The sequence below is a fragment of the Anabrus simplex genome, chromosome 1 (genome assembly GCF_040414725.1).
Source record: "Anabrus simplex isolate iqAnaSimp1 chromosome 1, ASM4041472v1, whole genome shotgun sequence".
Classification (NCBI taxonomy): Eukaryota; Metazoa; Arthropoda; class Insecta; order Orthoptera; family Tettigoniidae; genus Anabrus; species Anabrus simplex.
The window spans coordinates 896,697,403-896,769,491 of NC_090265.1; the positions used below are offsets into that span (position 1 = coordinate 896,697,403).

Genomic DNA, 72,089 nt, shown 5'->3' on the forward strand with positions numbered 1-72,089 from the left:
CCGGAGTGAAAATGGGAAACCACGCAAAACCATCTTCAGGACTGTCGACAGTGCGGTCGAACCCACTATATCCCAAATGGAAGCTGTAGCTTCGTGACATAACCCCGCGGCCACTTGCTCATTAAAAGAAGTATAACCGGGCGAGTTGGCCGTGCGGTTAGAGGCGCGCAGCTGTGAGCTTGCATCCAGGAGATAGTGGGTTCGAATCCCACTGTCGGCAGCCCTGAAGATGGTTTTCCGTCGCTTCCCATTTTCACACCAGGCAAATGCTGGGGCTGTACCTTAATTAAGGCCACGGCCGCTTCCTTCCAACTCCTAGGCCTTTCCTATCCCATCGTCACCATAAGATCCATCTGTGTCGGTGCGACGTAAAACCAATAGCAAAAAAAAAAAGAGGAGCATACAGTCAGCGGTATGTAAATATATTTGGATGCAAGGATAGTCTCAAGTTCGACTCGTTGGCTTAATGGTCAGCGTACTGGCCACCAGTTCAAAGGGTCCCGGGTTCGATTCGCCGCCGGGTCGGGGAATTTAATCGCTTTTGATTTATTCTTCTGGCTCGGGGACTGGGTGTTTTTATCCGTCCCAACACTCTCCTCTTCATATTCACATAACACACTACACTACCAACCACACAATAGTGATTACATCCCTCCATATAGGGTTGGCGGCAGGAAGGGTACCCGGCCGTAAAACAGGGTCAAATCCACATGTGCGACACAGTTCGCACACGCGACACCACACGTTCGGGAAAAAGGCTGTAAGAAAAGAAGAAAGAATAATACAAGGATAGTCTCAAGGTAGAGGAGGTTGCAAATACTGGCGAGAACTGACATTTACCTGTGATGAAAAAATATTTGCAAAAACATACAAAAAGCTTAAAGCTTTCAAAACACCTTGGATTAATGTGATATCTAGGGATATACTAAAGACAATGTGTTGGTATACACCACCATATCTGAAATACTTATTTGATTACTGTTTGCGTGAACGAGCTATACCAAATGCATGGAAAATTGCTATAGTAGTCCAAGTGTACAAAAGAAAGCGTGATAAACATAAAGCAGATAATTATAGACCAATCATCTTGACATGTGGTGCATGTAAGCTCTGGGAAAGTATCCTTTCTGATAATAGTACACGCGTTTGCGAAATTACTAACTGATTTGATAGAAGGCAGTTCGTGTTTCGGAAAGGTTATTCCAGCGAGGCTCAATTTGTAGGATTCCAGCAAGATACAGCAGATATTTTAGATTCAGTAGGTCAAGTGGTGTGTATCTATACTGACCTATCCAAGGCTTTTGACAGGGGAGATCATGGGAGATTAGTGACGAAAATTAGGGCCATTGGCGTAGACAAAGTAGTGGTTGAAAATAGAACTCTGAAAATTAAAGTAAGTGGAGCATTATCTGATCCTGTAGCGGTTAAGATGGGGTTCCCGCAAGGCAGTATTATTTGACCGTTATATTTATCTATATAAATAAAATCGTGACCACCGTGTGTCATTACATGCGTTATTTTGGCGAAATTTATAATATTCCTTTCAGGTGTAACAGTGATCATCTATAGACTTTTAGCTTTGGTGTCTCTCTCTCTCTTTGATTTCTTATAAATGAAAAACTACTGAACATATTACAAACAAAGTATTTAGAATTCACCCATCCAAAGATAGGTTTTCGGGTCCATACTATCGTATGAGCCAGGGGTCCATACGAGGACCGGAACAGTGACTTTACTCTTCTCTAAAATCTACATGATCAATGTTAATGGAAATCCACAACATTAAATGAAATCTATTACTAAAACTTCGTTGTCATGTACACTTTTTCGATAGGAGGAATAATAAGGGGGATACTATTGGGGGATATTTTACAGTCTAAGTCCTAGCGGACGTAGCTCTGCGTGGTGCGCGTGGTGCTGATTTCTGATAACAGGGTAAGTATGAGTATTTTTCCTTACGTCTTTGTTTAAGGTCCTTATTCACTGTATTGTTCGGAGGCCTTCAGCTCGAATCTGGATGCCTACACCGGCCATTGTCTGTGTGGTAATTCCTAGTGGTTCCACACATACTCTAGGGAAATGCTTAGGCAATACCTCATTTCGAGTACCCAAGCACTATCCTATTCCTACACTCAGTTAATAGCAGCAGCACATACTTCCATACATACGATAATGACCTAGGTTGCCTACCAGTTTCCGTTTGCTGTTCCCCGTCAGCCCAGAGGTCGAGCTGCTTCTCATCCGGCTTTGTACGTCGCACACTCCCGTGTTAGTAGCAGTAAATCACACTCCCTTTGGGCTAACGGTAACAGAACGACGAATGTAATGTACAAAGAAGCATTAGATTAAATGACTGCCTTCAAGCATCTCTAATATGTAATGGACTTCACATGTAAGCACCTAAATGTCAAGATGTCAGAAACGAAGAAGTGTGTACCAAACTCTTGTGTTACATTGATTTGGGTAGTGAAGTGTAAAGAATAGCGGGTGATAAACATATTGTCTTTAACCTGTAAAGTAAGTAACCTAAAATTAACATTATTTCCTATTTTCAATGTTCCGCTTAGTATTTTTTTGTTTTGTTTTACGATTTTGCTTTACGTCACACCAACACAGACAGGTTTTTATGGTGACGATAGGATAGGAAAAGGGTAGGAGTTGAAAGGAAGCGGCCGTAGCCTTAATTTGGGTACAACCCAAGCATTTGTCTGGTGTGAAGGTAGGAAACCACTAAAAACCAACTTCAGAGCTGTTGACAGTAGGGTTCGAACTACTACCTCCCGAATGCGAGCTGACAGATACGTGAACAAACCTCGTAGTCACTTGCTCGGTCCGCTTAGTGCAGCTGTACCTTCATTCTGAAGAACCTACACATTTTTATTAGCTGTATGCAAATGCGACTTTTCTTTCACATTAACATCACCAAAGTACAATATTACATATTTATCAGTACACTAACAGTCTGTAAAAATAAACATAAATGGGCTATAAAAATAATTATAAATTTATAAACGTTAAAGAAACTTAAATATACAAATCAAAATGCTACTTCTCTGATTCGAAATGCTGAATATCAACATTCTTAGGATGATGGGATGCATCATCTCAAGTAAAATTATAGTGTTTCAGAATAAACATTTCTCAAGTATTGAGGCTACAAAATAAGTATAAATGGAATTTAAACACACCAATGAGCCACTGCATTATGCCCGTGATGTGAGTATAATGGTGTGTCAGTAACAGAGACGAAAACGCGTTGCTTCTGCGCAGGTGACGTCACGCGGGGAGCACTGCGAGAAACTGGCTCCACGGCCATATGGCTTGCCGCTGTTGTATGTTTTGTGTGATAAACCTAGTGATGGGCTGCGAATGGACTCGCGAAGACTCGAGTCTGGGATCGTAAAACTCGAGGTACTCGAGTCCGGACTCGAGGCCGAGGACGCTTGCAACGTTATCTGCGAGCCGTGTATGGAAACAACACGATGCTTAATACTGTAGGTAGGCCAAGGACAAGTATTGGATCCGTTTCCCAATAATGCACAGTGATATAATGTACAAACTAATGTTGCGATGCGGTACTTAACACTACTTTAAAGAAATGTGTACACAGTCACCCTTTGAAACATTCGTTAATCCCGAAGCATACACACAGTACCTTACCGAAAATATAAGTACGATATTATACGGCAGGACAAAATACCGGAGGTGGAAACAATATAATTGTTATTCTTGGATACCTCACCAAATGCCCAGAGCATTCCTTCAATCAATTGAACGTTGTGGACGTTTAACTAGGGCATTCGCTCTTCTACTGCACAACAATATATACAGCCGAACATGTACATTATGCCGTATTTACATGAATGTATAGGCCTACACAACAAAACCATATTGTAACGTAAACTAAGGAACGTGTGGACACAGGTGCTTATGAACCACAGTCCGGCTCCATGGCTAAATGGTTAGCGTGCTGGCCTTTGGTCACAGGGGTCGCGGGTCCGATACGCGGTAGGGTCGCGAATTTTAACCATCATTGGTTAATTTTGCCGACACGGGGGCTGGGTATGTGTGTTGTCTTCATCATCATTTCATCCTCATTATGACGCGCAGGACGCCTACGGGTGTCAAATCGAAAGACCTGCATCTGGCGAACCGAACATGTCCTCGGACACTCCCGGCACTAAACGCCATACGCCATTTCATTTTACCGGCGCACAGTGTGAAATTGTAGAGATCAGGCACGACAAAAGTACATTTTTGACTAATCTATTTATATTATAAAGGGCATTATTGTACGCTCGTGAATATACAAAGAATACCTGACCGCAAAGCTTTTAAAGCTGTGTGTGGTATATCTGATCTGTACAATTGTGTGAACATTGCACCCCTTACCGAACCTTGCGTCTCGCACTATCAATTGTCTGCAGTGTGTTCAGATGAATCTACGTAACTAGCGACTGTGTTAAGATATTTTTAATGTGAAATAGGGATACAGCTAGATTGTAATCTTTTTCATAATCTGTTTACCCTCCAGGGTTTGTTTCTCCCTCGGACTCAGCCAGGGATCCCACCTCTACCGCCTCAAGGGCAGTGTCCTGGAGCGTGAGACATTGGGTCGGGGGATACAACTGGGGAAAATGACCAGTACCTGGCCCAGCCGGCCTCACCTGCTATGCTGAACAGCGGCCTTGGTGGGGGTGGGAAGATTGAAAGGGATAGACAAGGAAGAGGGAAGGAAGCCTACAATGAATAGTTAAATTATGTTCCTAATCTTCACTCCGTATCTCATTTTATCAAAGGCTAACCTACTGGGCGATATAAAGGAAATATGCAAACTCATATCCACATCCCGAGGTGGTGCAGCTCCTTTCGAGAAAACCCCCATTTCAGGTGAGCTGCATGTACCATTTCAATCACATACCAGCCTTCCTGACATTCTAAAATTTCTGGTGGTACCGGGAATCGAACGCAGGTTTCCGAGGATGGGAGTCAATAACACTACCCATTACGCTACAGAGGCGCTGTAATGCACGCACCCAACTAAATACAGACGAAGGAGAAAAGGAAGATATCATCGTGTGACAAAACGAATGGCATTTCGAAACAAATATGTTACGGTCTTACACTCGCGTGCTTCACGGCATGGTCATCATTTACGTAGCTGTTGTAATAGTTCTTAATGATTGGGGCATTTATTGCGACTGCTCGGCAACAGGTCGCAGTTACGGATCGTGATGTCACAGTGGAGACTCGAGTACTTCGCTCGGGTTACTCGGCGAGGCTTGGACTCGCCAGACTCGATTCTCGCGAGTCCAAGCGTCACTCGCGCACATCACTAGATAAACCTGCGTTATCTATTGAAATACGCGCCATATATAATTTGAAGCTCTGTTAGTATTCTCCTTAATGTACACGGATCACATTTTTGAGAATGCCGGGCTGTGCAATAGCAGGTTGTTTAAGCTACTCCAGGAAAATCAAAGGATCAGCCATAAAGTATTTTTCATTCCCGAAAAATGAAGACCTTGCCAGACTGTGGGAAAATGCATGTCGGCGCAGTGACAAATTTAGTTTGAAACATGGTACGTATTTATAAAATATGATACATTATTGTTGTCGTTATTCAATATATGCTGTATTAAATTAATACAAAAGTATCTTATTGCTTTAGGTCGAGTTTGATTGCTTCATTTTGCTACGACGTGCTTTGAAATCCCTTTAAGACAACAACTACTAAATTATCGGAATAAAAACAGCCGTAATTTTAAACCGGATGCAGTTCCCACTGAGAATTTACCACTAGCACGAAATATATTTACTCTTAATAATGACAGGTTGGTTGAGAGGGCAAAACAGAGAAATCGACATAAGGATGTAGCTAAGCGTCTAAGATCGCCGACTGCTGATTTGAACAGGTGAAAGAAGAAATACAGTACCATAAGTACATGTTTAAATGTAATATTCCCACTTTTTTCAACTGAAGGAATAAATAACGTGTCTATGTTGATTTTAGGGAACATGGAACTGAAGCAAAAGAAGACTACAACGGAGACAATGGAACTAACGAACTGGAAGGTTTGAGAAGCAAGATCCTACTGTTGGAAAGAGAAAATAGTGACTTACGGAAAAAATGTGAACAGCTATTGAAGAATGAAGTGGAATTACTACAACAACTAAAAAAGGCAAATGACATTTCTGAGAGAGTTGCTTCAATAATCGGACATATCTTTTCTCCAGGGCAAACAAAAGTGTTAATGAACCGTGAAAATAAAAGTGAAAGTAAAAGAGTTCGTTGGACTTCAGACGATATAGCAGCAACGATATCATTGCAAAGTGTTAGTCCAAAGGCATACCGTTACCTAAGAGCACCCATTTCCGGCTCCTTCAACATTGCGCACATGGGTGGCATGTTTCAATGTAGAACAGTTAACATGATGTGTCGTAGCACGTCGTAGCAAAATGAAGCAATCAAACTCGACCTAAAGCAATAAGATACTTTTGTATTAATTTAATACAGCATATATTGAATAACGACAACAATAATGTATCATATTTTATAAATACGTACCATGTTTCAAACTAAATTTGTCACTGCGCCGACATGCATTTTCCCACAGTCTGGCAAGGTCTTCATTTTTCGGGAATGAAAAATACTTTATGGCTGATCCTTTGATTTTCCTGGAGTAGCTTAAACAACCTGCTACTGCACAGCCCGGCATTCTCAAAAATGTGATCCGTGTACATTAAGGAGAATACTAACAGAACGCGATGTGTTTGTTTTAATGAAAACCAAGGCCCAGGAATTAAGTAGTCAGGAACTTTTAACTGTTCTGGTATTTGATGAAATGTATATATCAAATGAAATTTGCATCGATAAGAAACTGTAACAAAGGGTAGGACCACACAAGACTTGTCAAACTGTCATAGCTAGAGGCTTAGTTAAAGTATGGAAACAACCCATCTATTACAAATTTGATCAGGTGATGACACAAGAAATTTTGCGCGAAATACTGGTAGAATTGTACAATATCGGTTTCACTGTTGTTGCCATAACTTGTGACATGGGTGGTGGGAATATGAAACTTTATTCAGGACTGAACATTGGATACAATAAGCAGTGTTTTATACATCATCCCAGTGAAGAGTCACTGAAAATATTTTTTTTATGCAGATGCGCCGCATTTACTGAAGCTTGTGCGACTTCATCTACTTGATCAAGGTCTTAATGTGAATGGTGCAGTAATAGACAGATCAGCTTTTGAAAAATTGCTGTGCGCATCAAGTAGTGAAATAACACTTGCTCACAAGATTACCAGGTACCATTTAGATGTGCCTGGATCTCAGAGACAAAAGGTACGATCTACTGCTCAGTTATTGTCTAGGACAGTCTCAAAAGCGATAGAATATTGTGGCAGCCACGGCTTGATGCCAGATATTAACTGGAAACAAGTTGCTCTCCTGGTACAGCTGTTCAATGACTGGTTCGATCTTTTCAATTCGTGGGCAAAATTTGGAGCCCATTCGGGTGTTAATGCTTTTGGCACAGATTTGACAAACAAGACTGCTCTTTTAAGCAAGGTGACGGAACAAGTGTTAGCAATGACTGTTGGAAAGCATAAGTCTTTGTTACCCTTCCAGAAAGGAATCCTACTTAACAATGCGTCCCTGATAGAATTGTATCGGTACCTGGTCTCTAAATACAGCCTGGAGTATATATTAACATATCGCTTGAATCAGGACGTTGTTGAAAATTTATTTTCATATATAAGAGGAATGGGAGGTCCTCATGATCATCCAAGTCCCCTGGACTTCAAACATAGATTAAGGTGGTACATTCTGGGTAAACATTCTGCTGCTGTGTTTACTCAGAATACGAACACCGTGGACAACAACGAATAGTGTTTAATTAAACCACCACATGATTGTGACAATTTACGTAATGATGATGGCAACGACGACGATTATTGCTTTATACAAACCATGCTGGCTCAGCTAAGCGAAAGCTTGGGTGATGAAAACGGACAGAGTTACGAAGGAGAGGAAATTAATGCTAATATTTTCGTTCAGTCTGAATATCAGAGTGTAAGCGAGGTGGACATGGCATATTTTAATATGACTCCAGAACACGCAAATGTGTTTGAAGCTTTTGAAGATATGCTATCAAAAGAAACAATTACTCAAGAAGGCTTGAAATACATTGCTGGCTATATCGCTCACAAGTTTCGCAACAAGTATTCCTACTTAGGCACAATTGTTCAGCAGCCAGAAGCAACAAACAAACAAACAAACAAACAACCAGACTGGCTCCAATGTGTCTCAAGAGGAGATTGAATGAGTCCCAGTGACGATTTACTGGAAGTTACAAATATACTGGAGGAAGAATTTAATGACCTTCACGGTAATTATCTTTGTGGGGAACTCTGCATGTTTGACAAACTGACAGAGAGAACCATGAAGCAATTACCGCCAGCAGTGAAAATTCCTCGAGAAGTGATTTTAACCTTAGCGCGCACAAGATCTTATATTCGCTTAAAACAATTAAACAGGAAGAATATTCTCTTATATTCACGTAGAAAAACGTCCAAGAAAAGTAAAAAATTACAAACTGCTAGAGCTATAACGCTTATGTATAAGGCATTCATTACATACATTGACAGTAGTAACAAATTTGCGGTCTCTCGATTGTAAATAAATACATTTTGAACGATGCCCTCTCTTCACAGCGCGTGAAATGTTACCGCCTTCTCAGCGTGACGTCACTGCGGTAGACTGGATGCGCACTGACACACCATTATATTCATAGCACGACTATGCATACCCCCAGCCGGGAACATTTAGCGTTGCTGGAGCGGGGAGGGAAACACGGGACGTATTGATGGCATGGTATGCAGGGTGTATCCGTACCTAATGATGTTACAAACTTTTAGGGATGATGGAGGACGGCAAATGGATCAATTTGAGATGAGGAAGCATATTTCAGAAACGGTCGAGTCGAAAGTTAAACAAAATTCTACTCATTTAAGTCTGTTTACCTGCACAAGTTTCACAAGTTGCTCAGTCAGTGCAGGTATGGCATAATCTCATTAAGTTCGAATATCCCCCGGTGGATACGTGTTGGTCTACCAAACCCAATTTAATGGGTTCAAACCTGGCTAAGGTTGGTGGCTTCTAAAGGTGTTTAAAGGTGAGAAACCCATGTCGTTGGCTTCCAGCACGTTACGGAACTACTGCGGGACGAAATTCGAACACGTCGACGTCTGTTAAGAACGGATGGGCGTTAAACAACTTAGATTATTAATAACGTTTGACTCGAACATTTCCGGAATACGGTTCCTTATCTCAAAGTGATCCACTTGCCGTCCTCCATCATCGCTGAAAGTTTGTAACATCTTCACGTATACACCCTTCATAACTATATAGGACAGGTCTGCAGGCATACTGTTAATAGTGTGTCCGGCATCAGAATTGAGAAAAGTGGCCGTTCTCTCCGCGTACCGCAGAAGAAAAATTGTGATGGCAACGGATAACTTCTTCACTTCACTTCCCCTCTTGAGAGAGCACAGAAGTTTGGGACGCAATGGAACTGGAAGGGATAGGAGAAAGAGAGTTGAGACGGTACCTTCCTCAGACCCAAAACAGCTTTCAAAAAGACCACGTGATACCTTTGAACAAGTGACTGATAACCATTCTGGCATCTCCCTTGTTCAGTACAACGACAACCATGTTTGACTGTTGCGTCCACAAGCTGGAGTGTGTCCTCTAGAGAAAGCAAAGAGATGGAGCAACGTTGGAAAAAGGATCATTGAAATAAAACAGCCTAAAAGTGTGTTGCTCTACAACCAGTATATGGGAGGCGGAGACCGTATGGATGAAAATGTGTCTAAGCTGAAAGTGAATATACGGGGAAAGAAGTGGTACTGGCAGCTCATTGCATTTCCTCTCATTGTTTCAGTAAATAATGCCTGGCTTTTATATCATTGGACACCTTCTTAAAAATCAGATTTTCTTGCATTTACTCGCCGCATAACAATGACTTACCTGCAGAAATACAAGCAAAGATCAATTATTGGCAGACCACTTTCGAATCAGCAGGTACGGGCTGTAGACAAAAGGGTCACTAGCGAAGTGCGTTATGACAATCAGGGACACCTCATCATAAAGTCCTAGAAGGAATCTCGATGCGGCCAGTGCAAGAACAACTCCACCATGAAGTGTGCAAAGTGCAACATCTCCTTACACGCAAGAACTGTTTTGTTCTATTCCACCAGAAGTTGACTGTCAGATACAATGTGATATTTAACTGTTCTTTTGAAAGCTGATTAGCGTTTGCGTTTTTGTATTAGTGACCACTGTAGAACGTAACTTTTATCTGTCTATTTACAATTTTTACTAGAATTGTATAAAATATTGTTTCCTAACTTGTTTTTCTTAAAAGAATAAGAAACCCCGTCACTGTTTTCCACAAAAAGTTCAAATCGGTAATACAGTGAACAGGAGAGATCACGTTGGAAGAACTTTCATCAAATCCATGACAACGGACCCACCAACTCCAAGCTGTTGATTGGTTTTCCCTGTACTTGCTCCTTGGTACGATATACTGAACCCATAATTCTACGATGAGAAAAATATTTTTTATTTTCTCAATATTTATTTCAAATCAACAAGCAACTTTTATTTTTGAGGGCAGCCATGTTGCGCTCCTAAGAGCCTCGATGTCGCGTGGGAAAGATCTCACCCGCGGCAAGCTCGTGAAATACCGTGACACCTCGGCGGACTTCGAGTGCCCGATAATTCTTTAAATTCACGGAATTCTGCGTAACGAGGGATTTTGGCAATACAGTAAATAAAGAAATAAATAATCTACATTATTCTGTAACCCTACGTGAAGACAGAACCCCAGGGTAAATTATAAATGCAGTTAAGCCTAAGTACATGTCAGCGTCAGATCAGTGGACTAGCTCCACGTGCCAAGGTCAATGGATGAAGAAAACGCGCGAAACGCCCGGGCAGAAATAATTTATTTCACCTGTTGTGAGTGTGGTAAAATTATGAGATTAACATCTAAAATAATTACAAGTCTGTCCGGAATTCTGGGACAAGTCTCATAAAAATCGGTCTATTGGACGCGAAATTAGCAGATTATGCAATCAAGCTTAGTAGTGTGTGTAGCGTCCCTCCTAAGACTATAAGAGGAACCACCCATTGCATATTTTTCAGTGGTTCTTGAAGCGGCGGTAGCTTACGCCCGTCGTCAGCAGAAAATTGTACCAGATTGATCTACAAACAACTTAGTACATGTTCGTGGCTGAGGTCCACCCAGTCGGTTAGAAAGGGAAGGTGACAGAAAATATCTGAACTTTTGCCGACAAATTGTGAAAGTATAGGCGTCTGTTAAAGTACACAGCAGATTTTATTATATCACCTCATGTGCGTTTGAAAGTGGTAAGAGAGTTGGGGAAGCTAGTCAGAGTAGTTCTGATTTCGCTATCTGTTGAACACCTGTCGTGTTGTGGGAGACAGAGAGAGACAACTCTGGGAAGAAAGCAGACAGTCGCAGTTGACTGCAGAACAAGGGAGGTTCGTGGTACAAATTATAACGAGGAAAGTGCGTGATTTGTGTTGTAATTTAATATCGTGTGAAAAAGGCAGTGTTTGTAAGATTGATATGTTGAAGAAGATGACGTTATTTGTACCAATGTACGGCTAAAGGCACGAGGTCATCTGGCGACAATGTAGCCAGAATACTGAGGATGACTCCATTTTGCAGCTCTGTCTATATTTGTATTATGTTGTAGTTAGATTTTATTGTTCTGTCCCAACAAATTTTTCAAGATGATTGTCGGGTTGATATTTGTAATTATCAGGCGAAACGTGTTATAATTTTGGTCAGCGTGTGAAAATTTTAGTTTGTAAATTTCACGTCAAGAAACTGTAAAAATGCGACGTTTAAATCTGGTGTTAATGTTCTATGAGATATTGTCCAAAGCGAGTAAATTTATGAAAGCTATAATTGTAAAATAGTCGTGGCGAGTGTCTTAATTTCAAATATCAGTTGAATTCAGAAATGTTTGTCGATAATAATAATAATAATAATAATAATAATAATAATAATAATAATAATAATAATAATAATAATAATAATAATAATAAGGTCCACCGCGGGATAAAGAAATTTTTCTATGTTAAAAGTGTATTTAACCTGTATATTTTACAAGGATCACAGGCACTTAGAATATTTCAGTGAAATTCGATAGAGTTATATTTATTCATGGGAAGTAAAATTTTGGGACATCGTGTATATCAATGATACGGAAAATCGCGGTGTGTTCTTGGATTCTCGAGGTCCGAAAGTCGTAATAATAGTAAAATAAAGAGGTATATTTTATAATGGTTGTTGTTTTCACTAGAGGATTGAAAAATGAAAAGGGTCTTGGAAATATAAGAAAAATGGATTGAGAGCGAAGAATTTATATATGTGGAGATGAGAGGGATAGGAATATTGAAGATGAAATGAAGCCTGGATTTTAAGTGGTACCGCTGGGATAAGGCGAGGAGAATGAGTTTGAGACAGGCTATGTTTGCCGAGGAAGTATTTGTGAAACAGACTGTATTGTGACAGGCTGTAGAGTATTCCGCTACCAATCCGAAATTTGAGACGACTATTGTATGAGGCATCGTAGATTTCTAGTAAGATCCCAAGTGAAAACGACTCTAGTAAAAGGTTAAAAACCTTTGTAGTAAAAGTCAGGTGACTGGTTACGTAAAGCTCGTATGAATATTAAGATAATGCGACCTCAAGGATAAAAGAGCATTTCGAATACATGTTTGGTGTTGTATTGAATTTCGTTTCACTGGATATGTCATTGATATAAATATTTGAAATTGACGGTACGCGATTTGAGAGTTTCTAATGCGGTAGTGATGATTATTATTTTGAATACATCCACTAAATGGTAGACGTGTGCTGGGAATTATCATTGCTTCCCTAAAAACTTCATTGCACAGGCTGAGATTGTGTTTGAGTTGGAGAATTGTTCGTCACGTATATTTATTTTCGATTTCACGTATTGTAACGAGATGGAGACTTACTGCATTTCGACTTGCATTCGTTTAATAGTAAGAGACGTGGTTCCATGTGTATTGAAATGTCAGAGTTGGTTTGAAATTGTTAGTTCGCCTGATATGCTAGGGGATACGTAGTACGATCTATTTTGACGCCCGACCATAGATTTAGGACGTCACATGTTATCCTTGAAGTTACTGATGATGAGATGTCCTAGTTCACGCCCGACGATAGAATTTGGAAGGTATCATGTACATAGAGATTAGTGCTAGGATGTACAGATTTTAAGTGAGCCCGACGATAGGTCTGGGATGTCAGCTGTACATACTCAAGTCTCAGATTAGATGTTTCTTTTGTTTTTGCGAAGTGACCTGGGCGAAGGTAGCACCTACAGTAAAATATGAAATATGAAGAGGGTTAGATCGGTATAATGAGGCCAACTAGTGCGTAGCTCCATCAGCTGAAGGGTGTTCCTTAAGATAACGGGGCCGCTATCGGCGAATGAGGGTTGCCCAAATATTGGATATCGACCTGATGGAGATTAAATATTTTTACTGTAATTCTCCATGCGTGTTGAGTTTAATGACTTCGATATGTTATTTTATCTTACGGACTTTATTGTTTTGTCGTTCTGACGTCCGTTTCGTTTTGATAATGTGCATATTCACACTCAGTGTATTAGTGTGAGACTTGAGTTGCGAATGCAGTTTCGATTCGTCAGCCAGTAATGTTATTTTATTTTCAATCTTTGTCATACTTTCATTTTATTCGTAGTTGAATTCGATTAAGTAATCACTTTATAGGTAGTGTGTTGGGACAGACAATAAGTAGATGGATCTGTAATGGTAGTCATTGTTTTTCAAAGGAAAGAATTCCTTAAAGTTGTAATATTTTTCAATGTGGATTGGTAATTTTATTAAGCGTAACAAAACCATTTCTAACCTGAAAATCGGTTTGATAATAATACTTTTCAAGTGATTTACCACTTTTTAAATTAACTTCAGTGTTTGGCATTTCTTCTAAATGCGTGATGAATAAGTGTTTCCTGCATTTCGCAGTTTTGTTCCTTTAGAACGACGTAACGTAAGATCCTCGCGGATCATGTTGTTGTTGGTTCCTTCCGAACAGCTGTTTGGGTGATGCACATTTAGCATCGGGATTACCTTATCACTTAAGGGTGTCATGAATGACAAATACATGGTGGAATTTTATTTCAATTGTGAATGGTGCTGTTAACTCGTAGTGAACACCATGCTTTCCCATAATATTTCGCAACCTATCCAAAGCAACTGATAGTCAATTTGGTTCGATTAAGGGTCCATTCGGCGGGTGTTCCGTATCCGTAAAGGGTATTCGACTGGTGGATAACCTTAATTGAGAGGAAATCAGGCGTTCTACTTGTTGGAAGTCAGATTTTCCACGGATCGTGTGGATTAATTCTCAGTTCTCGTTTGGAGTAATAGGTGCCCGGTTTTCAGGTCTTTCCTTTTTCAGTTTCGCTGTCCACTAATGTACTAATTTCTCCGAAGCAACTCTTCGATATTGTGAGAAATAAATCAACGCTATGCAATGTGACTGCGTTTGAAACATTCAATAATAAATAATTTATAATTTTTTTATTTCAAGGATTTATATTAAAATAACAATGTTGTCGTGTCATTTCGATTTTAATAAAAGTTAGTAAGCACATATTTGCTCCTCATTTCAAGTAGTTAGGCTCTCTTCTGAATCCCATCGTTTGGTTAAGATCGTGACCGAATTTATTCCCGCAACGACCCATGATTTAAGAGTTCTATATTGTTCTACTGCAACAGCCGTGGCCGACCAACGATGGAATGGTAAGTTCAAGGGTTCAATACCTTGGATGAGGTATCCTAAGGGACTACACACACACCATACTTTATAAATAACTCTTATGAGTTTACCGTCTAAATGTTGCTTGGTGCCATGCCTGCCGTAGTACGGTATCATCGCTTGATCTACTGCAATATTTATGTCCCCGTGGTAAAACTGAAGCCACCTTTTGTTCAGTGCTTTCCACAAAGGTGTGACCTTGGCAAACTTATCACCTGCTTCTAAATGAATATTGTCACAAACGTGCAAATGTGTCATAATTTGTATGAATCTGTTTCTGGACTTACCATCAGCAATGGCTTTGTTATGACAGTCTGGACTGTGTTTTAAGTACATTCTAAGCCTGGAGACCTGAGAGTAACCATAAACTAACAGTATTGCAAAAAATATCCTAAGTTCATCTGTAATATTCAGATTTGTTAAGCCCTTCTGGAAAATGTACAGATTTGTATTGTCTCGAAACATTTCCCAAACCACGTCATCAAAGAATAGTTCGAACATTTCGACTGGACTAAGCTCTTTCTCCAGTTGCCACTGTTTCACCACCCATTCTCTTTCGTTGCACATGGGCAAATCAACATTCGACCCAGTCGGCTTCTTCAGGAATACCACATTTCTTCTTTTTGTGCGGCACTGCTGTGTCACCAGACGTAGAAGCAGTATTATGCATTTCTAAATGATCAGGAACATCATTTCTGCAACCCAGGTTTTCTTCTCATAACTCATCAACCCTTACAGCTGTCACGATGGCCTCTGCATTAGCAAGAAGCTGCTTTCTAAAAAGCCGATCAATATCTGCTTTACCTTCCTCACCACTATCTTAATCTGATACCTCCCAGGTATATGGTACCGAGCTCGATAACTGCAGTCGCTTAAGTGTGGCCAGTATCCAGTATTCGGGAGATAGTAGGTTCGAACCCCACTGTCGGCAACCCTGGAAATGGTTTTCCGTGGTTTCCCATTTTCACACCAGGCAAATGCTGGGGCTGTACCTTAATTAAGGCCACGGCCACTTCCTTCCCACTCCTAGCCCTTTCCTATCCCATCGTCGCCATAAGACCTATCTGTGTCGGTGCGACGTAAAAAGCAACTAGCAATAGGTATATGGTGGTGAGATGATTATGTTAGCTCCCAATATGTCATCATCTACTCCAAGAATATCAGCAATTTCATCTATATTCAATCTGTGGAAAGAAAGAAAGAAAGTCAGTAATATACGTACCATAAAAGCAATTTCTATAAATAAAGTTCAGTGACGCTATTCGTTAATGCAAATTTTAACACATTTAAAAATACAGTACTGACTGTATTTCAACTAGTTTCTATACCATTTGTGATAGTTCCCATTAAAATCAAGGTTATGTATGTTTAGTCCTCAGCCCGAAGGCTGGTTGAATCCTCAACAGCTCCACCATCAGCTGTCATAGATTGCCTAGGCATCACTGAAGAGGCATACTAGGGAAATGAGGAGTGAGATAGTTTGCCGTTGCTTTCCTCACCGAGCCAGAAGTTGCTATTACATATCAGTCTGCCAAGCCCACTGAAATGCATGCACCAAGCGACCCTATGAGCAATATTTTCACACCATTCATAGCAGGGACTGGCTGCAGAAGGAATGGCATTACTAGCATCACTCATACCTCAGTCACGTTCATTTTGTCAAAGCCAAGAATAAAGCTGAGCCAGATCAATGAAAGTAACAAGATTGCTCCAGCCCATACCAGAAGACATAGTGCACTGTAAACACTAGGTCCAGCCAGCAAAGGCATAAAGGTTAGTCACCCGTAAAATGTTTCAGAGGGAAACAACTTTTCACGGTACACTCTCGCGCCCGTTGTTCCAGTATTGGAACATTTATGTTTGAAGGTAATTTACCACTCTACTTTTCAACTTATCAGAATTATCCTCCTGACTAAAGAAACACATATCCATTAAAGATTATTTTCCAAAGGAATCACAATTTCAAAGACAAAACTTAAGGAATTATCACTTAACCTTTCCGGTGAGCACATGCTGTTCTCAAGATGGAACAACTAGTAAAGGAGAATTCAGATCTTCATTGTTACAACTGTTAAACAGCTGAATTGTATACCTTCAGAATTACCAACGTAACACTGCAAGGGAATACCAACATAACACTGTAAGAGAATAAATTTCCCCATAAACTATAACCACGAGGAAACACACATTATTGAGCTCATGTTCCAATAATGGAACGACGGGCTCAAATGGGTTAATGTGAAGGGAGAGCATAAGAAATGATTACTCGGGTTCGTGCTGAACTGAAGTGGTTGAGCATCAACAAACGGAGGAGCTATTTTGTCAAATAATCCCTCTATACAGACTGGTGAGATTGTATGAGCTCGTGGACTGTGGCGGAATGCTTTGATTTTGTTCCAGACGTCGGAGATGTTGACATTACTATCTAATGATGCACAAAATTTCTTCCAGCTGTGTCTTTTCCTTTCTTTCAAAAGTCTGCTTACTTGAGCTGTAGTATTCGGGCATTGCTGGTACCTCTCAAAAACGGGTTGTTCCCGATATTGCCGAAGCGCTGTCCGTCGTCGTGCAACAGCCCGAGAGCAATCTGGGGTCAACCGGACTGCTGGATTTCCCGTGTGCGTAGATACAACTTTTTCCAGGGGAATTGAATAGGATGTAGCTTTTTCCATAGGGGAGATGTAGAGATTGTAGCTGACACCACTAGAAGTTCGCCGTGGAAGGCGTAATATCTCTCAATCCATATTGTCTGTAAATATTGTCCAATATGCTTTAGAGCAATTCCATTTTCCTGTCGACACTTTCTGGTTCTGAGTAAGAGGAGAAGTCTCTATTTTAATCAAAATGAGAAAGTGGTTGGAACCCCCAGAATCAGTAAAGACGGACAGTCGGTGGACAAGTATACAGAGGAAGTGGTAATAGTGAGGTCAACTGCCGATTTCTGCCTGTTGGGCGAAATAACTAATGTAGGGGAATGATCTTTCAGAATGACTAAACTATATTGTTCTACCCTATTGACTGTATCATTGCCGTAGCGATTGGTGGTTGGACAACCCCATGCCGTGGAGTGACCGTTGAAGTCCTTACAGATGATCTGTGGGGGAGAAAGTTGAGTCATGATTTCTTGCCAAATATCCGAGGTGATTGTTGTTCTCGGTGGGCAATATCCAGATGCTATCGTAAGAGTTCTAGAGGGTAACTGAATACTAGCGGCAATCAGTTGAAATGGCGAGGGCACACTACGTTGGATAGTTATTTGTCTGTAAGATAATGTAGTGTGTACCAGAATAGCTACACCACCACATCCATAGTGATATAGTTGCGAAAATGTATATATGAGGTTTGAACCATGTTTCTGACAGCACAACAACATGAGGCTTTATATCGTGAAGTGCATTATATAGACTCTCTTTGTCTGAAATAGCTGATCGTGCATTCCATTGAATAATTTTAAATGCCATTATTATATTGGGAAATCTGTAGCAACATATTCTTGACCGCCATGGGTTGTAGAGGGTCAGATGGTTAAGACGGAGATTGTTGGATCAGTAAGGTAATGAACCATGTCTCAGATATTGCTGTAATAGATGCATTTTGGCCTTGAGTCTCATGCTGCAGAAGACCTCTGTTCGAGGTCACCGGCCGGCCTTTCCACCGTAAGATTTTAGAGGCCATTTTCAGTGGCGAAAATATTCGTAATCATGTCGCGGATTTCTGTTCGATGAATGTTGCTGCACGCTGAAGATTGAAGTTGACTTACTATGAGCATAATAATATTGAATATTTGCTCGATAATTGGTCGTTGTTTTCAGCAGGATTTGATGGTACCCGATCGGGTTGGGGAGGGTATGGATTGTAAGTAATCGGAGTAACAGGCGAATGTGGAGGAATATGGGCCAGTTGAGAAATTGGGTTTAAAAGTTTGTAAAGGGCGTCTTGACGAGTTTACAGGAACTGTCATTTTACGCTGAAAGGCGATTGGATGGTTGAGTTGTTGGTTAAGTCTGCTGTGTTCTATTCCATGGTGCTACTTCCTTCATTGGTGGTGCTGCTGTAACAATTGGTGATAAGGGTTCATGTTGTTTTGGAATGTTTCTTAGTGTTGACATATTAGAGGTTACATAAATATTAGGTAGAGAGGGAAATTCCAGCTGACGTTGGTAATTAACTGGTGGGCGTGACGCTGAGTCCACGTACGCTGTTATAAATATCAAGCGTAGCCACTTGAGTGATGTTGTTAAGTGTCATAAGTTCCCGAACATAAATCCAGGATGTTTTGACGGCACACAACCTGCTCGTTAAATAACAGCCTACCAATCGTCATTGGATGGAGACTACCCACGTCTTTGTTGACACTTCCAACGATAACAACGAAAGGGCCTTGATTATTGTGATTATACCTATTTTCGCTGCTATTGCGATATACAACGCGTACCGAGCTCGATAGCTGCAGTCGTTTAAGTGTGGCCACTATCCAGTATTCGGGAGATAGTGGGTTCGAACCCCACTGTCGGCAGCCCTGAAGATGGTTTTCGTGGTTTCCCATTTTCACACCAGGCAAATGCCGGGGCTGTACCTTAATTAAGGCCACGGCCGCTTCCTTCCCAGTCCTAGCCCTTTCCTGTCCCATCGTCGCCATAAGAAATCAGTTTGACGGAGGTTTGAGTGCGATGTAGGAGGAATATTTTTATTTCGTTGTTAATGTTCGTGTGAGTCGCGTTGTTGAAGATAAATCTAAATCATGATCAGTTCTCATGTTACAGGTAATCTGCTATGTTTGTTTTTAAGGAGCTCTTAAAAGAGCTATTGCAGTAAATTAAGCTATTACCGACAGAAGTGCAACAGGCTTGCGTGTGGTCATTCGATTAATGAACCAAATGCTCAAAATGAGCACCTCCTTCGTTAACGCAAATCTCAGCACGGTGGAGGAGAGACATTCTTGCTTGCTGCAACATATGTGGTGTAACCTGCCTGAAGGCTTCAGTAATGAGCCGTCGTAAATAATTCGGGCTCTCTGGCTCGCGTTCATAGGCTGTTTCATTTAAATAACCCCATAAGAAAAATCCTAGTGAAGTAGGGTCAGGTGATCTAGCCAGCAATGTGACATGATCCTCCCCTCGTCCAATCTGTCGTCCAGGATATGTCCTATTGGAGTGGTTCCGTACTGCCGAGCACCATTCTGGTCCAATTACCTTGTCACCTATTATACAGCACCACACCTCGAAGCCCTATTTTATGCTACCTGAAATCAAGCTCCCCTATTCCAGTAAGGATTTTCAACGCTCCAGTAATAGAAGTTGTGACAATTAACAGTCCCGTTGTTGTGAAATCTGGATTCGTCACTAAAGAGAACGTCCGTTATGAAATCTGCATCAGCTTCAACTTTTTGCAGTGTCCATTGCGAACATTTTATCCGTTTCCGCAATCCATCTCTATGAATTCCTGGTGTAGTTCTTGATGGTAGGGGTGGAATTTATGGTGGTGCAATCAATATGCGCACTACAGATACATGACTGATGTTCAGTTCATTTTCAAACGGGGGAAAGAGTCGGACCCTTTCGAGAATTAAAGTTTAAAAAAAAGAAAGATATTTGTTCGTGGCGTCGACCTCTGGAGATCCTTTGCCACTACTTGCACCATATGATATGAACCTGCGTGTGATTGGAATTGCGGAAGTGTAGTGTGTTGAATGTGAGGATAGGAACGTTAAGGACGACACAAACACCCAGTCCCCAGGCGAAGGATATTAATAATTAAAAACCCCTGACCCGGCCGGGAATCGAACCCGGGGCCGCCGGGTGACAGGCGGACGCGTTGCCTCCTACAGCCGCGGGCCGGACACCATACGGTATAGTTGACAAGTAAATTCGATGAGCTGACACATGTAATTTGTAAGAGAGAAATTAAATGCGGCTGGGTACCTAATATGGAATACTGTGGTATTCGAATTCGTTCGTTCGTAATCTGTTTACCCTCCAGGGTCGGTTTTTCCCTCGGACTCAGCAAGGGATCCCACCTCTACCGCCTCAAGGGCAGTGTCCTGGAGCTTCAGACTCGGGGTCGCTGGATACAACTGGGGAGGATGACCAGTACCACGCCCAGGTGGCCTCACCTGCTGTGCTGAACAGGGGCCTTGTGGGGGATGGGAAGTTTGGATGGGGTAGACAAGGAAGAGGGAAGGAAGCGGCCGTGGCCTTAAGTTAGGTACCATCCCGGCATTTGCCTGGAGGAGAAGTGGGAAACCACGGAAAACCACTTCCAGGATGGCTGAGGAGGGAATCGAACCCCCCTGTACTCATTTGCCCCCTCGAGGCTGAGTGGACCCCGTTCCAGCCCTCGTACCACTTTTCAAATTTCGTGACAGAGCCGGGAATCGAACCCGGGCCTCTGGCGGGTGGCAGCTAATCACATTAACCACTACACCACAGAGGTGGACTGCGATTTGCATAGGTAATTTTTCTTTCCTTCAGCACCATGGCCGGTCGGAAGGACAGTTCGGAACAAGTGGAAGTGGAAGCATGTAGACATACAGGAAGCATGCAGTAAGGGCGAGGAAAAAGAGGTACAAAACAGTAGCAAGCGTGCATGGTGTACGAAGAACTTTGTTTCGTTTGGCAACAATGAAAGCGACAACAGCAGAGGAATGATACCTTCCTCAAAGAAAGCTGCGTCAAGAGTAGACAGTCAAGAACTCAATCAAACTTAGTGCAGTGGTTTGAGCAGACATAGTCCTACGCGAAAAGGAAAGAAGAGGACAAGAGATGAGAGTTCGTCTTCGGATAAAGAATCAATCAGCATGAGTGACGAATCATCTGTTCTCGATATAGAGAACACGGAAAAGTGGACCCTAGTGATGAAGGTGCTACATGTTTCTATTGTGATGGCAAGTGTTCCAGAAATAGAAGGGGGCTTAAAGTAGATTCAGTGCTGCAGACTTCGAACTTTCATTGATCTAAGAGGCCTAGGAGTGGAATGATAGTATTCCATATTAAAGACACATTTTTCAAAACAAGAAAAGTACAATTTCCATTAAATATTGTAATTTGCATAAATATTAAGTGTTAATCTGATTAAAAAGTAGGTGGAAAGTAGACAGATTGTAGAAACAAAACACGCATTTACAATCTTAAAATATCAAAAAGTAGTTCGTCATTTTTATGAAACTAAAACACTATTGCATATTTGGTACTCTTCCTCTATTATTATTATTATTATTATTATTATTATTATTATTATTATTATTATTATAAGAAAAATAATGGTAGTGTGTAAAACAACCTTGCTAGCCGATTAAAAATCTCTTCACGTTTCATCGTCTAATACGAAACATGATACACAAGATGCAGGATAATTTCGTCGGTAACACATCTTCCTTTGTTCTCTATGTGCATTAGAGTGCAATAGAGAATACATCGGACGCTTGAATCAATTCCTACGATACTAACTGACAGTAGAAGATTATAGTTTAGGACGGTCATATGTAGCTTATTCAGGATTACACTGATCGTACTTAGCAATATGTTTGATAAGAACAGTGGTTGCCCCAGCTATACGGTTATAAGGAAAATACGTCAAAGTTATCTGATGCACATCACACAACAACAATGAAATTTAATATTACGATCAGACATTTGAAAACAACATTGTTACTGAAGAACAGTTTCTAGTAGAGGTTCTCTAAACAAAATATAGTTAAAATTCTAATTTTTATGTCCTTATATACGCAGAGCCCAATGTATATATATTTTCTTTGTAAAATCCCTGCAAGTGTTCAGCCGAAAAAATGAGGATTTCAGGGAAGATAACTTGTTCATGAAATGGGGAATAAATACATTTATATCAGTCTTAGTTGAACAGCCATACAATAGAATTAATAAGTACGTACCGGTACTGAAAATCCACCAACTGTAAATTTCTACGCGCAGGATAAACCTACTAAAATATGGTAAACTGAAAACGATTTTTAATCAATTTTTTCCTTGTTAATGAAATCTTAAAACCCTTGCACTCTACACTCCACTTTTAGAGTTTTAACACTGTTGGAACTGAGCCATCTAAATAATGATAGCTAGATTCTGAACATTTACTAATCAAACACTCCCATTTTGTCAAAGTGAGGTAACATCTGCTGCAAAGCTTCTCTGAAACGAGGATTGTTTCTAGTTTTCTCCCAGGGAGACGTTTCTTCGTTGCTCATATCTTCCTCCGTGACTTCAGCCATATCTGGAGCTTCTTCAGCATCCGCTACAACAATGGGGAGGACAGTGGTAGCTGCATAAAATCCGTATATTGCTACTCTCTTCATTTCATTCTTCAAGTCTTGGAAACTGAACACGTCCGTGCTACAGCCTAGAGCCGCAAGAGTCTCACACAGCTGTGTGTGGTACATTTTCAGCACTTCATCCAAATGTGATGCTTTCACCTCGTTCTGAGAACTACTGTAAAGGAAATACGTTAAATCCAGGGCAGGTGATCCTAAGGAAGATAACTGGAAGTCAACGAAGCGCATGTCAGTAGGTTCTCCCATCGACGAGTATTCAAATAGGCAATTATTAATCCAGCAGTCTCCATGAGTTAAGACGTGAAATCCACCAGATTGTGGCGTACAAATATCCACCAATTTATCGGTGTATTTAGGTATGAGTTTCTCAAGTTTAGCTGCATACGTTTCAAAACCATTCCAGGTTTTAATAGCTTTTGAAAGAGTCCTCATTTGCGCAGGATGGAATTTATCTAAATTCGGTTTGTTGCTTCTGCAGAACACATTATCACCGTACTGACTTAATATGTCTGGATTGTGTTTATGAAGGGCACCAGACATGCCATGAAGATGAGCTAGATTTCTCACCACAGTATAACAATGTTGAAGATCTAACATCGCTTTTCTATTGGCCATTCTGAATCCTTGATGTTTCAGATCTTCCAGAACTACAGTATTTGGGCGCGAAGTTTTAAAAGATTTAGAAGAAATGTATGGAATTCGATCACGTTGAAATCTTTCCTCTGCAAACTTGTAGATAGCTGGCAAAACGGATTGATAAATACTTAATTCTCTATCAAATACTCCCATATCATTGATCAAGTTTCTGACAAAATCACCATCTGGATAGCCTTTAAGAATAAGGTGGTGATTTTGAATATTTCCAGTATTCCCTCTCTTGTATTGGACTTCTACACGATATATTATACTGAGATAATTTTCGCCTTTCCCGACAGCAAGTTGAATATCTTTATTAACAATGGATATTTCTTGACCAGGATGAATGTTTTGAAGAACTTCCTGAAGAAAGATGTCTGTAATCCAACTGCCATCATCCCTCTCATTGATGTCGTTAGATCTGGAATAGAAATAAAATAATATTAGTACATCCAAATAAAGGATAAGAACGTTTGTTTAAACAGTTAGCTTTACAGGTTCACTTCTCTTGGATTGTATAGGTTATTACAGGCCAGTGTTTCTCAAAGTAATTAGTACTGGTAACTCCCGTTTCTTGGACCAGCATTCCTACCGACCCCTTCAGGGATATAATAGTAATCAAGGCCAAGTCGAATTTTGAATACATATTAAGTGAAAATGAATAACGCACACCTAATTATTTTAGTTATAGTTCACAAACGTGAACAAGTATTTGTTTTTATTTATTTATTTATTTATTTATTTATTTATTTATTTATTTATTTATTTATTTATTTATTTATTTATTTATTTATTTATTTATTTATTTATTTATTTATTTATTGTACTCTTGATAATTAGCCACAAGATTCAGCACTCTTATTTTGATTTTCAATATATCTTTTGCTCAATATTTGTTTCACCTTTAAACGGCCTCCTAATAGTTTAGCGACTGGAGTCTCCGTATCGACCTGTCGCTGTTGAATAAATCGTCAAATATTAACAGGGTGACCAACAATTAGTCGCTAAATTGAGAGTGAAAACGTTCCACTACATTGTTTGTATGTTGCCGCAGACTGAGTACGACTTAAAAGTTAACCTTTGTCCTAGTTCCGAGGCGGTGCAGTTCTTACCAGGCACTCCCATAATGCAGGTGAGCTGCGTATGCCATTTAAACCATGTGCCAGCACCGAGCTCGATAGCTGCAGTCGCTTAAGTGCGGCCAGTATCCAGTATTCGGGAATAGTAGGTTCGAACCCCACTGTCGGCAGCCCTGAAAATGGTTTTCCGTGGTTTCCCATTTTCACACCAGGCAAATGCTGGTGCTGTACCTTAATTAAGGCCACGACCGCTTCCTTCCCACTCCTAGCCCTTTCCTGTCCCATCGTCGCCGTAAGACCTATCTGTGTCGGTGCAACGTAAAACAACTAGCATATGCCAGCCCTGATATATCTCTGGCAGTACCGGAATCGAATCCAGGACTCACAGGATTGCAGCTAATAGCGCTAACCCTCACGTTACGGATGCGGGGAGTACGAGTTCATATACACTCAATATTTCTGGGGCGAATCTTGAAGAAGGGCGCATATTCTTTCCATTGCAGGACGTCCCCAAAGATATGTTTCTTCAACACAGGATGAGAGTCCTAGAGAATTTTAAGAGTCATTTTATTGACTTCATGTACCACTAACTACTTCTCCAGGTTTTCAGAGACGGGTCTAACTGGAAATTTGATAAGAGAAGCAGCTTTGTGGGAAACGACACAGAAAGGAGCGTGATTGTATTGGGTGATGTTCATTTATCAAATGCCAATTGTGAAGGTAATGCAAATGACAGGAAGCTTGAAAAGAAGTAGTAAGTAGGCTAAGTAAATCTGGAACCGGGCGAGTTGGCCGTGCGGTTAGGGGCGCGCAGCTCTGATCTTGCATCCGGGAGATAGTGGGTTCGAATCCCACTGTCGGCAGCCCTGAAGATGGTTTTCCGTGGTTTTCCTTTTTCATACCAGTCAAATGCTTTGGCTGTACCTATCTATGTCGGTGCGATGTAATGCCAATAGAAAAAAAGTAAATCTTGGAAGGACAGCTTAATCTATTCTTGTCGTATTTAAAAATAAGTGCGATGGAAGAAAAAAAGGTCGTAGAAGTAGGATTATTAGGCAGGACCATATGGTTGACAGGACGGGCCTGAGGTAGGTTTTAAAAAGTAATATTGGACGGTGGAAAATGGTAAATAATATTGTAAACACTCTATGGGACAGGTTTGAAGCTATTGATGACGAATGTTTAAACAGATATAACCTTTAAAGGCAGTAAGGATTTGTTACTATGATAGCTGGTATAATTTTCAGTCCGTATGTGTTTTACTGAAAAAATTGAACTGTATGTAGTCTATAGGTACTTCAAGGCAGAAAGAGATTCCAAGGACATTCAAGGAATCATAAATGAATAAACAGGAGTGTGTAGAGGTTTATTCAAATAAGTTGTCCAGCTCAGATATCTTCTGATCATTCGAGCGGCAGGGGAGCATGTTGTCCGCGTGGCAAGAAATAAGAAGAAAGGTTAGCCATATCACGCCAACAACCAGTACTTGGTAGCAGTGCTATTCTACTTACCTCAGCGCTACTAGTGGAAACCTAAGTATTAAACAAACGACAGTCACTTCGCGTGCGCCACGTAGTGGTGTCTTGTGTTACTAACATTACGGGGCGAACTCTGTAGTTACGCCGGATTGGTAAACCCAGTATTTGGTGGAGAATTATACGATTGTTTGGACGGCAAGAATGTATAAAATGAGTTTTGCTGGGAAGGAGTTGCAACAGCGAACAGGCAAGGCCAGGTTACGATCGCTTTGTCGTGTCGAACAGACGTGTCATTTACCTGGGACGGAAAGGATCGCCAGTGTTAAAAATACATTAAATATTCAAGACATTTGTAACAGTATTTACGAAGTTGTATTATATCCCCAGATACTTGGAATGAGTTTCGTGGAAATACCGGTCCTCACACCGTGGCAGCTTACATTTGAGTTGATGAGTTTAAGCGAGGTAGTTTGCTTTTCCGAGTTTAACGAGTACATTTGTGGTAGTTTACTTTTTCGAGTTGAACGACGTAGTTTGCATTTCCCAGTGAACATTGATTGGATTTCATGAAGTTAGACGAAATGTAAATATTTAGGAGAACGTTATTTTAATTTACTGTGGTTAGGTTATTGTAGGGTGTGTGTTAGGCAACGGTTCATGGTTAATGGCCGACAGTAGAATGGATCCGTGGGATATATAGGCAATATACAAGACTAGGGAATTGATGCAGCAAGCCGTCTCACCCTACATGAGAGTTGAGTTTGCTAGTCTAGCACATGGAACTGGAACCATATGGAGTCCCACAGTATGGTACCGCCCATAACCATTGATTTTAAGGTAAGGTCAGGGTGTATTCTGCTCGAAGGCAGGTCCGAACCTCCGCAGAGTTCTGCCTAAGTCAGAGTTTACGTGCGGTAGGGTGGCTAGTTCTTTCCACTCCTCCATTTCCATACCCCCACCAATAGCGCGTGGCAACCCATCCAGATTGATTTTAAGAGATACGTTGGATTTTGACATGGTGTAAATAATTTAGTTGGATAATTTTTATTATTTCGCATTTTATTAAGGGTTATGTTTCGGCTGAATATTTCGTGTTCGTGCCGTACCAAGGGTTGTCCATGAGTTTGGCCACATTAATAACTTCGTTTTGAGTTGGGAATGACGACAAGGTTTATTTATATTCAAGCTAGATTGCACAGGATTTCTTTCCATAGGTCTCCAATCGGATTGTATTCCAAAATTTGCTTCAAGGAATAAAATGTCAGCGACAAACGAAGTGAGGATAATTGTCGCAAGAATTAATTTGTTAAAACCACTAGATAATCCGGGCAAGTAGGTGTTCGCTCGAATATTTATTCAGCAGTTCATTATTAAATTCAGAATAATTCATGTGTTAATTTAGAATCAAGTATTCACTTGAATTCTGACCTAGAAGATTTGGTTCATTAATAATTTATTTATTGAACTTAGTATTTATGATGGAAATTTTATGGCACTTGAAGTGTAGCCTACTTAATTTAAATTCAGTAAGATTATCATATCGTGCTCTTGCTTTGAAGGGACACGTTGGCGATCAGCTACATTCGTTTAATTTTATTTCAGAGGATTAGTCACTGTGGTCATCGAACGCGTCAAATTAGCTTAACGTAAGCTCACTGAAGGATCACTTGGGTCATCAACCACCATAACATAACTTCAGTGAAGAGAAACCATAGTCATCAAACAGAGATGCTTAACTTTTAACTTCACTTTAAGGGGTGACAATTGTCAGTTCATAGTGCTAACTGAAGGTTACTCACAATCAATTAAGGGTCCATGTAGCTCGTCCTACGTGATCGTCAGTTAGTGGACAGCCTTAATTTAAGAGAATGTCTAGAAATGTCGTGATGTCTGAGTATCCCAGCAGTTGGAAGCTTAACCCGCAGTTGTAAATGGAACTGAATAGAAATTCTTCCAGGTCGTTGTTGTTGTCCTATAGTTAAATTTTAAGTGGTTTCTATTCGATAATAGCGCGTCAGGCATTTCGTTGTAAAAGCATAATATTATATCCTGAAATCGTCCGGCTGTCATAATATATAAGGTCATTGACGTCGATTTTGTCATGGTGACTTTTTATGATTAGTTTTCTTCGATTTTCTTTGTTCATTTATGAATAAATCAAGTTAGTTCATCCACGTCTTTAATTCATAGTAGTTAGCTTCTCTTGATACCCGAAAGTCATGTCACTAAATGACGAAGAGCCGTCAACGTTTTCTGAAATGGAAGAATCTACAATTCATGCTCAAAACCTAGATCAGGTCATTTATCAAATAATATGCTGACTGAAGGTTTCAAAATGTTCAATACATTTCCAAAAACTTTGAAATTATTTAAAGAAATGCTATGTAAACCACTGATAGAGAATCTGCCACCTGAACGACTGCTCTAAATGCAAATCAGTGACGATTGATTGATTGATTGATTGATTGATTGATTGATTGGTTGATTGATTGATTGATTGATTGATTGATTGATTGATTGATTGATTGATTGATTGATTGATTGATTGATTTCCCACAGAAAATTTTTACTTGTCGGTGAATCTACTTATGTACTTAAGCATCTTCAAATATCACCGGAGTGACTTGGGATCGAACCCACTACCTTGGGCTCGGACAACCAGCGCTCTACCATCTGAGTCGCACATCCCGGTTAACTTGGGCGATGCAGCATTTTACCTTTCACGTAGGCAGTCCTCGTAGGAAAATGCATGTCACCGTTTCATGAAAGATTTTAAATGCTAATAAGTTCGTCTCTATACATTGCAGGCATTCATCGCGCTCATAGTTTATTTTACCAAGACATTCTCTCTCATTTGAAACTACTTCCACTCTCATGTTGCGTCATCCGACGTTGAGAGCGCGCTGTAGATAAACCTGTCAAGATGGACGCGCGTGGTAAATAGTACAACTTCAACTCTCTTTGCAGTAGGACGCTGTTCATGGTGTCAAGGTTGAAATTGATATCAAAATTTTGGGACAGAACAAAATACTGCCATCCCCTATTTCCGGATCTCCTGAAATTGGGAAGAGAGCGTTCATGTATTGCAAACCATTTATTTGATACATGCATTAAATAATCCTTGTTACAACTATTTGTCTATTACTACATGACATATTATACTTAAACCTATTAGTGTTAATAACCATTCTACACTTCATCACATATCATAATTTCGCAGAATTCCAATAATGTTCTTGTATTCCTACATTCTGCCATAATCATATGCTTCTCAATATATTTCAGTCTTGTCGTTACTTCCTTGCTCAGCTTCTAATCTTCGTTCTGAATCTCTTCATCCCAGTAGTCTCCCACTTTTATTCTGTCAAGCATCCGGTTATCATATAGCTAGTAATCATCGTATGCTATTACCTGAATAGCTATATCCGTACGCTTATATTTTCACATAGCATCCTAAATCCGCTATTGTCTGTACATTTTTGGAAGACCCATTAGCTTTCTGCATAATTAGTTACGTATTACATCTAGTTTTATTCTATCTATTTCAATGCTCCATGCTTGTGCCCCTTACAATGTTCTTGATTTAACAAACTAATTTAAAATGTTTTTATGCAGCTTACATACAGCATTTGTGATTCGGGGGATACAACTGGTGAGGATGACCAGTACCTCGCCCAGGCGGCCTCACCTGCTGCTATGTTGAACATGGGCCTTGGTGGGGGATGGGAAGGTTGGAAGGGATGGACAAGGAAGATGGAAAGAAACCATCGTGGCCTTATGTTAGGTACCATCCCGGCATTTGCCTGGAGGAGAAGTGGGAAACCACGGAAAACCACTTCCAGGATAGCTGAGGTGGGAATCGAACCCACCTCTACTCAGTTTACCTACCGAGGCTGAGTGGACCTCGTTCCAGCTCTCGTACCACTTTTCAAATTTCGTGGCAGAGCCGGGAATCGAACCCGGACCTCCGAGGGTGGCAGCTAATCATACTAACCACTACACCACAGAGGCGGAAATTTGTGATCTTCCTCTTCAAATATCTAGTTCTGGATAGAGTGACCAACCCTTTCATTTTAGTTCGTCTTATTTGTACATTCCAGAATCCATTAGATGCAAGAATAATTCCTAAGTGTTTTATTGACTAATTCTAATTATATACATCTAAACATTATCTGTTTTCTTTAGTTTATTTCCCATTTTACATACCATTACTTTTGCTTTCTTAGTGTTAATTTAAAATTCCATCTTCTGCGATATCAAGCAGTTTTTCGTAATATTTCTTTGCATATCAACTGGTGTTACAAATAAGGATGTCGTCTGCGAAAACCAGGCCACGAATTTATTTATTGTTCATTCATGGGATTGTCCTATTCTCCTGCCCTTCATTATCCAAAACGTCGTTAATGAAATGTATGAATAATATTGGTGATTATTTACATCCCTGCTTTAGTCCAATATTTGAATATCTCTCTCCTACCGTCAAGTTTACTTCAATCGTGCATATCATCTCTGCACAGTTATTCTATGACAATTATTATTTTGAAACCCATATTCTAACAAAGCTTCACAGCGGCAGCCCATCTGATGAACGAATCAAAAGCTTTCTGTAAGTCTATAGCTGTAATGTATAATTTTCCACCATTTTACTATTGTTTTTGCAAATATCACGGTATAAATCTAAGTAACTTATGTCCAACAAAATAATGCCCCTATAACTACTTATATTAGGCCTTTCTCCCTCCGTTTTGTATGTAGGACATATACCTTCTTGCCAAAATCTTGAGACTTTCCTTGGATAAAAAATAGTTAAATATTTTAGTTTGAAGTCATATTTTCCCGCGTCAACTTAATTAACGTAACTTTAAAGCTTTTCAGTTTGTGAAAACTCTAATTATAACAAACCACGAGCCTGTTCGCACGAGGCTGGGTCGTAGTCGGGAAGGAATATGCTGCCCACGCCACTTGGATTAGAACGGCATCGCCTGATCGGCTCTCCAGGACACAGTATGTGTTTAATTATTATTGTTATTTTCCTCCCCTGCGAACCATGTGACCTTGCCGCGCCGCGGTGGGGAGACTTGCGTGGTCCAGTGAAGCAGATAGCCAAGCCGCAGGTGCAACCATATCGGATGAGTATCTGTTGAGAGACCAGACTAACGAATGGTTCATCGAAAGGGGGTAGCAGCCTTTCGGAAGTTACAAGGGCGGCAGTCTAGATAATTGACTGATATGATCTTGTAATAATACTCAATATGACTTAGCTGTGTTGATACTGCTACACAGCTGAAAGCAACAGCAGTAACTATCTCCCGAGGACATGGAGCTGATAACGGCTTACTCCCGGGTAAAATATTACGGAGGCAAAATAGTCCCCCATTCGGATCTCCGGGTAGGGACTACACGAGAGGGGGCGATCATCAGGAATATGGATACTGACATTCTAAGAGTCGGAGCGTGGAATGTTAGAAGTTAGAAGTTATTGTTGTGAAGATAAACACCAAACCAATGCCCACCACAATAGTGCAGGTCTATATGCCTACTAGTTCAGCAGATGATAAAGAAATCGAAAGAACATGTGAAGAGAAAGGAGATTTAATACAATATGTAAAAGGTGACGAGAATCTAATTGTGATGGGAGACTGGAATCCAGTGGTAGGCCAAGGAAGAGAAGGTAATACCATAGGAGAATTTGGATTGGGACAAAGCAATGAAATAGGAGGACGCCTGGTTGAATTCTGCACCGATCATAATTTAGTCTTTGCTAATATTTGGTTCAAACGCCGCAAAAGACGGCTGTATACGTGGACGAGACCTGGAGACACTGGAAGGTATAATTAGACTTCATTATGATTAGGCAGAGATTCAGAAACCAAGTGTTGGATTGCAAAACTATCCCAGGAGCAGACGTGGACTCTGACCACAACTTCTTGGTCATGAAATGCTACCTGAAGTTGAAGAAACTGAAGAAAGGTTGCAATGCAACGAGATAGTATCTATACAAGTTGAAAGAAAAGAGTGGGAGGGACTGTTTCAAGGAACATTTTCACGCAAGTTGGAACCAGTAAATTACCCTTACCATTTATGCAATTTCGAAATAGCTCGTGTGAATGAAATAAATGATCTTGGGGTGACACTTTCAAACTGCTACGGTCTTTCCTTAGAGAAACATTTAGACAAGATTTCTAGCAAAGTGTTTAAATTACTTGGCTTTCTGCAAAGAAATTGTGAAGAATGTAAATGTGTTGCATTTTGAAGTATTCAAACCAAGCAGCCACTTTTTACACCAGTTACTTAGTAGGTTTAAGTCTTGGTGTATGTGTTGTCTTAATCATCATTTCATCTTCATCACGACGCGCAGGCCACCTACGGGTGTCAAATAGAAAGACCTGCACCTGGCGAGCCGAACCCGTCCTGGGATATCCCGGCACTAAAAGCCATACGACATTTCATTACAGAAAAATGGAAAGAGAAGTTCAAACTGTGTGGGAAGGAGATCAATCTGGCTTCAGAATAAATGTAGGAACAGGTAAAGCAATCCTCTTTTTACGTCTCATCTTACAGGATAGAGTTAAGAAGCACGAGCCCAAATACATGGCGTTCGTACATCTTGAAAAGGCATTCGATAATGTTGATTGGACCAAGCTATTTGTGATTCTAAAGGTGATCCGGATCAGATACCGAGACAAAAAATGATCTATAATCTGTATCAATCCAGAAATCAGTGGGGCAAGGTTGCAGTTTTACCCTCTACTTTTCAACGTTTATATCGAAAGGCAGTAAAAAAATCAAAGTGGAATTTGAGAAGGGAATCACAATCCAAGGAAATGAAATTAAAACCCTGAGATTTGCTAATGATATTGTTATTTTATCTGAGACTGCAGAAGATATGGAGAAATTGCTGAGTGGAATGGACGGGAGTCTAGGGTTGAGGAGTACACGATGAAAATAAATAAGTCCAAAACAAAAGTAATGTAGTGCAGTCGAACGAAGTCAGGTGATGCAGGAAATATTAGATTAGGAAATGAAGTCTTAAAGGAGGTAGATGAATTTTGTTACTTGGGTAGTAAAATAACTAATGATGGCAGAAGTAAGGAGGACATAAAATGCAGACTAGCACAAGCAAAGAAGGCTTTTGGTTTTACGTCGCACCGACACAAACAGGTCTTATGGCGACGATGGGATAGGAAAGGCCTAGGAGTTTGAAGGAAGCGGCCGTGGCCTTAATTAAGGTACAGCCCCAGCATTTGCCTGGTGTGAAAATGGGAAACCACAGAAAACCATCTTCAGGGCTGCCGACAGTGGTGTTCGAACCCACTATCTCCAGGATGCAAGCTCACAGCCGCACGCCTCTAACCGCACGGCCAACTCGCCCGGTATACTGACTTTTGGCACGCATAATGTTATTATATTTATTATTATTGCTGTGTCACCTATCAGTTCTCTGAAATACGTTTATGAAGACTTTCGTTTGGAGCGTGGCATTGTACGGAAGTGAAACGTGAATGATAACTAACTCAGAAAGAGAATAGGAGCTTTCGGAATGTGGTATTACAGAAGAATGCTGAAGGTGAGATGGACAGATCGTGAATGAAGAGATTCTGAATCAAATTGGTGATGGGAGATCGATTTGGCTAAATTTGACGAGAGGAAGGGATAGAATGATAGGACACATCTTGAGACACCCAGGACTTGTGCAGTTGGTTTTTGAAGGAAGTGTAGGCGGTAAGAACGGTAGGGGTGGACCGAGGTATGAATATGACAAGCAAATCAAAACAGATGTAGGATCTAGCAGTTACGTAGAAATGAAAAAGTTAACCCAGCAAAGGGTGGCATGGAGTCTGCATCAAACCAGTCTGTGGACTGATAACTCAAACAACAACATCCTGGTGCCTTCGTGGATACGAACTGTGTCCCACGTGTGAATTTATCCCTTTTTCTACGGCTGGATGCCGTCCCTAACCCAAAACTTACGTGGAGGGTGTCTTCACTATTGGGTATTTCTGCGATAAATGGTATTCTGTGTGTATGAAGAGGAGTATATTTGTAGAACCCAAACACCCAGCCCACAATTCAGAGGAATTAACCAGATAGGTTAAAATTTCTGACCAGCCAGGAATTGAACCTGGGATACTCTGTAGGTCCCTAGGCCTCAACTCAGACCCTTCAGGAGCCGAACCCACAGAAAGTGCTTAATTACTTTTTTAAAAAAGAGTCTCGTGACTAGTGCCATGCACAGCCACGTTTCCTTGTCAGTCAACTCCTGTCGAATGGCACCAAAGGGACTGCTCACGGCTTTACGTCCTGATCCGACGGTTACGTGCCAGAAGCGACCGTGCCGGATGCGACCCGGCCATTATCGTGCCAATAGCGACCAAGTAGATTAGCATCGTGCCGCACGCGACCCATCAGTCACAACTGATTTTCATTTAGGGCTGTCACCAAGTGGCAGATTGCTTATCAGTTACTAACTTAGTCTTTTCTAACATAAAGGTCTGAGGCCGTGGTTAGCCGGTTCGAGTGCCGTTGGACGAAAAAATAATTATAATAATGTTACTAGCTTTACGTCCCAGTAACCATGTTTCTGGTTTAAGGAGACGCAGATGTGCCGGAATTTATTCCCGCAGGAGTTACTTTACGTGCCAGTGAATCCACCGACACGAAGCTGACGTATTTGAGCACCTTCAAACATCAACCGGACTGAGCCAGGATCGAGCCTGCTAAGTTGGAGTTGGAAGCCCAGCACCTCAACCGTCTGAACCATTTAGCCTGAATGAAAAAAAAATCATCAGAATATAGGCCGACAGGGTAGAAAAGTAGGTGGTATACAATTTTTAATCACTAGATTGCGTGCCAAAAGCCTGGATTCAAATCCAAACCTCTTTGCATTATTCAAATGGAGTGAGGGAATATGATGTGTTGATGGTGGTTCGTCCGTCGGATGGCGACGTAAAGCTTTGAACATATCCCTTGGTGTTATTCGAGAGGAGTAGGCTACGTGCCGACACCGGGTTTCACCCCCTCCCTACGTCATCATAACCTCACATCCAGAAGCGCAGGCCGTCCATGGGAGTCAGGTAGAAAGACCTGCACCAGGCGAGTCGAATACGTCCTCGGACACTCCCGGCACTAAAAGGACACGATAAGTAGGCCTAAGTCATAAATAATTTCAGAGAATTAGGAAATTTATTGAACATCTCCCTTGGTAAATTATTCCAATCCCTAACTCCTCGTCCCATAAACGAATATTTGCCCCAATTTGTCGTCTTGAATTCTAACTTTATCTTCATATTGTAATCTTTCCTACTTTTAAAAACACCACTCAAACTTATTCGTCTATTAATGCCATTCTACGACATCTCTCCATTGACAGCTCGGAATATCCCGCTTAGTCGAGCAGCTCGTCTTTATACTTCTAAGTCTTCCCAGCCCAAGATTTGTAACATTTTCGTAACGCTATTCGTGTGTTTTGTTACTAAACTCAATCGATTGTTTTCTGAAAGGGTTTCAACCTTAATTTCTGAGTCCCCGGTACAGCGTAATTAGATTCTGAAACAAATTTAGATATCACTAGCTGATGTGCCCGTGCTTCGCTACGGAATCCTACATTGTATTCAGAATTCTAGATTAAGTACTCTACAAGTTGTGATAAGATTACTGTATATTAAATTGCATAGTTCTTAAAGTTACCCAGAAAAGCGACGGAAAAGTCACCATACGTCTTTTCTCATGTGAAGACTGGGTTAGGGAAGTATAATGGCAAGTCCTCTTGCCTACTATCAGTCACAATGAACTTGGGGAGTTTTCATTATGATGGCAGGCCCACTTCCTACTGCCAGTCAGTCGAGTTGGGCAGTTTGATGATAATGGCAACAATCACTCTCCACCTGCCTTTTTACATCCTCAGAAAGGCTATCTTTGTGGTTTTCCCTACTGAAATCATCATAGGTCATTACAATGAAGTCAGTAGGAATGTCACGATTACAAGCAATATTATCATATGAAATACTCAATCAAATAGAAAACCGCACATTTTCTCATTTTTAACGAACAGTGCTACGCTGCCGATCTAACAATCTAAAGTTCCCGACCTGGAATGACCAGGCCGCACACGGCCGTGAACACTCCTCTGCCATTATTCCTTTAAGTGTGCACACTACTTATTCCAATCAGCGCCTCAAGAGTAGGGATCAAATGCGTGGAATTCTATGATAAACCAGTGCTTTACGTACCAGTAGTATCAGACAATCGATGAACCAGAGGAATGCCATGCTAAAGAACAAAGTTATTTACCTCCATATCCCTCTGTGGGTGGGGGCAGTAGAATAACATCCAGGGTATTCCCTGCCTGTCTTAAGAGGCTCTAAACTTGGGAGCGTGGGTTGGCAGAGTTGGGGCACTGAGTTGAGTCCTGGCACTGCTCCCACTTACTTGTATCCGGCTCCTCACTTTCATCTATCCTATCCCATCTCCCTTGGTCAACTCTTGTTCTTTTACGACCCCGACGGTATTACGACTTTGTAGGCCTAGGGAGTCTTTCACTTTCACGCCCTTCGTGGCCCTTGTCTTTCTTTCGCTGATATTTTCATTTTCCGCAGTGTCGGATGCCTTCCATTTTTTCTGTCTGATAACCACCACCACATTAACACATAGCATTTCTCCTCTAATGGTTGTCGTCAAGAAAAACATCCAGCCATAAAAGTCTGCCAAATCTGCTACTGCGCCCTGGTGGGGGTGTGATAAGCGTCATTCAATTGTAATCAATAATTGAAATATATATTTCATTTTCAGAAGCAAGAATATTGTACTTTAGATATTGTAAGTACAGGCCAGGCCGAGATAGTATTGTGAAACCTGCCACAGACTGCTGTCGCCTCTAAGATTAAGAAATACAATGGCCAGCAGAATTAGAATTCTCAGAAATTGTGACGAGGGGAAAGAGGCAGGCAAGAGTTATTTCCAACTCAGTGGAAAAGTTTCAGAGCCGCGGTCAAAATTATAGTGCGACACACAGGATGGGGCCGGGTGCAGAATTTATAGAAATGATGTCAGGGGATCTGCAAGGTACTAGCGAGGACTGAATGCAAGGTTGGTACTTACAGAAAAAAATATGTAACTTCTCAATCCCGCGTAAGCTTGGACCAATCGTAAAATTCGCAGGACAGAAGCAGGTAGTACAACTTCGTATTGTAAGAAGCACTATCAACGTTAACTCCACGGATTAAATTTATAGAAGGAAGTGATTTATAAATTCAAGATAAGGTGAAATTTAGAAGCCTCACCATATAATAAAAGTTATTAAAAGTTATTAATTGAGGGAGATTGACTGGCGTAATTCTGAGAATTCATGGACGCTATCCGTTGATTGGCTGCAGGCAAGAGACGCTACAAAAGGGCGCGAAATCCCAGCCTGGAATACAGGAGCTAAATTCACGATTATATCAATTACCAGCGAACGATATTATTTGAGAATTGGCATAGAGGCTAAAATAACATAAGTACATCAGTGGATCCCAAGTTTAAGCCACTGGCAGGGCCGCAAATTGTGGTATGAGGATATTGGAACTGCGTGCCGTAAGATGACCTCTCGTGAAGTCGGAGGAGAGGGGAGTCGAGTATAAATACATGGTCGTGGAGAAGGAAGTATCTTACTTGTGATAAATTGTTCGTGCTGTTACTACGCCAGTGCGTGTGTGTAGTCACTCGTGGAATATTGTTTGAGGTGTTATAATGTTACGTAGCACAGTGAACCATGACGTGAGGTAGTTCATATTACAGTCTTGAACTGTATACCAGCAGGAGTTCGAATATATACAGAACTCATTAAATCAACACCTACAGATAGGAGTGTGAGGTTCTATATAAGGAATAGGAAGTACGTTACGTGAGAACGGCCGTGGGTGTTCGACGGAATTTCACCAAGTAAACAGTCAATTAATAACTGATACCTGGTCAGCTACGCGAACGTGAGACGGGAAAAATCGAGTGCGCGCCGGGCCGCTGAAAGTAATACCGAGGTATTACATGTTCCTAGCGTCCGGGGAAGGAACGAATAATGTATATTTACATTAAGTGGGCTAGATAAAAAGCCAAGTGTGTTAAATTTATATGTGAAAGTTAGAGTGCAAATTATTACAAGTGCAAAGGTTATTTGTTTTGTTTTCATAAGATTTAAAATGTGTAAGAATAAAAAGTGTCAAGGATTACCTCTTCAAGCTGGCATGAATACCAGTAGGATGCAGTGCTAAAAGCCGGTAGGCTTCTCGTCCGGTTTAGCAAACTACAGGCAGAGATGAGTACCCCTTAATATATATTTGTAGATTGCTATCGTTAGCGGGAGGAAATCATATTCTTTCATTATGGTAACTTGATTGTGAAACGAACCGTTTCCGGCTCGTATAAATTCAGAGATAGATAGACAAAGAGACAAGTTAATATGTACATAATTAGATCAAGTACTCATCATAAATTTGATTATTTAGTAGAGTAGAGTAGGGTTGATTTGTTTATTCAAGTGCTTGAATTGTTTGAAATTATATGGAGCACGTTTCACGTAAAGATAAGATAAATATTCATTTTAGAAGTGCTCAAATGCGGTTTTCAGTTATCGGAAACATTATAGATATTAAGGCAGGTTGTAAGAGTATCCAGAGGTAAAGGGTTGCCAAGTGATTTTAATTGTTGTGGGACGGAATGAAGTCCATTGAATTGTCTGTAAATATCGATGATTATTTGTGCCGCGAAGTTTCGCCAGTGGACAGAAATATAATAATCAGTAGAAGTATCGGAGTGATAAATGAACATGGGTAATGTGTAAATGCGTGTGTATAGTAATGCTTTGTGAATAAGGGCACGGGCCTAAGTTGATAGAATGGTCGCAAGTTAAAGTAATTTCAATGTCGAGATAACATAGGGCGTGGAAGACTTTAATTCAGGCAGTAAATTTGATTTTAACCTTAATTGTTGATTTAACGTTTTTGGACTCCATAATAATCATAAATATTTGTTTAGAAGTGATAGAGGCACGTGTATAGGATGGTCATGATATGTTGAAAGCCCAGAGTGGTTTGAGCCCATTTTTAAGATGGGAAGTCGTGCGGGACGAAAATCCGGCATGAGGAGAGAATTGAGCCGTACTCCTTTTGATGATGAAATAGATAAATCTCGATGACTACGTCGATATAATATGCCGATTCGGTGTCATGAGTGGCAAAGTCCACGCACCGAAGATTAATGAATGAATTAAATGTTTGAAGAGTTCCAGTGGAATAAATGGACTTCAAAACGGAAAAGGAAGGAATAATTTAGCACTTGCAGAGATTGGATGTATTTGCCCAACTGCGAGGTGCCATGGGATTTGAGATTTGTCTTGGGAGGACATGGTGTTCCCATAAATTAACGACAGTACGAAAATAAGTTTGCGGGTTCGAATACCGTTATTATGTCCCGAGCGATATGAAATCGGATCTTGGTGGCTCATATTGGGAGTTAACATATGTGACTAAGTTCTAAATATTGAAATTAGAATATAAATTATCTAAATAATAATAATAAAAATAATAATATTCCAGGTAAATCATGTTTTAATTGATTGATAAGTGCCAAACTAGACCGGAATTGTAAAGAGTTATGCGTTAAACATAATAATAGTTAACTGCCACGTAACAAGTGAAATTAAAATATAAAATGTCAAAATAATAATAATAATAATAATAATAATAATAATAATAATAATAATAATAATAATAATATCCCAAGTAAATCATGTCTTAATTGATTAAGTGCCAAACTAGACCGGAATTGTAAAAGGGGTTATGTCTTAAACCTAATAATAGTGAACTGCCGTGTAACAATTAAAATTAAAATATAGAATTTTCAAACTAATAATAATAATAATAATAATAATAATAATAATAATAATAATAATAATAATAATAATAATTTGAATAAGAGTAAGAAGAAGAATTTGTTATGTTATTTCTGAGAATAATAATAATAGTCGTGGGAATTGAAATTGAAATATAGAATTTTCAAACTAATAATAATAATAATTATAATAATTTGAATAAGAATAAGAAGAATTCATTAAATATTTTGAGAATAATAAGAATGGTGAAAAATGAAATTGAAACATTAAATCAATGATGATTACGGATTACGATAATCATGATCTCTACCGATAATAATAATAATAATAATAGTAATAATCATAATAATGAAATTAATATTTTTGTTATTATTTCGGATGATGATGGTGAATGACACTAGGGAAGTCAGCTGGCGAAATAACGTAATAATGTCAAGTTGTTGTAAATAATAAGTTGAGTTTGTTATTTGTAAAGTGATGGTAGCATATCTTGGTTAGGAACCCGGGGAGAGTTTGTAGTATCCGGGTTGGTCTCATCTCAATAAAAGTGGAGGCGATGACATGATTCATATGATCGTGCCCACTTGGCCAACAGGTAATTGGTCCATGACTATCAATGGTCATTGTGTTCAAAAGGGTCGAACTGGCACCTTCAGAAATCAACGGTTCCACCACCCAAATGGATGGGTGGTCAAAAGTGTAAAATATTATGTAAATTTTCAGGAATGATTTGCCAAATAACCGGCAAATATAAGGGTCAACGAATTTTGTTGTGTGTAATTTTTCAACTTAAATAAAATGCTCCTTTAGCATTTGCAAGGAAACAGTTCCAGGTTCTTGTTCTTGTAGCAGAGTAAACCCTTGGTGACCGTTTAAATATCCGTCCCCATTCCTAGGACGGAGCCTTCATATTTTTCCCTTTGATCTGATTTAAAATATTTGTATTTTTTTTTTTTTTTTGATGAGACTTAAAGTTAATGATTAGAGTGTCCCGTTCAACCCTGTTCTACTAATTGGATGGCGCCCATACATTTAATTGGAGATCTTATATCTTCATAATTTTTTTTAAATTGTTTATTTGTTGCGATAGATTCGGACCGTAACACCCCCTGAGATAAATGCTGGTTGGGACTCAGGCTTTGAGCGGGCACATTACAAACCCTGACCCGCAGTAAAAACCGGATAAAGTGGGGAGTAATAGAAACGAGCCCAGTGGTATCACTGCTCGCTTCTCACCAAGGCAATCCGGATTTGATTTCCGGTCAATACGTGTGTGATTTACGAAATGAAATGCCACGTCCTATGGGTCGGATTCTACTTAAAAATGGAGGTCCTGTGGCTTATGATCATAAAAGTAAAAGCCACGTAAAACTCTAAGCGTATTTACTTTTTAATAGAAAAACATTACAACAAGGACAAAGCGTTTATGTACCTTTTAGAGAATACCACTCTTCACCAGATTGGCCGTGGGAAATTATTTTCATTGTTACAGCAGTGTTCGAAAACACCATTGGCGGCACCATGCTCCCCACCTTCGTAAAAAAATTCTCTTGAACCCGCCTCAGTACCTCGTTGTTTTGACTGATGTCCTGAGCAGCTTTCAAGACACATTCCCGGAACTCTTGCAGAGTTTCCACTTCTCTGCGATAAACCTTAGATTTCATGAACCCCCAAAAGAAGTAATCTAAGGGGTTTTGATCGGGACTTCTTGTCGGCCGATCCATCGCTGCGGATAGGCGGCGTCCAGGTGACGGCGCACTGCGTTGGTAATGTGCGGGGGCTCCATCATGTTGCAACAACAGATGCCGTCGCGTATGGAGTAAAACATCCTCTAGTAGTAGTAGTGGTAGAGTTCCTTCTAGAAACTGTAGATAAGATATGCTAGCCATTCTATGAGGTAATATCACAGTTCCTCTGATAATGCTTCCCAAAATCCCTGTCCAAACATTAATGGGAAAGCCGAACCTGGTGGTGGGAACGTCTCATAGCATGGGGTTTGTTCTCCGACTACACGTGAGTGTTGTCAAAACTGAAGCTGCCATTCCTCGTAAACGAGACCTCATTTGTGAACAAAATATGAATCATGAAGTCTTTGTGTTGAGGATGAACCTATTCACAGAAGGCTATCTGCGGCGCATAATTTCTTTCCAATAGTGCTGAACACACTGCAAATGATACTGATGTTGCCGGTCTTCCAGTTATGTTCGTAGGACGGTCCACTCCTACCACTGCCGCGATTTGGCGAGTATTCCTGCTGGGGACCCTCTACAGTAAATTCTAATATGCGGTCCTCTGTAGGGTTTTTTTCTACGAAGATCAGGCCTAGACCCACCAACTTCACGTATGGGCATGGCGTTACCAATGTCAGCTATTCTCTGTAGAGCCTATACCTGCTACAACACTCCTCACTAGAAGACACAACAAATCATTAACATTTGATTTTTTAGCATCTGGCTTTTAGTGCTAGGAGTGTCCGAGGATGTATGCTGTGTGAGGGTATTGCCTGTGAGTGTAATTGCACTGGCTAGACATTGGAGGAAGGTGCCATCAAGGCATTTTTCTGAAGATGAAAATGGGAAACCACGAGAAACCATTTTCGAGGATGGCCAACGGGGTATTCGAACCCAGCAGCCTACCGAAGTAGTTGTAACTAGTTGTGCTGCAACGCACTGACCTAACCTGCTTGGTACCTTCTCCCAGACATGGAAACGCAGCTCCATATATGGACATATTTTAGGAAAAGACGTAAACGCATTAGCATATTTCGTGTTGTAAGACAACGAGCTTCCCCCAGAAGTGTTACATAAAGTAAGGGCAGCAGCTGCTTATAAGGACTAGTTGAAATGACATTGCATTCCGTACAGGTAATTCACAGGGAAAGTTCTTGAAAAGCAACTGAAGATGCTGCTCTGTCATATCTGTTTCCCGAAAATCCAGGGACTGGTCCTGATGATCCCCAAGAGCTTTACTTACAGATCAGTTAACTGTAAAGCAAATAATCCTTGTTAAAATGTATGCGAACTTGTGTTATTCTAGTATTCAGCAGAAGATTACCTGGTTGTATATTTCCTCCAAATTTTTAGGAATATCTCTTGCGTTATGCCTATTTATGACCCATCTATGTTTTCTTTGGTGAAGGAATACCTCGGTTTATGGCATTCCAAATTATACATTACACTGTCATATTTCAACGAGTTTTTGAATTGAGTTTAGACGAAGTAATGTATGTTTTATTTAAACTTTCGTAAGAAATGTAGGCTACTCATTCATTATTAAGTGTGAGCCTTCCATGCAATCGTTCGAATTGTTCTCCGTAAAGAGCTATATAGGTTGTATTTCCCGATGACTAATTCAGTGTACATTAATGTTGTGCACAGTTTGCGGTTTAGTAGTTGAACAGAACAAAGACAATTTAATTCCCTACCCCGTACGCAGTGTTCTCAATTTTTGGCAATTTCTCTAACTTTTTCTGATTCTGATTTAGCTTACCTTATCTTGGGTGATGACAAAGCTTATCAAATGATAATTTGCTTGTCAACGCCGGTCGCATCCGGCACGGTTATAGATTATGTGGTCGCTAGTGGCACGGGTCGCATCTGGCACGCCACCGATCCGACGGACGAATGACCATCAACAACGACATATGTCCGCCTCATTCGATAAGAAATCTGCTGAGAGGTTTGAATCCGAGCGAGTTGGATGTGCGGTTGGAGGCGCGCAGCCATTCGTGAGATAGTGGATTCGAACTCCACCTTCGGCAGCTCTGAAGATGGTTTTCCGTGGATTCCCATTTTCACACCAGGAAAATGTTGGGGCTGTATGTTAATTAAGGCCACGGCCGCCTCCTTCCCACTCCTAGCCCTTCCCTATCCCATCGTCGCCATAAAACCTATCTGTGTCGGTGCGACATAAAACAACTTGTGAAAAACGAGAGGGGTTTGAAATTGAATACTGGCTTTTGGCATGCATAATGTTATTGTAATTAATATTATTGCTGTGTCAGCTATCAGTTCTCTGAAAGATGACATAGCATTACATTTCTTCAATAACACCTTGTTGACTTACATTTTACTACTCATTATTGGCCTGAGATAAGAAAACTGATCTTTTTATCATATAAAAGTTAAAGCGAGAATGAAGCTTATCGTAAACATGTTTGAATTCCTAAATTCCTTATTCGTTATTAACGTTAGAAATGTATTCTTCCTTCGGATCTCCAGCAAAGAAACTAGACCGGTTGTGTAACTACAGGGTGATTCATATAGACTGAAAACGGGTGGTTTTTATACTGTCTTCTTTCTGTTTGGTGATAGCTACAAGTTTCTAAATATCCAGTATCTGTTTGAGAATTCCTACCCGCAAAGTAGAAGCTGGATATGATCTCCTACTACCCTGCAGGCACATCCTTACTCTTCGCTGCACGTGCTTCTAATACTGCTGCTTGTACCTTGTGCTCTCTCTACCAGTGCTCTTAGAGATGAAGAGCAGAATGAGGAGGCCATATTCTTCAATAATTTAGTCCATCTAGCCTTTTTAAAGTTATTTTAGTCTGTAATTTTAGCCATTTTAGCTATATTTTTAATAAAGTTTGAGTTAGTAACACTGCTTGCCAGTATCGTTGAATATGTTGTTTCCGACTTCCTAAGGTCAAGAATTTGTCTCTCTTCCGAGGAATGCGTGCTCCATATATCTTCGGATCGTCCTTCATGTAGCAGTGATGGATTTGGATATAGAAAATTTGGGACAAGAAAGAGTAACGCATGGACTATGTCGACACCACTCGGATACTTCACAGAACTAAACTCTCATAGTTACAGTGTCATTAAAAACAAAGACAACCATATTCCCTCTAGTATAAAAAAAAAGATGTACCACCCATTTTATATGAATCTCACTGTATACGCATCATTACGTCGAGCATAATGTACAGGGAGTGCGAATTTAGAGAACGATATAATTCTATAATACCCTGCGTGACATACAGGGTGGCCCACTTTAATTTTTCATCTCAGATATCTTCTGACTATTTGAATATGGCGATAGACGGTTTAAACGTAAAAAAAAGAAAAAAAACGAACACACAAAGATTCTTAAATTTGTGTCCTGTGCTTGAATACGTACCAAGGTAGCGATGCCAAATTGGTAAGCTATCTATTTCTGTTGCATGCACAGCTGGTCGCAAGCAATCACATTGAGTATTGATGCGTGGACGTTTTCAAATCTGGCGCCAACATTTTGAACGTCGAAGACATGGGGAGGTTTATGCTTCACTTATATCCTTGAAAGATTTACCTTTTCGAAGTAGCTGCACTGCAATCCTCCTTTCTTCCACGGTTGTTTCTTTCATTTTCCTTCCCATTGCTAGCTGAACGCGGAAACAATGCTGAATATTACCTTCCAACGTGTCAGCACAGACATAATAAGCCCAAGTTGCGGCAGACAGCACGATGTCACGATGATATTGTTTACTAGACCAATACTTCTTTGGCGTGTAATGACGCACGCCGTTGTATTACCTGTCCGTTTGCAAACAGCGTGAATCTCCTTGGCTCCACTGTACTTCAAGGATACCTGACAATGGGTTTTTAAATCACGTGTAGGATAATTGAAAGTGTACTTTTAAAACTCTTATAGAATATTCGACAGTGGGACTTAACACCACTTGTAGGATATCTGACAATACGGCTTTAAGCTAGTTCTAGGGGATTTTAAAATACTTGTACGACATCTACCAATGAGATAAAAACCCAAACTAGAATATTCAACGATGCCATTTTAATCCACTTCTAGGATATCCTGCTATGGGATATTAAACCACTTCCAAGATATCTAACAGTGGGATTTCAAACAACTCTTAGGATATCTAACAGTGGGATTTCAAACAACTCTTAGGATATCTAACAGCGGGATTTCAAACAACTCTTAGGATATCTAACAGTGGGATTTTAAAGAACATTATCTAGATATTCGTCAACGGGATTTTAACCTCGTTCTAGGATAATAGAGATTGGGATTTTATTGTTTCTGGGATGTCTGGCACCGCGATTTTAAAACCACTTCTCTGCTCAATTATTTTAGCGCGGCTGACGTTAAGTTCATCTTATTCCAGTCCCACAAATTCGTAGCAGAAGCAGGAAGTCGAATCCGGGCCAGCCAAGAACACCAAAGAAAGACTTTAGTGAACTGGACCCTTAAAAAAATTCCTTAGTCTTTATAAACCCAGTTCCATCAGTGTGGAAAATGTGCTGGAGTTAAGCAAGGAAAGTTGACGAGGGAAATTAGAAGTGAATAACAAAGCTCAGATCCGAAGCTCCGTGGCTCAGGCGGCAGCGCGCCGGCCTCTCACCGCTGGATACCGTGGTTCAAATCGTGGTCATTCCATGTGAGATTTGTACTGGACAAAGTGGAGGTAGGACAGGTTTTCTCCAGGTACTCCGGTTTTCCCTGTCATCTTTCATTCCAGCAACACTCCCCATTAACATTTCATGTCATCTGTCAGTAACTTATCATTGCCCAAAAGGAGTGGGACAGGCTTCGGCAGCCGGCACATTTCCTATCCTCGCCGATAGATGAGGGCTTTATTCATTCCATTCCTGACCCGGTCAAATGACTGGAAAGAGGCTGTGGACTTTCATTTTCAACAGAGCTCAGATATTTGGGAACAGTGCCAGACTAAACAGTGCCGTGTACAGTCCGTCTCACAAATTGAGAGTTGCGAAGTTTTTAGTGAAGGAATAGATATTTTGACAGGAAAATAAAGGACAACATACCAGACACTTAGCTGAGCTTAGCACAACTTAGACAAGTGGACAACGATTATTAAATGAAGCAAGATCGTCGTTTAATGTGGTTATTGCTATCGTAACCACAGCCACCTGACGACCAGTTTTAAATGAAATTTCAACTACTGAGACGTGAATTTTCTTTCTAAATGTCCGCTGGGATTCGAACCGCAGAAGCGTTGGTAAGGAGCCAGGCTAATACCTTCGGGGTTCGAAAGGCACACGAGTTGACCAAAGAAGGTCCGATAGGAAAGATGAAGGCGAGGAACCTGTCGCAAGTAAGTGGAAACATGCCATCCTCAGCTACGAATCCTTGCTTTCCAAAATACGCTCAATTTCAGAATCGCTGGTCCCCTCTTTAGTCACGTCCTACAACATGTAGTGGATGCCGTCGATGTACTCTTACGCACCGAAACATAGAAGGTTAACCAGATGTGGTTATAATCCCTGGCCCGATCGGGAATCTAACACCCGACTCTCTGTACTGAAGCCACTGCACTGACCATTCAGCTAAAAAAGCCAGACAAGAAGTTCTAGAGGAAAGCAAGTTTATGTACTCGCATTATCTGAGGTGGTGCGACTCTGTATTTAGCTGCACCTCCAGGCAAGTTGAGTTGCATGCTCCTTTCGAACCGCATACAATCTTAAATTTCTGACAGGGCCAAGTATGGAATCCTGGCCTCCAAAAACGACACGAAAAGGCGTTAACCTTTACATTGCAGAGTTGGGCTGTTTAAATAAATAAATAAATAAATAAATAAATAAATAAATAAATAAATAAATAAATAAATAAATAAATAAATAAATAAATAAATAAATAAATAAATAAATAAATAAATAAATAATATTATAAAATAACATGTCCTGACTGACTGACTGACTCATTATCGCCCAGCCAAAACTACTGGACATAAATAAATGCAATTTTAGGGATACATTTATATTGCAGTGTAGGTGCTCACTAAGGGAGGATTTTTGGATATTCCTTCTATAAGGGGGTGGAGCGTGGGTGAATTGTTTAAGTGGATATATCTACTGTATATCTCAAGAACGGAACACATTACAGACGTAAACATTGGTATTTCGAATCTCCTCTAAAAATAAAGAAACATATTTTGTTTTGTTTTCGGAAAATCAACTTGTGGGAAGGGGGATTGAAAAGAAGTGAAAAAGGGGTTGAATTCCTCTTATGGTACTTATATTTCAAAAACTGAAGATGTCACAGACACGGAAATTGATACTTGGAATCTCCTTTAAAAATAAAGAATCGTATAGTTTTAGTTTTCGGAAAATCCACTTAAGAGGGTTGAAAAGAAGTTAAAAAGGGGATGAATTTTTAAAATGCGTATATCTACGGTATAGGCTATCCCAAAACATTAATATGTTACAGACGTGAAGATTGGTATTTGGTTTCTCCCTTTAAAAATAACATAAAGAAAAGCTTTTTTTTTTAGTTTTCGGAAAATCCACTTAAGGAGTGAAAAGAAGTGAAAATTAGAATATTTTATGACGACAATTTCATCTCAAAAAACTGAAGTAGTTACAGGCGTAAAAATTCGTAAGTAAAACTTTAAGAATAAAGGAACACGTATTTTTTTCAGACAATTCACTTAAGGGGGTGTGGGTGAAAAAAATGAAAAATTGGGCGAATTTTTAAAATGAGTATATGTACAGTATATCTAAAGATTTTAACATGATACAGACGTGAAAGTTGGTATTTGAAATTTCCTTTAAGAATAAATAAACGCGTATTTTTTGGAATCTCCTTTGGATATTACTAAACACGTACTTCTTTTGTTTTGGAAAATTCAATTAAGGGGGGTGAAAAGAAGTGAAGAATCATAATTACTTTTTGAGGATTATTATATCTCAAAAACTGAAGATGTTACAAATAAAGGAAGATGTAATTTCTGTTTTCCGAAAGTTTATTTAAGGGGGAGGTGAAAAGATGAAGAATCGGGTGAAGTTTTAAAATGGATATATTTACAGTATATCTAAAAGTTTAACCTGTTACAGACGTGAAAATTGATATTTTAAATCTCATTTAAAAATAAACAAACGCGTATTTTCGGGCAACCCACTTAAGGGACGTGATAAGGACTGAAAAATTGGTTGAATTCTATTTTATGGGGATACTTATATCTGAAAGATGTTACAGATGTGGAAATTGATATTTGGTATCTCATTTAAAATAAGGCAACAACTATTTTTCATTTCGGAATATACACTTAAGGGGAGTGAAAAGAAGTGAAATATGTAATTTATGTGGATACTTATATCCCAAAAAATTAAAGAAAAATAAATAAACATGTACCTTTTGTTTTCGAAAAATTCACTTAACAGCGTGAAAAGAAGTGAATAAGCGGTTGGATTATTTCTATGAGAATAGCAATATCTCAAAACTGAAGATGTTACAGACGTACTGGAATATCCTTTAAATATATAGAAACACGAATTTTTTGTTTTCGGACAATTCACTTAACGGGGCAGAAAAGAAGTGGAAAGGGGATGAATTATTTTGATGAGGATATTACAGTATATCTAAAAACTAAAGAAACATGTACCTTTTGTTTTCGAAAAATCCACTTAATGTCGTGAAAAGAAGTGAAAAAGCGGTTGGATTATTTTTATGAGCATAGGCATATCTCAAAAACGGAATATGTTAGAGACATGAAAATTGGTAGTTGGAATCTCCTTTAAAATAAAGAAACCCGTATGTCACTATTTTCCGAAAATCCACTGAGTGGGGTGAAAAAGAGTGAAAAACTGGTAGATTTTATAACGATAACTATACGTATATCTCGAAAACCTAAGAAGTTACTCTGTGGGTGCTTGATTCTTAATGGATCTCCTGTCCTGAACTCATTTTTAAGAGTGGTTTAACCAAGGTTCTGTATGCTACAGTAGTTTTCTCTAAAGCAACAGCTTAATAGCCACGTGAAGATATGGAGTGTCCATGGATCACCTAAGCTTATTTCAGTGGACCAGGTGAATCCAGCTTTCCTATTGAAAGAAAATATAAATTCCTCCACGTACCAAACCTACAAAGTAACCGCACAATGGTAGGACTGACCAGACCGTCACCAGATCAGGACGCACGGTTCATTTTCCTGCACGTTTCCTTGAAATCCACGTGAGCGAAGCGCAGGTAACAGCTAGTAGATAATATAAACTAATCGCTACTCACGGAGCCATAGTGAGAGGAGAGTACTTCGCTCTGTCCTGTCTTGATTGAGAGATTTAACTGGTGTTATCGCCGCACGGCTGCACCAGACTGTTAAAACGAAATATTTGTGCAAGTCATGTGACCCCCACCACCAGGAATTCGTCCTTCTGTGGCGTGCAGTGAATCTGCAGTGTCGCCAACCCATTTTTCATTTAATAAGCTAGATCATCATCCACTATAAGATAGAAAACACTAAATGAGAACTAGACAAAGTTTTAGAAAAGTCAAATATTTATAACACTGCCCACCGGGTAGGGAATGAAATTAGTCTATGTTCTCGTAAATTAGCAAAGTAATATAAAAGCAAACCATGTACATTTAATTATGGTCAATGAGCTAGTCTTGACAGGTGGAGGTCGTGGTGATTATTGTCTTAACAGGAAGTACAACTGGACAACCATTAACACTACTCGCAATCAGAGGGAAAAATGGAAGGGGTGTAACACTTCGAAAAATGAAGGTATCACGAAAGAAAGATAAGGGCCACGAAGGGTGCGAAAGTGAAAGACTCCCTAGGTTTGGTGACCTAATACCGGTGGGGTCGGAAAAGAAGAATTGACCAAGGGAGGTGGGATATGATAGATGAAAGTTAGAAGCCTGGCACAAGTAAATACATTTTATGAGGTCATCGGGCAATAGTAGGACGAGAAGGGATGTCATAATATTACATCATATAGGCACATTCCATGTTCCCGCTAGACCAGTGGTGAGTCAAGTACCATGACTAGGTGATCATAGCTAACTTCGCTGTTGCTACCACAACATACAATAAGGGAACATAGGTAGAGCCATGCACGGATGCGGATTTCCGCGAAGTTAGTGTCTTGGCGGATAGAAACTGTATGGCAGCGCGGATAATTTTTCTGATAATTGATTTTCACTCTGGTATATTCTTATTTTTTATTGTGATTGGGTGACCCTTGACAGTGGCATGGGAGAATGTTGATGTATAAAGGGCCTTGAGATCATAAAGCCGTAAATCTGACCTGAACCTACCTGGCTCATACCCGGAATTAATGGAACGAAGGAAGGAAGGAAGGAAGGAAGGAAGGAAGGAAGGAAGGAAGGAAGGAAGGAAGGAAGGAAGGTCAATACGTCGGTAGTTGTCGCAAGAGTAAAACCTCATAAACCCATGACCGTAGGGGTTCTGGTGCCAGGTGTCAGGCCTATTGCCTGTTAACAAAGCTATCAGTTTCAATACCTTGGGTGTAATGTACTGTAGTTAAAAGTTTACAATATCTGCGGATAACCATTCGCGGATGCGGATGTGGGTGCGGAAATTATTTTGTATATCCGCGCAGGGCTCTAAACATAGTGAGACAGAGAGAGAGAGAGAGATAGAGTCAGTCTTCGTTCATACTGGGGGAACCACAACGCCACATCACATGAGGCACGTTGGATTAAATAAGCTAGATTTAGCGGGGAAAAGCTACAGCGGGAATATTGTTCTTTTGCCGCTAAACGTTGGATTAAAATAGCTAGATTTAGCGGGGGAAAAGCTAAGTTGGCAACACTGTGAATCTGTCGAACACGAAACTAATCAACATATCATCTGATGAAACATTGGAGCCGCTTGCTCCGTGATGTTAGTACATATTCTTCTTGATATTACAGTATTCCTTCTAGGACTTCTTTTTCTGAGATCTAGTAGCCGAGAGGCTAACTTACTGGCTTCTCTTCAAGGTGGCCTCGGTTCGAATCCCGGATTTTTGGAATGAAATACTCACGTAAACTGAAGATCCCGTGCTATGGTCACGATGTTAAGTTAATTAAAACTACAAACTCTCATTATTATTATTATTATGAAATGAAATGTCGTATGGCTTTTAGTGCCGGGATATCCCAGGACGGGTTCGGCTCGCCAGATGCAGGTCTTTCTATTTGACACCCGTAGGCGACCTGCGCGTCGTGAAGTGGATGAAATTATGATGAAGACAACACATACACCCAGCCCCCGTGCCATTGGAATTAACCAATTAAGGTTAAAATCCCCGACCCGGTCGGGAATCGAACCCGGGACCCTCTGAACCGAAGGCCAGTACGCTGACCTTTCAGCCAACGAGTCGGACATTATTATTATCATTCCATGTGATGGCATCAAACACTTGGTTAATTTTCGGTAGTAGTAATAATAATAATAATAATAATAATAATAATAATAATAATAATAATCTCACGGCCTCAGCTACCGAACTGTATACTTTACGAAGTGGCGCCATCTAGGTAGCCTGCCTACCAATTTAGACATTCCGATTGTGCTATTTTCATCAAAGAAAGCAGGATACTAATGGACGGTTTCTCTAGCTGGGCTAATTTAATTTTGTCTGGTGACACGAAGAACACCAGCAGAGATGTCGATAACAATTATATAAAGTGTTCATATTTTTTTGGAAAATCGACGTCAACCATGTTTGACCCCGCGGTCTTGCGATCATGAGTCGGACACACTACCACTGATCCCATGAGGCAGGTGGAATTTCAATCTTCACCAGAGAAGAAGGATGGTATAGCTGGTTCCTCGCTCATCTCCTACGACCCGGTTTTCAGGATCGTACCCGTGCTGTGGGTCGACATTTATTTATTTATTTATTTATTTATTTATTTATTTATTTATTTATTTATTTATTTATTTATTTATTTATTTATTTATTACCAGGCGAGTTGGCCGTGCGGTTAGGGGCGTGCGGCTGTGAACTTTCATCCGGGAGATAGTGGGTTCGAATCCCACTGTCAGCAGCCCTGAAGATGGTTTTCCGCGGTTTCTCATTTTACACCAGGCAAATGCTGGGGCTGTACCTTAACTAAGGCCACGGCCGATTCCTTCCAACTGCTAGGCCTTTCCTATCCCACCGTCGCCATAAGACCTATCTGTGTCGGTGCAACGTAAAGCAACTAGCAAAAAAATATTATTTACAATGTCTTCCTTCACTTGGAGCTAAAAAGGCTATAAAGCCTTTTTTTTCACTGAGCCAAGTTTCATTACTGTACTAAATTTACTGTACACACACACACACACACACACACACACACACACACACACACACACATACATATACAATATATCCGTATATATTGAACACTTTCAGGCCCTTCGAAGGATACCTACCTTCCTTACCTATTAGCAATCGGCATGAGATCTTTCTCTTGGGTCGTATATAGGTTCTTCGTCACTTGCTTAGGTAAGAGGCGGGTTTCAGTAACTTCAAACTAATGTCTACAATGAGAGAACTCGATTTACATGTATCGGTTTATTGACCATTTGAAACTGCATCAGAAAAATCTTGTAATATTTCACAACAGCTGATCAACGAACTCACTCCTGTCCGTTTAAAAAAACAAACGAATAATAACAACGACGATGAGAGACGCTGGCTTTGAAGACATTAACTCAATTGCTTGAGGGGCATCATTACTAGAAACCAGCATCTTAAATGTATATATAAAATAAGAGTTTTGTCTGTACATTGCTCAAACTTGAAATGAATGGTATTTCTTTATCGGTCATGTCCACAGTAACAAGGAAATGCACTTTTTACTTTTCCGTAATTCCTGTCTGTCTGTCTGTCTATCTACCTGTCTGTATGTATTTACACGCATCACGAGAAAACGGCTGAAGAGAATTTCATGAAAATCGGCAGGTAAAGTTGGGTATGAACCACTACAATCTAGGCTATAAATCATTTTATTCACGCTGCGTGAAATGGTACTTTAGGAGAAGGCCTAAAATTCAATTCTCAAATATTTATATTATTAGTGGTCCTATCGATAAATACTACATAACTAAAGTTACATAGAATTGATTTTCCGATTATTTATGTCTTATACATTTTTACCGTACCGGCTATGATAACACAGATATTCATGAATTTCGATTTTTGTTGTTAAGTCCACATCAACGCCGAGCTACGAGAAAATGGGTTATCAGAATTTAATGAAAATCGGTATACGGAGTCGGGGAAGAAGAAACTATAGTCTAAGCTATAAACAATTTTACTGACCGTGGATGAATGGTAGTTTAGGGGTAGGCGCCTAAAATTTATTTTTTAAATACCTATATTACTGGTCCTATAGAAAAGTACTACATAATTTGAAGTTATAGAGAATACAATTTCCCATCATGTATGTTTTAGTTTTACCGTATCGACTATGATAAGAATAGTATTTCAGAGTCGGAAGAAAACTAAATGTGAAGGCCTACAATATCGAATGTATGTATGTATGTATGTATGTATGTATGTTGGGTATTCAGCTCGAAGGCTGGTTGGATCCTCAACAGGTTCACCATTAGCTGCCATAGATGGCCTAGGTGTCACTGTAGAGGCGTACTAGGGAAATGAGGAGTGAGGTAGTTTCCCGTTGCTTTCCTCACTGAGCCAGAAGTTGCTATTGCACATCAGTCTGCCAAGCCTACTGAAATGCGTGCACCAACCGACCCTATGAGCGACATCTTCACACCATTCATAGCAGGGCCAGGCTGCATAAGGAATGGCATTACTAGCGTCACTCATAACTCAGCCACTTTCATATTGTCAATGCCAAGAATAAGACTGAGGCAGGTCAATGAAAGTAACAGTTTTATTCTAGCCCATACCAGATAGTTCACTGTAAACACTACATCTTGCCAGCAAAGAGCTACAGTATCGAAAGCGCATAACATTGATCAACAATGACATTACATTGACCATTGTTTGTTGTGATGTTCTTTGCCTCCGGTACCCTCAACTCCGATAGATGGGATTACTGTTGCGTACCGAGTATAACAGCCTGACTGAATATTGGCGGGAAATAGCTGGGGAGTTAGAAAACTTTTTTCTTTAACATGCCATTCCTCTGGTTCATACTGTACATTGTGTGATACTGCTGGTACATAACACACTGGTTCATCATAGTATTTCAGCTATTCGATCCCTACTCTGACGCGCTGTTTAGAATGAGCAGTGTGCACATTTGGCAGATGCTCACTTAGCAATAGTAGTATGACCTGGTATAGAATTACAATTTAAGCCTATTCCAAATTATAGCACCACAATTCACTAAATAATTCAAAATTCAACCTCCTTTTCTCATGTGAAGACTGGGTTGGAGAATTTTCATTGTAATGGTAGACCCACTTGCCTACCATCACTCACAATCAGATTGGAGAGTTGTATTTTAATGGCAGACACTCACTCTCCACCTGCTTTTTTACATCCTCAGAAAGAATGTCTTAGTGGTTTTCCCAAGTGAAATGGGCATAGAACATTACAATGACATCAGTAGGAATGGCGCGATTAAAAGCAATATGAAATACTCGATCAATTAAAGAATCTCCCGTGAATCTCTCTGGACTGCTAGTGGAAATTCTGCGGTTTATTTCTATCATTTGACGAATTTAACTTTCCAACAAAATGTTGTACGCTAGGATTACGGTATTTTTATCCTGATAGTAGGCCTCCGTCTTCCGTATTGCTCCTGTATTGGATAGATCTGGGGCTCTTACACAGTCCGTGTTCACGTCTCTCTCTGCTGGATACTCTCCTTCCACTTGTTTGTCTCGTTCCGTATGTGACCTAAGTTCTCTAAAGTACTGATCTCCTTCCCTTCTTCCCTCCTCAGATCCATGCCAACGATCATTACGTCTGGAATTATCATAACTATTGCATCTCCTATTCTGTTCATTCCCGCGATGGTATCTATGGTTGCGATGTGAGTTCCTTTTGTTCCGGCCCTGATTCCGTCTCCACTGCTCCCGACGTCTGTCCCACTCTTCATGGTGATACCTAGGCTGTTCCCAATTCATTCTACTTTGGTTTTGTTCTGTTTCGAATCGTCGCCCATTGTTCGAAAATCTAGATGTCTGGGAAACCTCCCTAACCTGCATATCACCTTCGCTATGGTCAACCACATTTACTTGGTGTTCTGATTGCCTTGCTATCCGTGGTACTGATTGATGATGGTGAATATTATCTAACTGATGATGTATCAGCTCTGCCTGCATAGGTTTTTCAGCTTTAGCAGCGATTAATTCCCTCTGAACGTCAGATGGAAACTGTTTTTGTATCGCCTGAGAGAGTTCCTGTTGACTTGGGGCCGATTCCAATTCACGGAATTTGACTAATTGCCCTAAGAAACATTCAGAATATTTTGTTGGACCTGCAGTGTTATATCTTCGAGAGTACAACTCTAAACTCAAATTTTGCTGTAGTTCTGAATTCAAAATGTATTTAAGAAAGCTCTCTGGAATTCATCAACGTATCAAAATTGTAACGGAAACCTTTATACAACTAAAGCGCAACTCCGTCTAGATGTCACTCAATAATCCTCAGTTGCCCGTTCTCAGGTATTCGGTTATCCCTGGTGTATTTCCTCAACTCTTTTAAAAATCCCTTTGGAGTTTGGGAACCAAGACCGTCGAACTCCTTGGGTTGATCTTCCTTGAGCCTAATCATGTTGATTACATTGATGATGTGCTGTCCCTGAGAGTGAATACAATGATCATAACTTCAATTTCTCGTACGGTGCATAGGGCTACTGGTATGACTGGGATTACTGAAGGAAACGTCAGGGGTGCTATGTGACTTGTAAACCACATCATCTGTTTTAGCCTGGACTTCCACGTTGTTATTCAATGAACCACTCACTTCCAGTTTCTGAGCACTGACCTCCCCTTAAGTGAATCTAATTGCTCGTCTGTCTCTTCATGAACAGCTGTTCGTCACTCAGAACTATAACTCTATCTTAGGTATCCTTGAGTTGTTTAGATAAATCTAACCTTGCCTCACCTAAGTATTTTCCTATTTCCTCTACGCCTGCTTGGATATCCTTGACATTCTTAAATGCCTCCTCCTTAGTACTTCGGAGTATTTTCATTTCGACAACTTCGATGTGTTGTTCTACGGTTGCTTTCACCTCTTTAGCTATCTGGTATGCTTTATACGCCACGTTTTGTTCTTGCATCACAGTGAAAATTTTGTTTTTTTTTCCTCCTGGTGTGAAGTGTTAATTTTCTTTACTTCTGTTTTCAAATCTGTCGTGAGTTCAGTTTGATTTATCATCAATTGCTTATGTAATTCTTTGCTTTCTGTTAAGTGCCTATCGAGTTCCTCCTTAATTGCATCCTGATTTTCATAATTTACACGATGTAATTCGCGAGTTTCTGCAAACTGGTGGTTGATCTCGATTTTAATGTCAGCCTAAGCTTTAGTGTTCTATTCTAATTGTAAATTCAGGCTACCTATATACTTCTTAATATCATCACTTGCCTCCCTGCAACTATCCTGAGTATCCTGCACCATGCCTTTCAAATCTACATCCGCACTATCTAATTTAACGTCCATATTTTCTAATTTACTACTCATGGCCTTTATGCTATCAATCATGTCCTCCTGTCAGCATCCATGTCCTTCATACTGTCGCTCATGTCCTGTCTGTCAGCCTCTATGGCCTTCATGCTATCACTCATGTCCTTTAACATTTGGAGAAACCGACCCTGGGTACCTTCTCCTTCCTCATCCTGCATTATTTCAACCAGTATAAAAAGTGTAAGGTTGCTGGTGAAACTGCGATTTCAACCGAAGAACTCCACAACTGTGAGCAATAAACAATATTATCCTCACCTACTTTGCAAAATATAAAATTCAACAAGCCATCATCTTAACTATCACAACCAACGTTCACTTAATCAAAGTCGTCAGTTATGACTTCTTCAACAGCGTCTCCAATTTTGAAAGGTTATCCTATCGTAAAATTTAATTTATAACTGATCTGGTCAATAAACTCCTATTGTCGTTGTATCTTCCCAGCCTCACTTGTTGGGTATTTATTCTACTTCTCTCGAGGTCACTCTCGTCGAGTGACTAAAGCCCCACGTTGTTGTGGCATTTTACTGAACACTTCCAGGCCCTTCGAAGGATACCTACCTTCCTTACCTATCAGCAGTCGGCATGAGATATTTCTCTTGGGTCGTATGTAGGTTCTCCGTCATTTGTTTAGGTAAGAGGCAGGTTTCAGTAATTTTTTTGTTATTTGCTTTACGTCGCACCGACACAGATATGTCTTATGGCGATGACGGGATAGGAAAGGCCTAGGAATTGGAAGGAAGCGGCCGTGGTCTTAATTAAGGTACAGCCCCGGCATTTGCCTGGTGTGAAAATGGAAAACCACGGAAAACCATCTTCAGGGCTGCCGACAGTGGGGCTCGAACCCACTATCTCCCGATTACTGGATACTGGCCGCACTTAAGCGACTGCAGCTATCGAGCTCGGTTTTCAGTAATTTAAAACTTATGTCTACATTGAGAGAATTCTATTTACATGTATCGGTTTATTGACCATTTGAAACAACACCAAAAAGAATCTAAGAATCTGAAATTTCACAACAGCTAATCAACGAACTCAATCCTGTCCGTTTAAAAAACGCTGTCCAATCGGTATGTGCCACACAGTGGTTCTACGGCATGGACGCTGAAATGAATCGATGTGACCTGCGACCATGTCATGGACCGACATCTAACTTTGTGATTTACGTTAACTTCATTGTGGATGATGACTGCAATAAGAATGATGCGATAATGGCAGATGGTCCTAAGCTAAGTCACGGAGGTTGATAACCCCATGACCATTCAAATTGTAGGGTGAATCCAGGACACAATTAACTTAAGGTAGTTGATGACCAAAGTTTCCACGTCAGTAAATCCCCAGCACATCTGGTGCACAACAAATAAAAATTTAAGAAACAACAACAACAACAACAACAACAACAACAACAAACGATCACAACACTTGTGGCAGTGAAGTCCCTTGCTATCAGACATGTCCCCTTAATAATTATGTTCATAAATTGCATTTTCCAGTTTTCCCAGCAAATTAAACTAAGATTTCCAGAATGCATTTTCAAGTTAGTCACTTGGTTTTAAGCTAATTCTCAAAATGCGGTTCCACTGAATTTAACCTATATAAATAAAATCGTAACGACCGTGTGTCTGTACATTGACTATTTTGGGGAAATTTCCGTACAGTTATACGTTTCGGGTGTAATAATGACCATCTGCATATTTTTTAGCTTTAGTTTCCTGAAAGTCCTAATTTTTACCCCGTTCCCCCCAAATCAAGATTGCGGCACAATCTGCCATGCGAGCTAGAAAATTGCAATTTGGCAAAAATGATACGTTTTGTCCTGTAACTGACGGAGAACATCCAAGATCCTTAAATTTTTCGCTTTTTATCCTGGAATAATATCGAAATATCGAGGCAATTCTAATGACGGTGCAGACCTTCGTTTCGAGATACTTCGTGGCTAAACGGTTAGTCCTATCACAAAACGGATGGCACAATCTTCTTTCAAATTGGAGTATCTACAACTTTGTCCTATGATTTTTTTTTTTTGTCGTCTCTCTATCTCTTATATGTTAGATTTGTCTCTATTTCTCATTTGGAAGTAAATTTTGCACTTTTTACACGCATAATTCTTACTTTGAATCACCTATGGGAAAGATAGAATCATCAAATTCTACACAAGCATTGGTCCACACAGTAGTCATATATGAGTCAAATTCTATGTCTGTAGCTCTCATATAATTATCCGAAAAGTAATGCACTGTGAAATTTCACTCTATTCACCGTTTCTAACTCAATCTGACCCACGAATAGATGAGGTATGAGAAAATATTATAGGACCAGCCATTTATACCGCTGAATACGGCGTCTTATGGTACAATCCGTTTGTCGATATGGCGTACCGTTTAGCAGCACTTAATCTGTAAATGATGGTCTGCAATATTTTAAACATGCATATACTTTTGTATGTCGATATGTATATATAGTGATGTCGAGTTGCATTGACCAAGACAGTGTGTGTCTGCTATTGTAATCAGTACTCCCCACATCGACTTTGACTGGCAGTAGGCATGGATTCCTTTTCCATCTCATGTGTAAGTGGCATTAGTAAGCAGGGCCCACAATTGTAAAGAATAATTCTCTTCTCGATTTCACTTGCAGAAGACAAGGCACCGTCCAATTTTGTTCAGGACTCCTCTACCCGACTCTGATTGTCCATTATGAACGAATGTACCCATCTAAAATGTGACTGGCATTCGGCATTGTGGCCTGCTATTTTAATGGAAACTCACGAACTCGGTGTGACTGGCAGTAAGCTGGCTGGCATTAGAAAATTGGGCCTGTCATTATAATGAGAACTGCACAACTCAATTTTGACTGGCAGTAGGGAAGTTTCCCGCCATTATAATAAAAAATCCTCAACTGTAATCTGTCTGGAAGTAGGAAAGCGAGCCTGCGATTGTAACGAAGACTTTCCAAATCGATTGTGACAGCGCACTAGGCAATGGGGCCTGCCACTATAATACAAACTTCTCAACTCCATTGTGAATGGCAGTAGGCAAGTGAGCCTGACGTTATCATCACATCTCCGAAATTCACACTTTACATTGGAAACAACGTATGGGGACATTCCCATTCAGTTTCTCGGGTAATGCTAAGAGACATGCAATTTTAAAAAATCTTATTCACTGCATGAACAGTAATTTACTTCGATATCGGTATACAATGTAGAATACCAGAGCGAAGCACGGGTACATTTGCTAGTCTTATACAGCATATAAAAATGAATGTTTGTTTGTTCGTATTCTATAGCCTCCGAAACTACTGCCCCGATTTCGCTGAAAATTTCATACATTGTTCTCGTTGCTCCTGAGAGGGTTATGGAAGTGGTTTGACGTGTTAAGTCCTCACCATACCCTTTGGCACATCACAATAGTCTAATACAGACGAAATATCGAATCTGTCCTACACAGACGAGACAGAGCTCATTTGAAGCCTCGCGATGCGAGGAACTAGCCTCAGCATGTCCCTATGGGACCCGAAAACCACATTTTAAGGCCCTAAAACCAACCGTTTTCGAGATATTGCCGCCTGAGTACCCCAGCTCTAGGAATCGGCTGAAGAAGTGACCCGCCGTAACCATGGCAACATTAAATCAAGGATTCTAGATTATCGAAAAAGACCAATGTTAGAGTCGATCCGTAGTTTTCTGGGTCGCTGAGATGGAATGTGACAAAATGAGAGATGTAATAATAATCGACACATATATATATATGTAAAATAACATGTCCTGAATGATTGACTGACTGACATTCATCATCACCGAGCCAAAACTAAAAAAAACTGTAGATGTTACAGACATGAAAATTGGTGATTGGAATCTCCTTTCAAAATAAAGAAATACGTATGTTTTTGTTCTGAGGAAAATTCAATTAATGCGGAGTGAACAGGATTGACAAAGGGGGTGAATTAAAAATGATTATATCTACAGTATAATTATCTCAGAAACGTAAATTGTTACAGAGGTGGAAATAGGTATTTTTAAGCTCTTTTAAAAATGAAGAAACATGTATTTTTTCAAAAAAACTATGGTGGGGGGTAAGAAGGACTGAAAAGTGGATTGAAGTATTTTTAATTAGGATAGTGATATCTCAAAAATTGAAGACGTTACACAGGTGAATATTGGTATTCGGAGTCTCCTTTAAAAATAAAGACACACGCATTTCTTTGTTTTCATACAATCCACTTAACGGGGGTGAAGGAATTGAAATATTAATTGAATTCTTTGTATGAGGATACTTATATCTCAAAAACTGAAGATGTTACAAACATGAAAATTGTTGTTTGGAATCTCCTTTAAAAATAAAGAAAAATAAAGAAACAGGATTTTTTCGGAAAATACACTTAAGGAGGGGAAGGTGAGAGAATTGAAAAATTAGTTGAATTATTTGTAATTTATTTTTACTTATAAGTAAAAAAAAAGTTAAATATGTTACAGATGTGAAAATTGGTGTTTCGAATCTCCTTTAAAAATCGGAGGATCGACTTAATGAGGTGGGGGGGGGGGCGGTGAACATAAGTAAAGGAGTTGATTTCTGTTTTTGAGGATATATGTCAGAAACTGAAGATGTTACAGACGTGGAAGTTGGTATTTTGAATCTCCTTTAAAATAAAGAAACGCGTATTTATTGTTTTCGGAAAGTCCACTTAAGGGGGAGAGGGGTGGAAAGAAGTGAAGAAGAAGTCGAACTCCTTTTATAAAACTGAAGATGTTGAAGAAGTGAAAACAGTTTTCTTTTGGCATCTCCTTTAAACATATAGAAAAAAGTACATTTTGTTTTCGAAACATACACTTAAGGGGTGAAAAGAATTGAAAAAGCGGATAAATTTTTAAAATGACGACCGGTGTATCTACAGTGTATGTAAAAAACGTAACATGCTACATACGTGAAAATTGGTATTTGTGATCTTCTTTAAAAATAAAGGAACATTTATTTTTGTTTTGTTTTCGGAAATCCACTTAGGTGGGGTGAGGATGGGGGAAGGACAGGTAAAGGGATACTTAAATCTCAAAACTGAAGATTTTATAGACAAGGAAATAGGTATTTGGAATCTTTTTTAAAAATAAAGAAACTTTTTTTGCTTCGATTTGAGAGAAGACTGTTTCTCACATGTTTAGTTCTATGTCGCATGGTCTTGTTAGCCCCAATAGGCAATATCACATACGTGATTTACAAAGATTTTCTGGGGTAAATGAACTCAATTTTTCGGTGAGCGTTTATCCTGTAGCGCTTTTCCGATAATGTCTTAGTACAGTACCGAGGAACGATTACTTTTAACAAATTAGGAAATCCACGAGAGCGAAGCCGCAGGTAACTATCCAGGACGAAGTGGATTCCATACCTGCCAACTTTTAGAAATCAAAAATAGTAAGATTTTTTAATAATTCTTCGGTTCAGAGGGTCCTGGGTTCGATTCCCGGCAGGGTCGAGGATTTTAATCGCCTTTGATTAATTCTACTTGCCCGGGGACGTGTTTGTGTTTGTCCCAACACTTTCCTCTTCATATTCAGACAAAAAACTACACTACCAACCACTAAATAAATACGCAATAGTGACTACATCTCTCCATATAGGGTTGGCGTCAGGAAGGGCATCCGGCGGTAAAACAGGGGTATAACCACATGAGCGACACAGTTCATACCCGCGACCCCACAGGTGTGGGAAAACCGGTATAAAAAGGAGAAGAAAAGGAATTTTACTGAGATTTTCGTCATTCAGAGATGATTGAAATTGTGCCCTCGTCTTCTTTACCTGCCAGTGATTGAATCTGGAAATATATTTCTGAACAACGGTCTTGCGTGATCAGAAGAAGACAAGGCAAGGTTATGTTCGACAATGACCGCCGTGAACAAACATTCTGCTCGAGTGACTGTATCACCTTCCTTCCAGCCTCCTCCTCTCGAGACATCTAGCAATATCTTCGTGTTTGTGTGTGATACTGTGAGCTACAATATCAGTCTTCCCTCCATACGAGATATTTATGTCACACCCACACACAGAACAAATGCATAATAGTTTCCTTTGTTAGACAGTAAAATGAACGGAAAATACAGTTTTATAGGTATCCGTGAACACTTGGAGATAAAGTGTGTTGTGTTTTGTGGTCATAATGTAAAGAGAAAATACCAGAAACTATTACCGACTTAAGTCTCTAAAATACATTCAAGTCATTAAAATTATGAACTAAGAACGAACACAAATGCATTGAAGTACGCGAAACTACCACATACAAAACAGATCAATATATCTCGTACATTATTAACATACGATTTCCACAGGGGAAAAAACACAGAATGTCTCTCTTAATCCCAGATATCTGCAACAATTGCCTACACATAGAGTACGTACTTCGTTGAATGAGTCCAGCATAATGTTTCAGGTGGTATTCACAATAAATTTGTCAATAGTCGGTGCTTACGTGGCGATATTTATTATAACCTCCTTACAAGAATATGTGAGACTTCAGAAAAATGAAGTCTTCGTAAAGGATGCCTAGGCGAGTACGAAATTAAAATTAAGAAAATGCATGACTCAAGAAGAATTTTAACCCTCGTTGCTCCAAGTAACCTATCCAGACACATCTACCATGCGTAATTCCGCGCAGCTACTTCCAGCGTGGAAGTTCCGCCACTATAACTCTGTATTCACGAGGAGAGCGAAAGTTCATGCTTCGAAAAGTTACTGATGTGTTACAGCCTTACGGCCCGGTTTTGTGCCTATATTGAACGTTCTAACAGTAGTAATTACACGACGTAAGCTATCACACCTGCTGTACAACATTTGCGTACAATAGATTATACAGTAGTATGAAAACACGTTTCTATCAACTCCAGTGTGATAAGAGTATACAAACTGGCGGTGCATTGACATGTCTGTAATTGATCCTAACATATCACGCATTCTCTGATACCGCGACCGCACTTTTCTATCAAAAGAAAATGGCCTCTTGGACCAATCAGGTGAGCAATTCTGTACCGATAGCTATTGGAGTGACTACGGTTTGTAGAGTACAGTAACATTTCGTAAAAGTGACTAGAGCATTGGACTCCGCTCTACATAAAATGGTACAGTGTGTTTGAGACGGGCCTCACTTACTGCCCCTTGTGCCGTTTTTGCATTGTACGGGGAATCTATATCGATCTAACTACACATAAAATTGCTATAAAATGTTGCGTAAAATAGGATTAAGAGCCGCGTAATTCCAAGCAGGTTGCATATTTTCAGGAAAAATAAGGGCAGCTGTACCATCAGGTATAATCTAATCCTATTTGTTCTTTTGCCCCTATTTGCACCATATGATATGAACCTGCATGTAATTGGAAGAGTGTTGAATGTGAGGATAGGAACGTTAAGGACGACACAAACACCCAGTCCCCAGGCCAAGGATATTAATCATTTACAATTAAATACACCTGACCCGGTCGGGAATCGAACCCGGAGCCGCCGGGTGACAGGCGGACACGTTGCCCCCTACACCACAGGGCCGGACATCGTACGGTATAGTTGACAAGTAAATTCGATGAGCTGACACATGTAATTTGTAAGAGATAAATTAAATGCGGCTGGGTACCTAATATGGAAAACTGTGGCATTCGAATTGTGGAATAATATTCCACATTAGGAGCCATACTTTTGCGATTGGCATAGGTAGTTTTTCTTTCCTTCAACACCATGGCCGGTCGGAAGGACAGTTCGGAACAAGTGGAAGTGGAAGCATGTAGACATGCAGGAAGCATGCAGTAAGACATGCAGTAAGGACGAGGAAAATGGGGTACAAAACAGTAGCAAGCGTGCATGGTGTACGAAGTACTTTGTTTCGTTTGGCAACAATGAAAGAGACAACAGCAGAGGAATGATACTTTCCTCAAAGAAACCTAGACATACAACTGCGTCAAGAGTAGACAGTCAAGAACTCAATCAACCTTAGTGCAGTGGTTTGAGCAGACATAATCCTACGCGAAAAGGAAAGAAGAGGACAAGAGATGAGAGTTCGTCTTCGGATAAAGAATCAATCAGCATGAGTGACGAATCATCTGCTCTCGATATAGAGAACATGGAGAAATGTATCCTAGTGATGAAGGTGCTACATGTTTCTATTGTGATGGCAAGTGTTCCAGAAATAGAAGGGGGCTTGAAGTAGTTTCAGTGCTTAGAGTGCATGACATGGTGCCATATCGAGTGTTGTGTTCAAGTGCAGAAGGTGACTTATTTGTTTGTGGATATTTGCAAAATGATATATTATTTTATATTCTATTCATGAGTTTCTTATTACAAGCGTGCTGACTTCGAATGAAGTGGATTGATCGTACTCCATATCAGGGACACTTTTTACAAAAAATAAAAGTACAATTTCCTTTAACTGTTGTAATTTACAAAACTTTTAAGTGTTAATCAGATTGAAAAGTAGCTGGAAAGTAGACAGATTGTAGCAACAAGACACGCATTTACAATCTTAAAATGTCAAAAAGGAGTTCGTCATGTTTATGAAACTAAAACGGTTTTCCATATTTGGTACTCTTCCTCTATTATTATTATTATTATTATTATTATTATTATTATTATTATTATTATTATTATTATTATTATTATTATAAGAAAAATAATGTTAGTGTGTAAAACAACCTTGCCAGCCGATTAAAAATCTCTTCACATGTCATTGTCTAATACAAAACATGATTCACAACATGAAGGATAATTTCGTCGGTAATACGTCTTCCTTTGTCCGCTATGTGCATTAGGGTGCAATAGAGAATATTTCAGTCGCTTGAATCACTTTCTACGTATCCCTTAGCGTTGATACTAACTGACAGTAGAAGGATATAGTTTTCCGACGGTCGTATGTACCTTATTCAGTATGAAAGTGATCGTACTTAGCAATAGGTTTGATAAGAACAGTGGTTGCCACAGTTATACGGTTATAAGGAAAATACATCTAAGTTATCTTATGCACATTGCACGAGACAATGAAATTTAATATTACGATCACCGCAATATGCCTTGTCTTAAATGCTTATGAGATATATGAAAACAACATTGTTACTGAAGAACAACTTGTGAAAATTTGAATTTATAATTCCACCTTTACAATACTGTAATTGTCTTTATTAAGAAGACTACATTAAATTATACTCGTGAAACATGTTTCGTCCTCTCGTGTCCTCGCCTTGTTTTTAATGTTTTTTATTTGTGACTGAAGATGTCCCATAAGAGGGCGAAACATGTTTCACGAGTATAATTTAATGAAGTCTTTTTAATAAAGACAATTGCAGTATTGTAAAAGTGGAATTATAAATTCAAATTTTCACAACTTGATACTTTGACAATACGGGCTATAACATGAAGTTTATAACGTGCAATAATCAAGAACAGTTTCATTACCAGGAAGAAAGTAGATGTCCTCTAAACCAAATATAGTTAAAATTCTAATGTTTAAGTCCTTATGTTCGTAGAGCCCAAGGTCTATATATTTTCGGTGTAAAATCTCTGTAAGTGTTTAGGCGACAAATGAGGATTTCAGGAAAGATAACTTGTTCATGAAATGAGGAATTAATACATTTATGTCAGTCTTAGTTGAACAGCCATACAACAGAATTAATAAGTACGTGCCGGTACTGAAAAATCCACTATCTGTATATTTCTACGCGTAGGATAAACCTACTAAAATATGGTAAACTGAAAACGATTTTTTAATCAATACTTTCCTTGTTAATGAAATCTTAAAACCCTTGCTCTCTACAATCCACACATGGAGTTTTACCGCTATTGGAACTGAGCCATCTAAATTATTATAGCACCATTCTGAACATATTAGGATAAAGGAAGGTTACTAATCAAATACTCCCATTTTGTCAAAGTGAGGCAACATCTGCTGCAAAGCTTCTCTGAAACGAGGATTGTTTAGAGTCTTCTCCCATGGAGAAGTTTCTTCGTTGCTCAAATCTTCCTCCGTGAGTTCAGCCATATCTGGGGCTTCTTCAGCATCCGCTACAACAACGGCGAGGATAGTGGTAGCTGCATATAATCCGTATAACGCTACTCTCTTCATTTCATTCTTCAAGTCTTGGAAACTTAACACATCCGAGTTAAACCCTAGAGCCGCAAGAGTCTCACAGAGCTGTGTATGATACATTTTCAGCACTTCATCCAAATGAGAAGCTCTCACCTCGTTCTGGGAACTACTGTAAAGGAAATACGTTAAATCCATGGCAGGTGATCCTAAGCAAGATAATTGGAAGTCAACAAAGCGCACGTCAGTAGGTTCCCCAATCGACGAGTATTTAAATAGGTAATTATTAATCCAGCAGTCTCCATGAGTTAAGACGTGAAATCCACCAGGTTGTAGCGTACAAATATCCACCAATTTATCGCTGTATTTAGGTATGAGTTTCTCAAGTTTAGCTGCATACGTTTCAAAACCACTCCAGGTTTTAATGGCTTTTGAAAGAGTCCTCATTTGCGCAGGTAGGAATTTATCTAAATTCGGTTTGTTGCTTCTGCAGAACACATTATCACCGTACTGACTTAATATGGTTGGATTGTGTCTATGAAGGGCACCAGACATGCCATGTAGATGAGCTAGATTTCTCACCACAATATAACAATGTTGAAGGTCTAACATCGCTTTTCTATTGGCCATTCTGAATCCTTGGTATTTCAGATCTTCCAGAACTACAGTATTAGGGCGCGAAGTTTTAAAAGATTTAGAAGTTATGTATGGAATTTGTTCACGTTGAAATCTTTCATCTGCAAACTTGTAGATAGCTGGCAGAACGGATTGATAAATACTTAATTCTCTATCAAATACGCCCATGTCATTGATCAACTTTCTGATAACATCACCATCTGGATAGCCTTTAAGAATAAGGTGGTGATTTTCAATATTTCCAGTATTCCCTCTCTTGTATTGGACTTCTACACGATATATTATACTGAGATAATTTTCGCCTTTCCCGACTGCAAATTGAATATCTTTATTGACAATGGATACTTCTTGACCAGGATGAATGTTTTGAAGAATTTCCTGAAGAAGGATGTCTGTAATCCAACTGCCATCATCCCTCTCAACGATGTCGTTAGATCTGGAATAGAAATAAAATAACATTAGTACAGCCAAATAGAGCATCAGAACGTTTGTTTAAACAATTGGTTTTACAGGTTCTTGGATTATATAGGTTACTAGCAAATGTACCCGCGCTTCGCTACGGTATTCCAAATTGTATACGGTTATCGAAGTAAATTACTGTACATGAAGTGAATAATAATTTTTAAACTGAATGTCAATTGGCGTTATCCGAGAAAAAGCATAGGGAGGTCCGCATTCATTGTTTTCAATGTAAAGTGCGAGTTGCGAAGTTGTGATGATAACGACAGGTGCACTTATCTACCAGAATTCACTATGTTTTAGAAACGTTGAATAAGGTGAAATTTGTGTAAGTTTTTCACACTGTGAATTAGTTTTCAAATACTTATGCGACAGCTTCAAACATTGAATTTGGCTCACCTATGGCTACTGGGTGAGCCAATATTCGTGTAAAATTTGATGATCCAATCTTTCCTATAAGTGAATCAAACCATCAATTATACGTGTACAAAGTGCAAAATTTAGGTAAATCCAGAAATACAGCCAAATTTAACGTATAAGGGATAGAGATACGACAAAATGTCTAGGGCCAAAGTTGTAGATCACTTCAAATTGAACGGACATTGTGCCATCCGTTTGTGATACGACTTACCGTTTAGCCAAGAAATACATCGAAAGGAAGGACTGCACCGTCATTAAAATTGCCTCCATATTTCGATATTTTTCGGGGGTGAAAGATAAAATTTTAAAACATCTCGTAAATTTTCCGGCAGTTACATGCTAAATGCTATAATTTTGCCAAATTTCAATTCTCTAACTCAACGTGGGAGATTGTGCTGCCATCTTTATATGGGGGATGGGTTTGAAATCAGGATTTACAGGAAACTTTTAAGCCCATACAACCTATAGGTTCTGGATAAATATCACCGACTGTGTTCTTATGCAGATTTGAACCTCCCAGCGTGTCCCCACCAGAGAATTTTGAGAATTTCAGATTCTAGGGATCCTGAAGTCATCAGCTTCTCTGGAATCAAGTTTTAAATTTTTAAGATGCCTAGAATGGTCTCATTAATTCACGTCTGTTTTCATTTTTATGCCCTAATTTATATATATATAGTACAGTATATATAGATCGCACCAAACTTACTTCCATTTATTAATATAGATTATATTTCACCCGCTTCCCTAGTGGTTCTAGGGGCGTCTTACTCCCACAGTATGTTTTCCAGGTAGTAAGTCATACTTGAAAGTCATACTGGGACATACACACGTCCATTATCTCTTCATTTCTGACAATTTATTCTTTCACCCTTTCTCACCCCCTATGCCAAAGGGGGATTCGGCAGTGTATTCGATTATTATTATATCTCACTCCCCCCGCCCCCACCCTAAAGGGGGCTAAACTTTGAGTTTAAAAAAATCGGGAGTGTTACTCTTCATCTCACCGACCCCGAAAAGTATGGATTCTACACTACTTTCGATGATGTGTATATCTCAGTCTCCTTGCCCGCCCCCCCCCCGCCCCTAAGGGTCCTGGAGTGTTTTACCCCCACGTGGTTTGTCTCCTGATGCTAAAAATCCGGAGTGTCACTATTCATCTCAGCAATCTAGAAAACTATGTATTCGACACTATTTTCTATTATTTCTATATATATCACTCTCCCATCGCCCCCCACCACGAAGTGGGCTGAACTTGGACATGAAAAAATTCCGGAGTATTGCTATTCATTTCAGCGATCCAGAAAAGTATGGATTCGAAACTACTTTCGATGATATTTATATATCACCCCCTCGCCCTGCCCCCGCCCCTAAGCGTTCCTGGGGTGTTCTACCCACACGTGGTTTGTCTCCTGATACTCAACATCCGAAGTGTACAATTCACCTCAGTGACGCCGAAAACTATGTATTCGACACTGTTTCCGTTTAGTTTTATATACCACTCCCTCCTCGGTCCCCACCCAAAAGGGGGATGAACTTTGACTTAAAAATTATCCGTAGTCTCACTATTCATCTCAGCGACCCCGACAATTATGGATTCGACACTATTTTCGATTACTTTTATATATCACTCTCCCATTGCCCCCACCACGAAGGGGGCTGAACTTAGACTTTAAAAAATTCCGGAGTGTCACTGTTCATCGCAGAGACCCCTAAAAGTATCGATTCGACACTACATTCGATGATTTATATATCTCAGCCCCTCGCCCGCTCCCTCTGCCCCTAAGGGTTCCTGGGCTGACTTACCCCCACGTGGTTTGTCTCCTAATACTAAAAATCCGGAGTGTACAATTCACCTCGGTGACCCCGAAAACTATGTATTCGACACTATTTTCGTTTAATTTTATATATCACTCCTCCCTAGCCCTCAACCCAAAGGGGGCTGAACTTTAAAAATATCCGGACTGTCACTATTCATCTCAGCGACCCCGAAAAGTATGGATTCGACGCTACATTCGATGATTTTTATATCTCAGCCCCCACGCCCGTCCCCTCTGCCCCTAAGGGTTCCTGGGCTGTCTTACCCCCACGTGGTTTGTCTCCTAATACTAAAAATCCGGAGTATAGAATTAACCTCGGCGACCCCGAAAACTATGTATTCGACACTATTTTCGTTTCATTTTATATATCACTCCCCCCTCGCCCCCCCCCCCCCCCGGCGAAAGGTAGCTGAAATTTGACTTTTGAAAAATCGGGAGTGTCACTGTTCATCTCAGCGACCCCGAAAACTGTGGATTCGACACTTTTTTCTATTACTTTTATACCTTACCCCCCCCCCCTAAGGCAGCTACGGAAGGCTTAATCCAACAGAGCTCGTCTCCAGATAGTAAGTCATAAGTGTACCAAGTTTGTTTGAAATTGCTTCAGTAGTTTAGGAGGAGATGTGTCATTTATTATTATTGAATATCCAAAGCAGTTTGGAACCCTATTTTACATAGTATACTAGGGTTGTAGTTAAAATATATATTCACTTTTACAATGAAAATGAAATTATGTATCTAATCGACGGAAAATGAAGTGGATGAAGTTAATAAAATATTTGTAACAGCATGGCTTCTTAAACAAATGATTGCAGTCGCTTAAGTGCGGCCAGTATCCAGTATTCGGGAGATAGTGGGTTCGAACCCCACTGTCGGCAGTCCTGAAAATGGTTTTCCGTGGTTTCCCATTTTCACACCAGACAAATGCTGGGGCTGAACCTTAATAAGGCCACGGCCGCTTCCTTCCCACCCCTAGCCCTTCCCTGTCCCATCGTCGCCATAAGACCTATGTGTGTCGGTGTGACGTAAAGAAACTAACATAAAAAATGATACAGGGGTTTTGATAATGCAAAGTTGCAATAATTCAAATGAGAGTTCAGGTCATGCCTTCTT

General features: G+C 39.9%; 2 protein-coding genes across 2 annotated transcripts in view; both read right to left on the reverse strand.

The window, feature by feature from the left end:
* Positions 1-22,516: 22,516 nt before the first annotated feature.
* On the reverse strand, positions 22,517-50,296 carry LOC136857722 (uncharacterized). The gene is made up of 2 exons (XM_067136598.2): positions 50,225-50,296; positions 22,517-24,255 (listed from the first exon to the last, which is right to left on the reverse strand). The coding sequence occupies exons 1-2, from the start codon at positions 50,230-50,232 to the stop codon at positions 23,004-23,006; spliced, it is 1,260 nt and encodes a 419-aa protein (XP_066992699.2). The 5' UTR covers positions 50,233-50,296; the 3' UTR covers positions 22,517-23,003.
* A 15,990-nt stretch (positions 50,297-66,286) lies between these two features.
* The window catches only part of LOC136857720 (uncharacterized), a 31,337-nt gene continuing 25,534 nt past the window's right edge, over positions 66,287-72,089 (reverse strand). The window contains exon 2 of the mRNA XM_067136595.2: positions 66,287-68,716. Coding sequence (XP_066992696.2) covers positions 67,465-68,716 — 1,252 coding nt within the window. The 3' untranslated portion in view covers positions 66,287-67,464. The remainder of the gene's footprint in view (positions 68,717-72,089) is intronic.